Here is a 67,615-nt window from a genome sequence, read left to right on the forward strand (position 1 = left end):
CGCTATACTGAACCATCTGTAAAAAGGTACACATGGTGCATCAGTATTATCAATGTAATCTGAAGTTGTAAATCAGTTAATCCTGCTTACTTTTTTTTAACAACATTGGTAAGCAAGTTAGGGCTTTGATCAAAAATGCCAAATATGTTAGACTGAACTTTGAATGAGACAATTTTATGCCTCACCTAATAACCAAATATCTTTAGATGTTTAGACTGCTGAAACATGATGTCTTCATGTATTTTGTTGAAATTATACCATTTGTTCTGTCATTTTGTTTAACAAATAATTTATTAACTAATGAAGAAAATAATCTGCCGCTGGGCTAATGAACACACAATGCTATTAACAAATATGCCTCCATTTGTGGCTCTGGTACGCACACTGTTAGGGGTTAAGCAAAGAGAGGCAATGTACATACATTTTGGTGAAACTTTGACTCTTATGAAGACATATGGGGTAGACAACAGAGAGGTGGATTACTGTGGAAGTAACATCAGAAGATTTGATAGCTCATGATCCTTTTTTTCCTCTGGGAAAAAAAATCACTTCTGAACATCGTAAACGACGTGAATTCAAGCTGAGCACAGCTGTTGTTCTCTGTAGGAAGACAAAAAAACACATTTTTTAATGGACACCTTTTAAAGGAATAGTTCAGCACTTTAGAAATAGACTTACTACTTGACAGTAAGTTGGGAAGGAGACTTGTCATTCTAAAAATACAATTTGTAGCTTTTTCACTATGATTTTTTTAAAACCTTCCTGGTAGGCGGAGTTTAGGCAGTGACTGACTAGCCATTTCCCTTGTTTTAAATAGTGTATGCGATGCTAACCAGCTGTTGTTGAAGCCTTGAACATATAAAGACATGTGTAGCACTTACGTGGAGTTACATAAAGTACCGATGGATAATTACCAAAGTAATAAGCAATTTGGGCTAGTGTCAGAAGACTGAGAACGACTCTTAGAGCTCTGGTACACGAATGGCAGAGAAACCAGACAAACACAGTTATGTGGCTTTAAAAGTACTTTAGTGATGTTAAGCCTTGTAAAAGAAATTTGTAAACAACACAGTATTACAACAGGTTTTAACAGAATGTCAAGTATAAAAATTTCCCCCAAAGTAGCAAAAAAAAATAGAATTAAATAAAATTGTGCACAAGTAAAAGAATTAGTCTTTTTTAAGTCCAAATGGTACCGGTGGGGCCCATAGAATTCGTCTGACAAGGAGTGTGTGTGTGATTGTCTGTCCTACCGTACTACTTGTACAGTAGAGGATTGTAGTCCATCAATGTGCAAATGAGTGTGCGTGTACATGTATATCGTCTCCTAGGATCTTGGGTTGGCTCGCCATCCAGTGAACACTGGAACACTCTGGGTTCTGGAATCGCTGACCTGGTCTTTGGATTCGTCCCATATAAAAACCTGACCTATAAACAATGGCCAAATATATGTCACGTGCCCTTTAAGGATAACTCTCACAAATTAAACTAAAGTAGTGTCACGGTGCAGTAACTACTATTCAGATCAGCTATCATCAATTCAATCATCATCAGTTCAGTCATGTTGTACAATATTAAAATATCAAGTTTCAAAGGTCAAAGTATCAATATCCAAAATTTCACAGTATCAAGGTTCAATTATTTGTAACCTGCAGTAACATTAAAGATTATCTACAAGGTTTTAAACATTCAGGAATTATAGTCACCATATAATTCACTTTCATTGTAAACATTAATTACATCGATCAAAATAACTCACTGTACATATATATCTAATCACAAATAAATAAGTATATTACCCCTTTTAAGAAATGGAATAATATGCAAATGCTTATCAGAAATTGAACAAAGTGCAAATAATCAATTTCAATAACACGTAAACACAAGGACTCAGTCCACAAATAGGAGTATTAAAATAGACGTGCTTAATCCCGCTTGTACCATAGGCCTACTAGTACAAGTGGAAATACACTAAAAATTACCTCCAAGTGTTCAATACTGAGTATTGTAAAACAACTGATTGACATCAAAATTTAAACAGGAAGCAGGATAAAGTCTGATTACAATTATCTCTCATAAAGTTATTTTTAGCTGCTTTAACCATTTACAGCTTTTCACATGTTAATGACTTAGTTAACGATCTAACTAGCATAACAACAGCGTTTCAGAGACATCGAACAACTGTACCCACACTCCGCACATCACGTGTCTGATTAGCCACATTTAGCTTACCGCCGTCGAGTGGATGCTCAGCATTTACATGGAGCCACAGCTCAGTAAACCCTCCGGTTTCGCTCTGCCCTTGACAACAACAAGTGCAAATACATAATTTGTGAAAAATATCAGTTTAGATGGTATTTCTTTTAACTCGTTAGAGGTTAATTTCTCCAGCTTACCGATAACAAAAGTTTTAGTCCGTCTGCTCTGTTCGGCTGTAGAAGCAAGAGACTGAAAACTTGGGAGCTGGTACTAAGGAGGGACAAGAGCTGCCTAGAGCTTCACCGATTGGCTGACATGTGAGGAGTGGAGTAAAACAATAGGCTCTCATCAGAGCTCATCAACCCTCTGAGAAACTTAACCCTTGTTTGACCAGAGCATATCATATATAATCTGCATCCCTTCTATGTTTAAATAAATATTTTGATCTCATTTCACTTTCATTAACAGGGACAGTAAGAACAGAACAATGAACATTAAATGTTTTAATTTTTCTTCTCTTTTTGTTTGAGATGATTTTAGGAACTGGGTTACACCCTCCCCTCTTGAATTCATGCAAGTCCCTTTGCATGTCTACTGTGAACTGCATCATCTAAGAACAATAATTCAGCTTTAGCATTTAAAGAGTCAATGAAAGCTGTGGTTAAACCCTGAAATAATGATTTGACCACAGTGACAAGGGGATTTCCCAATTCAGCATAGTCTAGCCTTTTTGGTGGCTGGCGACTTCTTTCTGATCTTCGAACAGGAATTTCTTTGCTTGTTTGTTCATCTCTCTCTTTGTTTACTGTTTCCCTGTCAAATATCAAGTCCTCTCCTTCCTCATCACTCCCTAACATGTCCGAAAGAAGTAGGATTTGTTCATCCCTCATGTCAGGGCGATCCGTAGAAGGTAAGTCTCTTTCCTTTTCAGGTTCGTCATTTCCGGGTAAGTCTCTTTCCTTTTCAGGTTCGTCATTTCCGGGTAAATCTTCCCCATACAAGGCTTCTCCATAACTCGCAATCTGATTGTCATAAGGTTGGTTATGGTCAGCATGACTGGCTGGAACAACATCGGAGATGGTGTCTGCACAAGCTGGAGCATTACCAGCCAACTTGTCTTGATCTGCAGTCACATCATCTTGACCAAGACTTGATTTATGGGTCAGCAGAAGATCTCGCTTGACAATGTACGCCGAGTCATTTGGCACTGATCTATCTGCAAACCAGTGGACTGAAACAATATCATCCTCGTCCGAGGGGTGATCTGCTCTTTCATTGTCTTTCTGAGTGGTCCGTCGCGTTCTGGGCCTTTTCTTGGGTTCTGGTTGTTCAGGTTTCACTTCCTTGGCTGCAGAGAGGAACCCACAAGGGAGTAAGAGGTCTCTGTGTAGGGTGCGTATGGGGCCATCCCCGCCCTCTGGTTTAACGGTGTAGACGGGGAGGTCTCCAGCTCGTTTCACCACCACATAGACGGTCTGCTCCCATTTATCGGCGAGTTTGTGTTTTCCTCGAATGCGTATGTTCCTGACCAGCACTCGGTCCCCGATTTCCAAGGTAGATGTGGTCACATGTTTGTCAAATCTGGTTTTGTTCCTTTCGGCTACCTTTGCAGCACTCCGTGTAGCTATTCTATAGCTCTCCTCAAGATGGGATTTGAGGTCCTTAACATATTGGGAGTGTGACTTGTTTTGTTGTTCTCTCACAGGTAAACCGAAAGCCAAATCGACAGGCAACCGTGGCTGACGCCCAAACATCAGCTCATACGGTGTGAATCCAGTTACCTCGTTCTTGGTACAGTTGTACGCATGAACTAAAGGCTTTACAAAATCCTTCCAATGTGACTTGTCTTTGTTCTCCAGAGTTCCAAGCATACTTAAGAGTGTTCGGTTAAAACGCTCCACCGGGTTGCCCCTGGGGTGATACGGCGTAGTCCGAATCTTCTGTATGCCTGCTACTTCACACAGCCCCTTGATCAACTGAGACTCAAAATCAGGCCCTTGATCGCTGTGTAATTTTTCAGGAATGCCATAGTGTACTATGAAATGGTCCCACAGACACTTTGCGACAGTCTGAGCTTTTTGGTTCGATGTTGGGATAGCGACTGCATATTTAGTAAAATGATCTGTGATGACAAGAACATCTTTCACATTACTGCTGTCTGGTTCAATGGATAGGAAATCCATGCAGACTAGCTCGAGGGGTCTTGTCGTCATGATATTCACCAAAGGTGCAGCCTTCTCAGGTAACGTTTTCCTGCGCACACACCTGTGGCAGGTCTTTATCTTTTTCTCCACATCTGAGGACATTCTTGGCCAATAGAACCTGGCTCTGACCAGATCGAGTGTGCGCTCTATTCCCATATGACCCATATTGTCATGTAGGCTTGTCAACACAGACTCTCGCAGGTCTTCAGGTAAGACCAACTGGTAATGTTTATTACCGCCTTCTCTTCGTGTTCTGTAGAGAATGTCATTGCACAGCTCGAACCTGTTCAACTCTCTCAGCAACAGGACTACGTCTGGAAGTTCTTTCCTCAATGTGGGAGGGGGTTTCTCCCCACTCTCCATCTGGGTAATAACATGTCTGATGCACCGATCAGATCTCTGGCTGTCTCTGAGATCTGCCGGTGACAGGTGGGGAATGATGTGTAAGCCTCCCAATGTTTCTTCCTGCTCAAAGCTGTCAGGTATAGCATCTCCAGAAATGGCAAGACTTTCGACAAGGGTTATACCTGCATCATCACCCAAAGCTTCAGAGGTGGTTGAATGATAAACAAACTGTCTCTCACAGATAGCATGAACAACGTCCTGATCGACTGAGTCAATATTGTCTGGATCTGACAGATGTTGTTTTGCGAACTGGCATATCCGGTCTCTCTCTTTTTGAGATGTAAGGTCATCAGGTAGCCTGCCATGAGGACGACGCGAGAGTCCATCGGCATCTCCATTTTGTTTTCCAGAACGATACTGGAGTCTGAAATTGAAGGTAGAGAGGGACGCCAACCACCTGTAACTGGTTGCATCGAGTTTTGCTGAGGTGAGGATGTAGGTCAGAGGGTTTGAGTCTGTGACAACGGTGAACTGATTGCCATAGAGGTAGTCACTCAGCTTCTCTGTTACAGCCCACTTTAAAGCCAAAAACTCGAGCTTATGTGCTGGATAGCGGGACTCACTACTTGACAAACCTCTACTCGCATAGGCGATAACCCGCAGCTGTCCCTCCTGCTCCTGGTATAAGGCTGCTCCAAGGCCCGTAGTGCTCGCATCCGTATGAAGGATGTAAGGCAGCTTTGGGTCAGCAAAGGCCAGGACTGGAGGCGACGTTAGCTTGTCAATGATAGTCTCAAATGCTTTCTGGCATGCAGGGGTCCACCGTCCATAAAACGGCTCCTTTGGATCATGATACTGATTACTCCTCCCTTTTGATTTACAATGCTTCCTCAGTGGTGGATAACCGGACGTTAGATCGTTCAGCGGTTTCACAATACTTGAGTAGCCTTTAACAAACCGTCTGTAATATCCACAGAACCCAAGGAAGGATCTCAGCTCCTTAAGGTTCTGAGGGACTGGCCAAGTTTTAAGTGTGGCTGTCTTTTCTGGGTCAGTTTCTACTCCGTGTTGAGAAACAACATGCCCCAAGTACCGAACTGAGGACTGGAAGAACTTGCACTTCTCGGGGGACAGCTTTAAGCCATACTCCTTTAAGCGTTCCAGGACTTTCATGAGTCTGGCTTCATGCTCCTCAAGGGTTTTCGAGAAAACTATGAGATCATCCAGGAAAACAACAACTTCCTTCAGATTTATGTCTCCCATGCATCTCTCCATAAGCCTCTGAAAAGTACTTGGCGCGTTTGTCACTCCCTGTGGCATACGGTTGAACTCCCAGAAACCTAGTGGACAGACAAAGGCAGTCTTGGGCTTGTCACTCTCCGCAACTTCGATCTGATAATAGCCGGATTTAAGATCGAGTGTACTGAACCACTTGGAACCTGAGAGTGCGGTGAAGGTGTCATCCAGTCTTGGGAGGGCGTATGCATCTTTCACTGTTTGTAAGTTTAACTTACGGTAGTCAACACACAGACGTACCTGACCGTTCTTCTTCCTGACCACAACAATTGGCGAAGAGAATGGGGACTCGCTCTCGCGGATTACTCCAGTTGCGAGAAGCTCTTGCAAATGCTTTCGAACAGCCTCTATGTCGTGCGGGTGAATCGGTCGGGCTCTGTGTTTGAATGGTGTCTCATCTGATAGCTTAATGTGGTGTTTGACCTTGTCCGTCCTTCCAAAATCCAGATCAGTCTGGGCGAAGACCTCTGGCATACTGCTCAGCTTTTGAGTAATGCGGTCTTTCCAGTCAGAAGGGATGGGAGAGTCGGCAAAGTCAAATGTCACACTAGAGGTCCTGGATGGTTCACACTCTGATGGCTCACTCACAATTTGTTTGTGAGATAGGACAGTCTGTATTGCACTGAGTTCTGCAATCACACTCTTTGCTGGGATGGTAATGTCATGCTCTGACTCATTGGAAACTACTACAGGTAGCTTGCACAACTGGTTATTTGGCAAGTCAAGGAGACAGGTTTGCACCAAAAGCCCCCCAGGCAGGGAAGATACTGAAGGATATTCCAACAGGGCAGATCTCTCAGTGTAAAATTCCTTGATTGATACTGTCCCCTCAAGAACGACTGTTTTCCCAGCTGGGACGTTCACTTCATCCTTGCCACGCATCCTCACTAATCCAACGTTTTCATCTGAACCTTGCTTTTGCCGCAACTCCAGTACTTTGAGTACGGTTCTGTACCCATGAGGAATGGGATGGTAGCCCTCTGGGTTTGCCTCTCTGTACATTTCATACACTACATCAAGAGTGTTTGTTCCTATCAATACACAAGACTTCGTTAATGTCCCGGTGTCTGGGACTACTAGAGCTAGCGTTTTGACTTCTAGTTCAGCACCAAGAAAGTCTTTAGGAAAGGTGATTCCAATCTCAACATAACCCAGGTAAGGTACAAGCTGCCCATTGGCCCCTTCAACCTCCAGAAGGTCATGTAGTGGCTCTATCTGTTGCTCAGACAAATACTGGTCATAGTAGGACTTGGTGACAGTGGTCACTTGAGAACCTGTGTCAAGGAGACAACTGCACACCTTACCTTTGATCGTGACTTGACCTGTACTCTTTGTGCCTATGAGCCTCTTAGGTAGTCTGAAAGGTTGTTCTCCAACATGGGATTGCCTCAAAGTGGCCTGTGCTCTTGGTTTAGCTTGACTTCCAGATTTAGCGGGACGATGTTGACCTGCTTCAGTCCCAGTTTGCCCCACAACTGAGACTGCGTCTAAAAATCCTGGTCAGCAGATGGAGTGTTTTGCATCTCCCAAATGCGACGCTTCTCTCTCAATTGCTTCCTCTTATCAGCGACAAGAGTGGGGTCTGGGTCATTACTGCAACTTGCTGAGATGTGGCCATCCTGACCACACTTGAAGCAGTACCATGGTTTTGGCTGGGTGCTCTGCCGCAAGTTGGCAGGCTTCGCACTTGTGACCTTGATGCTAGGTGTTGCCATAGCCATCTCACGTAAATCACACTCGGCCTTGTCCTTAGGCTTCGAGCTTTTCTTCTGTTTCTTTGCCATCAAATTAGTAAGCTGACTCTGTAGGGATGCAACTTGCTTCCTCAGATCTGTCAACGGGTCAGAATCAGATTGAGTCACTGCCTGTAGCTCACTACAGGTGCAAGTCTTTTGACAGTGCGCCACAACCCGCTGCCGGGTTGAGCCAAGGTGTTTCTTCATCCGTGTAGCTTTAGCTGCCAGTCTATCTTCTTCTGTCCGGAGCATTAATAGAAGTTCTGAGAATGTTGGGGGTTGGCTTTTCTTGTTTTCAAGATTAAGATCTGAGAGCAAGGTGTGGTCCCAACATCCACGACAAAACTGCTTGAGAATGTGTTTATCGGCATCCCCAGCAGAGACTCCTCCCCTCTTCAGAGTAAGGTTCAATGCGCCCTGAAGACGGCAGAGGTACGCAGAGGCCTTTTCACCAGGATCCTGAAGAGTGTTCATGAATTGGGCGAAAAGCTCCTCTCCATCTTCCACTGTTCCAAAAGCTGCATCCAACAACTGAAGGTAAGTCTCAGGTGTAGCTTCTGGGCTCAGTCTGTTGACAATGTCAGCTGCAGGGGACAACAAGCTCTCAAAGATCTTTCTAGATTTTTGAAGTTCAGACATGGCAGGGTCTTTCCTGAGAAGTTCGACATGTGAACGCCATGTGTCATAATCTGTCTCACCGCTGGGTCTGGGGATCCTGCCAGAGAATGACCGGAGTCTCATTGGAGAATATGAATGTGCAATCAAGTCATCTTTCTTCACGATGTGTTCCACAATGACTTTCTGAATTTCAGGTGGGTTGAAACTGTTTGCCGCACTAAATGGGCTCTTTTTGAAATCAACAGGTAGGTGTGGCTCCGCACCACCTTGAATCAATCCTACCTGGGGTGGATCTTCAGAAAACTGCTGGCGTGCAATCTCAGAAGTTTCAAGAGAGGGGTGAAGCTGGTTCTCCCTGTCTGGATCATCAACTTGCATGGAGGAGAGCATACATTCATCATCGGTCTCTGAACTCCCAATGATTTCACTGATCTCTGTCATCATCAACTTCAGTACCTCTTCAAAACTTTTGCCACTCAGTTTTGCCACCTGCTTTATTTCATCTAAGTAGGACTTAGTAGCACTGCCACCCACCTTGGCAGTGTAAACGCTGGAGAGAGCTCTTACATGGTATTTTACACCGGGCTTCCCTTCAACTTCATATGTGTATGGCAAAAGATCAGTTAAGGCATCAATGGCGTTACCACTTCGGTACTCGACGATCAGGTTTTTGAAAAATTCTGAGTTTGGATCTACAACTGGGACGGCTCTAAAGGTACCATACTGCTTCAAAAAGTCAAGAACCCCTTCATCATCCAATGAATTGAGTGTACCACTAACAATTACTGCATTGGGGACTTTGATACCTGAGCTCAATACAAAATCCATCTTGTGGCAATAGCAAAAGATGTTTCAATGACAATACACACTTTAAGGAGGTTTCACTGCTGATATTCATGCACCAAAGAGCTCCTGGCTGGCTCGCCACTTTTGTAGCACTTACGTGGAGTTACATAAAGTACCGATGGATAATTACCAAAGTAATAAGCAATTTGGGCTAGTGTCAGAAGACTGAGAACGACTCTTAGAGCTCTGGTACACGAATGGCAGAGAAACCAGACAAACACAGTTATGTGGCTTTAAAAGTACTTTAGTGATGTTAAGCCTTGTAAAAGAAATTTGTAAACAACACAGTATTACAACAGGTTTTAACAGAATGTCAAGTATAAAAATTTCCCCAAAAGTAGCAAAAAAAATAGAATTAAATAAAATTGTGCACAAGTAAAAGAATTAGTCTTTTTTAAGTCCAAATGGTACCGGTGGGGCCCATAGAATTCGTCTGACAAGGAGTGTGTGTGTGATTGTCTGTCCTACCGTACTACTTGTACAGTAGAGGATTGTAGTCCATCAATGTGCAAATGAGTGTGCGTGTACATGTATATCGTCTCCTAGGATCTTGGGTTGGCTCGCCATCCAGTGAACACTGGAACACTCTGGGTTCTGGAATCGCTGACCTGGTCTTTGGATTCGTCCCATATAAAAACCTGACCTATAAACAATGGCCAAATATATGTCACGTGCCCTTTAAGGATAACTCTCACAAATTAAACTAAAGTAGTGTCACGGTGCAGTAACTACTATTCAGATCAGCTATCATCAATTCAATCATCATCAGTTCAGTCATGTTGTACAATATTAAAATATCAAGTTTCAAAGGTCAAAGTATCAATATCCAAAATTTCACAGTATCAAGGTTCAATTATTTGTAACCTGCAGTAACATTAAAGATTATCTACAAGGTTTTAAACATTCAGGAATTATAGTCACCATATAATTCACTTTCATTGTAAACATTAATTACATCGATCAAAATAACTCACTGTACATATATATCTAATCACAAATAAATAAGTATATTACCCCTTTTAAGAAATGGAATAATATGCAAATGCTTATCAGAAATTGAACAAAGTGCAAATAATCAATTTCAATAACACGTAAACACAAGGACTCAGTCCACAAATAGGAGTATTAAAATAGACGTGCTTAATCCCGCTTGTACCATAGGCCTACTAGTACAAGTGGAAATACACTAAAAATTACCTCCAAGTGTTCAATACTGAGTATTGTAAAACAACTGATTGACATCAAAATTTAAACAGGAAGCAGGATAAAGTCTGATTACAATTATCTCTCATAAAGTTATTTTTAGCTGCTTTAACCATTTACAGCTTTTCACATGTTAATGACTTAGTTAACGATCTAACTAGCATAACAACAGCGTTTCAGAGACATCGAACAACTGTACCCACACTCCGCACATCACGTGTCTGATTAGCCACATTTAGCTTACCGCCGTCGAGTGGATGCTCAGCATTTACATGGAGCCACAGCTCAGTAAACCCTCCGGTTTCGCTCTGCCCTTGACAACAACAAGTGCAAATACATAATTTGTGAAAAATATCAGTTTAGATGGTATTTCTTTTAACTCGTTAGAGGTTAATTTCTCCAGCTTACCGATAACAAAAGTTTTAGTCCGTCTGCTCTGTTCGGCTGTAGAAGCAAGAGACTGAAAACTTGGGAGCTGGTACTAAGGAGGGACAAGAGCTGCCTAGAGCTTCACCGATTGGCTGACATGTGAGGAGTGGAGTAAAACAATAGGCTCTCATCAGAGCTCATCAACCCTCTGAGAAACTTAACCCTTGTTTGACCAGAGCATATCATATATAATCTGCATCCCTTCTATGTTTAAATAAATATTTTGATCTCATTTCACTTTCATTAACAGGGACAGTAAGAACAGAACAATGAACATTAAATGTTTTAATTTTTCTTCTCTTTTTGTTTGAGATGATTTTAGGAACTGGGTTACACATGCGAGAGTTAATGCATCTTATATCATTTTGCTATACAGCAAAAAGCATTTTCTTATCCCAAATAGTCAAACTACTACTTAAATGGGTGGGATGGCTACCATGTAAGAACGTGGCAGCAATGTTAAATAATGATGATAATGGATGGACAGCTAAAGCTTGTGGTCCTAAAACATGACTGGTTATTGGTTGCTATAATGCTAACAAATTTCCCCCACTTTCTCACCGACTTTGCCAACTACTTCTCTACTAACCTGAGAAACTGCCAGTCAAAGTCTCCATGTAGAAGCGGGGGTAAGAAGCATGAGTGAAAGAGGGGACAGAGCGTATGTGTGTGACAGTGAGTTGGGAGAATTGAAAGGGGGAAACAAACAGACATACCAATTAAAAAATTCAAATGCAGCACAGCGATAATAGTAGAATTATTATATTGTATTGGCGTAATTACAGAACCAGTGACTTGCCTCGCTCTGGTCCACCCACCCATCACGTCTCATAGGTCAGACCACTCATATACTGTACACTCTAAAATCAGGAAAATTAAACACTCACTTTATCTGTGCAATAAGTAGCAAACAAAATAATATACTACTGTAATAATTTTCAATAAATTCACAATACGTTTGCAGTGTAACAGTACACGTTATGTACATTTGAATCCAAAACCATGTGCACAATAAATAAATAATCAAAATCAGACTTAAGAGCCTTATTCAAAAGAATTAGCAGCATCTCAAACTTTCAATATTGCTACATGTTGAGTTACAATGTGATGAGAAAGCAAACTGTTATAGAAGATGAGGAAACATGCCTGTTACACATGCTGTTTTTCATTGCACTGCACCGCCTGGTTGTTCTGGGCTTTGGTTATATTCTGTCACATTAACGCTGGGATAGAGGATATGTTGACAGAGAGAGGACATTGCACATTGAGACTGTAGGGCCTTTCTAAGGCTGGTGGCAGTGCGACACAAAGACAAGTGTGCATCTCTGCGCGTGTATGTATCTGTGCATAGAAGTAGAGGATTGCCTGTGGAGCAGAGCATGTGGATGCCCACCCACTCAGCAGCCTCGCGGCCCTCGTCATTTCGCATCAATCCACAGCCCCTCAATATAAATAGGACAGGCGTCCTAAAGCTACGCAGTACTATGAGAGGCAGTGGCATTATGCATCGACCCTGGGCCCCTCAGCTTGAAATATGACTACCCCAGCCTGTTTTAATGGCAGTTCCCCTCTCACTTGCACGCCGCTCTGTTAAAAGGGAACTATTTTGGGAGTAGGGATACAGGAAATTGATACACCTTAACATTTTGGTACTGAATACAAGAATTCAAGACAAACTGCTGCTAAAGGACGGATCAGTGTAACTGCAGATTTTGGAAACCTCATTTTAATTCCACATTTAAAAATTTCATCTCTAAAAAAAGCTTTTCCAAGTACTGCTTTTCTGTTTGTTTGTTTCTTGTGTGGTTACTGAAACTTTTGCACAGTTTGAACAATTTTTACCCAGCACCAAATGCTAACTGAAGCATGTGAACACATGAAGAGAGAGGGAAAAAAATTAGACCCACTATTTTTGTCATATTTTCCCAATATTCATGCCTCGGTAGATAATCTAGAGACATAGATTTTGCTTCCTTAGCAAACTTTAAATGTATGTAAAACACTGAGTATGCTACACGTTATGTACCTTATGTTATTTAAAACTTGTCTGTCTGGCTTCACAATTGTTAAGTGTGTTTGATGAAGCTTATACTTAATTTTACCTACAATAATGTGCAAAGTGAACCACATATATAAGCCATCATAAGCCAATGGGCTGTAAGGAACCGAAGGTGGTGCACTAAAATAGAGAGAAAAGTTCCACACGGTAGCTTCCCTGTGGCGTCACAGAAGCTTCACACTTCATTACTGCAAGTCCATCGACGTGTGAAACTATTATGTGGGAGCAACAGGAAGGGAAATGCGCGCTTATGCACGTGTGTGTGTGTAAGGGGTAACAAATAACCACCCTTCCACAAAATGCTTTCTAGAAGCAGGATCAAACCATTCACTTGTGTTTTACTATATTCAAATAGCTGGAAGGTGTTGTTGGTTCTCTCAGTGTTAGATGACAGGAGAGGAAGAAACATCATGCAGGGCATTTTCTTCTTCAACAGGTCTGCAAACAACTATATTTTAACAAATCGACTCTGATGCAAATGCACATTGGGATTTTAAAATGAAAAACATACTAAGTGAGGTTCAAATGCCTGTCATGCAGCTAAATTCATCTTCATCCATCGTCTTCACCATAAACAAAGAAATAAACAAATCTGTCTTCTACTTCCACCCAGTGGCCAAAAACAGAATGTCACACATGCCGATCATCACTAAAGTCTGCATTTCGTGTGACTCAATTTACATATATACTGAATCAAATACTACAAAAGATAATAGTAAATACTTTAAAAATGTGCATAACTTCATCATGCAACATCTGTTTCACAGTAATGGAAATTGCTTCCGTCAATTATTTCTCCTAGCCTCAATCTTCAAAGATGACTTGTCCCAATTTAGAAGGCGGAAACAAATAGTTCTTTAGTATTTTTGGTATGTTTTGATCACGATTGTCTTCTGCCAAGAGGTTTTTTGATTGCCAGTTGCCCACCGAGTTTACAAAGAATAGCTCATTATTTGGAAATCAACATTTCAATTAGACTAATACTGGCACGCCTCCTGCTCAAAGCGTGATTGAGTGCGTAAGTACTTGTATAAACTGCGGAACAATCAAACATTAATTTTCAATCAAAAACTTTGGTATTCGTGGCAGTATCCCAGGGCACTTAAGCGACTGCCAATGCTGGGCATTTAGCACCGATTCAATTTTTGGCTGCTAAATCAATTTAACAAGCAGCATGATAAAGTTATCACAGAAAATGTTATTCAGATGGACAGTTGACAAGACCTGTGTTCATAGACTACGAGTTGTAATTTAGCTTTATAGGTGCACCCCTGAAGTATAATCTGTGTGCATGATTTACTCTGCAGGGGGCAAAGTGTAGGGACCCTTCGTGTGGTGGTTTGGTAAGGTAATCACAGAAATTAGGAAAGACTAGAAAATACAGTCTATAAGCTACTTGTATGAGGAATGGATGCAGAGTTTCTCTCATTAAACGACGACAGCTTTCGTCTCAGTTTAACTACAATCTTGTGGCTGAAAACAGAAGAAATTGCAAAAGAATACAAAAAATGCTAATAGTGTCACGCTGTGAATAAATATTACAGCTTAAATTCATGTTGAGACAAAAGTTATAAGTAAAAAATACACATTTCTATGACTGCATAAACATTTTCTTTATGTTTCAAAAATGCTACAATTAAAGAAAAAATAGTAATTGGCACGCAAACTGCCTCAGCATTTCTTTCAAAGCAACAGCGAGAGATAAATTTGATTTTAAGTTCATATACTCAGCCAATCAGCTGCTACATTTGTGTATTAGCTTGTTACAAAATAAAAACGATTCATTACCTTGGTCGCGCTTTTTCTGTCCTTTGTATTGAAATGCTGAATTGTCAAACACCTTTAAAACTTTTTCTTTTTCGCAGGCAATGACAACGGACAGCCGAGCTGCATCGTAGGACCCAAAGGGGCCAAGATGGCTGCGCCCTTGACAGACGCCGGGGAGTTTGAAAGCTGGCTAAATGATCGACTGGACTTGTTAGAAGTGGATCGTGAGGTGTATGGGGCGTACATTTTAGGGATTCTGCAAGAGGAGGAGACCGACGAGGAGAAAGAAGATGCGCTTCAAGGAATTTTATCTGCATTTTTGGTGAATATTCGAAGCGCATGTTCGGTTCTCCCAACAAGGCTGTGTTTTCTCGTCTGTTGCTGTCCGTCTTGTCGGTCTCCTGGTAGCTTACCAAGTGACAGTGCTGATGTCAGCCTCCATATGTGGCACTAATGATCGACCGTAGATGCTATTAAGTTTCTTTAGCTAAGATCCAGTAGTAATATAGGTCAAATTGTTTCGCCAAACCCCACTAAGAAATCGCCAGGTTTTAGATGAATGTGGTCTTAAGCCGCAATGATGCGCACCACGTAACAAATAAAGGCTTTTCTACATTTTCCGAGACGTTTTTACGTTTGCGGCTCAGAAAAAATACAGTAAATCACCTAGTGCAGTTTATATATATATATATATATATATATATATATATATATATATATATATATATATATATATATATATATATTGATAAAATAACGTATCTAAACTTCTTGTCTTATCACTGCTCCTGAAAAAAAATATGTTTTATGTAGTGAGGTCAGAATTCGAGTTGTTACTTCTGTGTGACTTGCTTGAATTCGCTGTCATTTGTGTACAGGAGGAGAACACAGTGGAAGATGTCTGTAAACAGATCATAAAGCAGTGGGAAGAGTGTTGCAGCAAATCTGCAGCCAAAAAGGATGCTGATGATGGTATTGTATGACTGATTCATTCCCGATACCATATTTATTGTCCTTGACTCAGAGTTACTCAGTTGGGAGTAAGGGGAAAGCAAACAGGACAAAAGCCAAAGCATGGGAGCGAGTCAGTGTTTAATAATTACTAATGATTAAAATGCAATAGTGGTGTTTAAGCACACAGGGTGAAAAGAGGTGAGTTAAGAAACACTCAGTACATCATAGGAAGCCCCCCAGCAAGCCAAGCTTAATGAAGCCTAACTAAGGGATGGTTCAGGGTCACCTGATCCAGCCTTAAATATAACCTTTTCAACATTTTAAGCCTACTCTTAAAAGTAGAGAGGGTGTCTGTCTCCCAGATCTAAACTATGAGGTAGTTCCACAGAAGAGGGACCTGAAAGCTTAAGGCATTACCTTCAACTCTGCTTTTAAAAAATCTAGGAATCACAGGTAAGCCTGTAGTCTGCGATCAAAGTTGTATATCTTCTCTACAAAGAACACAAGAATAAATTCATCAAAGGATGGCAGATTCATCAGTTTATTTAAATCCAGACTGAAAAGGGAAAAGACAGCTTGCTACTTAGGCTGTCTTTAATACTGGTTAAACTTACAGAAGCATTACATCTATGAGTTGAAGATCGTTTGCCTTGAGTTTAAAGCAGAGTGCTTTGTGACACTTCTATCCAAGGGAGAGATTTCCTGGAAACACTAACAAAAGCAGCCCCCAAGACTGAAACCAGAATGTAGGCTTGAGTTTGGAATGAGAATGTTGACTATGTACATAACCATAAGGAAGTGTTATGCTGTGTGGAGACATATTGCCCTCATGGCTCCATCTGCTAGTAAACCTATATACTGACAGCGAGAGAGGAAAAAAATCTAAAATAGCAAAAGCACATTTTTTGTCCTTTCTTCTCTATAGCAGAGGTCCAGGCCATTGCCAGTATGATAGAAAAACAAGCTCAGATTGTGGTGAAGCAGAAAGAGGTGTCTGAGGAGTCCAAGAAAAGGAAAGAAGCCCTTCTCGCTCAATATGCTAATGTAACAGACGAAGAGGAATATCCTTGATTTATTGATTGAAAAAACAGTAAGTCTGCAGTCAGTTTGGCAATCATCCATATTTTTCACCATGCAAAGGAAATGAGGGAAACTGTTTGTCTCATCCAGTGCAGTCATAACCCTTAAGATGTCAGTTCTTTCCTTGACTAAAGCACTGAAGCTGAAGAAGAGGAGCCAACAACTGGAAATATCACTGGAAATGATAAAAGTATCCTTTGTGCAGATATTTTACAATTGTATGTAACCAAGTCTAACCCAAAGAATGGATAATTGATACATAACCATGATGTGTACAGATTTTAGTTTTCTTCCACTTGTCCTTTACTCAAAGTGTCAGGCCTGTTCAAAAACACCAATGTGGAGCTGGTGCTGAACAGACAAAAGCAAAAGCGGGACCAGGCTCGCGAAGAAGCTCAAAAGAAGAAGGAAATGGACAAGATGCAGCGAGAGAAGGACAAACTAGCTAAACAGGACAGAAAAGAGAAGGAGAAGAAGCGTACACAGAAGGGTGAACGCAAAAGATAAAACCAAAAGAAAGGACACTTTGTAAAAAAGATTTTTGCTACAATATTTTAAAAAAAAAAAAAAGTCTTTGGCTCTTTTTCAGCTGAACACCATCCACATCAGACCCTTGTTTGTTTCTCATGTGTGTGTGAATAACAAACTATATGTTAAGAATAAAAATAAATGTCTTTTGTTTTCAGAGTTAAACAGATGTTTAAAAAAAACAAAGCTGTATGTCAATGATGAACATGGTCAATCCCTTGTTAGTCAAATTTTCACTTAAGTCTGCCAAATATAGTTTTTCCAACAAATACATAGTATGCTTTGAGTTGGCTAAAAGTACATTTAACCTTAAATGATGAAATTATACTGCTGAACCTGAAATTGAACTAATCGTAAGGGGGGTGAAGAAACCCAAAGTTTTAACTCAACAGTTGAGCCTGTTATCCTTTGCCACATCTTGCAAATGCCTTCATTTTTCAAAACATTTTTGATTAAAGGCATGTGCTGCTGTAATAACTCAATGTTTTTTTTAAGAACACAGCAGTTGTAAATGACCTCAAATATATTATGTACCATCATTCTGAATGTTTACGGTTCATCTTTTAAAATAAATTAAAAAAAAATAAAAAACACTTTTCAGCAAGGAAATTGCTTTATTTTTGCTTTTTTTCCCACTTCAAACAAGAAAAAATCCAACAGAAACATTAAAATAGCAGGAATAGAACAACACTGCTCATTCACAAAGCACACGAGGGAAGAAATGACACAATATGTATTTCCTGAGAATTCTTTGTAATGCCTCAATGTTTTGGTCCCTTGCTGACAAACTGTCAATTCACTGATGTTTTTTAATTGATTAATGCATTCAATTTTTTAGATGCTACACTTTAAAGCTTGACCATATTTTCGCTTAAGACTACATTTCACATAACAGAATTATGATTACAGTTAATAACAAATAATTAAAGTGTTAAATACTAAATGGAACATTTATCCAAAACTATTGACACTGATATGCAGCAAGTATTTGAACATTTCAGTGTTTTCAGAGTTTAACATCCCACCGATATGTCTGTTAATACCATGTTTCTAGCTGGAAGTGTGATTAAAACTTAAAATCTATATTTTTTTATTAGAAATTTACATTAGTGGCACCAAATTGCAGATAAAAACTTTTCCCATTGTAGAATTTTAAAGTTAAATATGAAAAACTGAAGCTGTTGAAATCAGTTGGAATATTTCAGAAAGCATTTTAATAATTAGCATGTTCATTTTAAGCTACTGCCCTTGAGAATCAATTATTGCTTGGGAATACCCAGAACTGAGGTTCCATTACATTCCAATAAATAAGTAAAACAATGAAGATTGACTGAAATCTTCTACATAAATAGTGCCTTTAAATACAACAGTGATGGTGCAAGATTTGTGTTGATTGCGTCTGACACTAATTGAATGAAATTAAGTTAAGATGCAGCAGGATAAAATATTTCATGCAATTCCTACACAACGAAAGAAGCTCTCTGAAACCAAATGATGAAGTCATCGCACTTTTAAATTGCTCATCTCATACTCTGCAGTGATCTTTGTGTTGCAGATAAAATGTGGTTTTGACTTTCAGTTAGGTAATACTACAATAACCTTTGTTTCATTGACCCTGCTAGCTATAGAACACTTAAAAGCAGGGCAATGTGGAGTGACTTTAATTTTATCTTCAACTCATACTTGTCGCTTGCTAAATTATAACCTAAAAGAGTATCTTTCAAATGAAGAAGGGCACTTCTCCTTGTTTGCGTCTTCCTTGATAATATGATGATCCTGGATGATGATGGGTTTTGGCAGTGTGATCTGGAGGGCACACCACAGAGCTGTGCAGAGCTTCCTAGTGGTAGCAGCTAGGTCCTTCAGAGCCACGACCACCAACAAGGTGTCTGTGAAAAAGAACACATTAGGACATGCAACATGGAACATGCATACAACATTGTCTACCACTACGTGGATTACCTCGGTCCTTTGTGAAATTAGGTCTCTGCCACTGGTGCTTGGTCATGTTCACAGCCTCCTCCTTACATCTTGCCTGTGTGACACAAATGGCCATATGATTCTTTTTCAGGGCTGTGTGGATGTTTGCTGGAAGGGGAACACCACATAGACACTCCATTTTCTCCAGAAGACTTGCCACCTGTAACACATCACAAAAAGATCAATTAAAAAAATAATAATAAAAGACCAATCCCAAGGAATGATGACATATCATGCATGAAAATAATACAAAATGTAAAAAAAAAAAAAAAAAATATTGAAGTTGACTAGGTTTACAGTTAAAATGTCCAAAGGTCTTAAAACATTTCATTTCTTTTAATTTTGCTCTGACTATAGGCAATAGGTGAAAATACAATATATAGATAGATATGCATGTATATGATATGCATATTTAGACATAAAAACAGGCTGTTAGTAAAGTGTCTAAAGACACAATTTAAAATTGGTTATTTCCTAAGTTGTCTGCTCTATGTGGAAAGCCCCAGAGTTAGGGGGCTTTTTATCCTTGAATGATTCATAGATTAATGCTATAAGGCTTAACAAAACAAAATATTCCTCTAAAGAAATGATCATGTTAAAGCACTGGATTGGAAAGCATGTGTAAATGACTACTTTAATAGGCATTCATAAACCCAGGAGAAATACTGCTGAAAACCACTTTTTAAAAAAATTACAAGACAGTCTGGCTGCTTGGAAGAAAAACAAAAGAAATTGGTGGCTCAAGACTTTTGTATACTACTATAAGTTAGGTCATGTTAGTGTATTTGCCACTTATGGGGTTTTTGTTTGTTTGTGTAGTCTGAGCAATTGACACACTCCACAAAAAATGACCAAGGCCACAATTTAAACCCATCTATTATAAATACAATGTAAGGAAACAATTAAGATTAACTGTTTGCCTTACTGGGGCAGTATTTTATATGCATGTATGATTTTTAATTAGTGCCCCTGCTTAAAAAAAAAAAAAAAATGTAGGAACTGAGTTGCCTGTAACTGTTAACAACTGGTAACTGCTGTGATAAAATTCCCTTGTAGGTGACAGTATATAAGCATTAAATTCAGGGCTCTCACCTTTGCTTGTTCTTTTATCTGATTAACAATGAGGTGGTCAACTCTTGTGGGATTTGGTGGAGTTTTGGGCAGGTTACTGTTGGTCACTGCTGGACTTCTTTTCTCAAGAAATGTTTTTGTAAGGATGACTTCTGTCTAAAATAGAAAATATACAAGAATATGACAACCTTAAAAATTTTTAAAGGGTAGAATTTTTTTTTTTTTTATAAATACCAACAAAATATTTTTGTACATCATAAGCTGCAAACAGATTTTTCTCAAGCTGATGCTAAATATTAGCAATAGAGAGATTCGGTTGTTTTATTGTACTTTTTATATTTTATATTTATTATTGCATTTTGCACCAAGGGAGTGGCACTCCAATTTCGTTGTACCTTGTACAATGACAATAAAGGCTATTCTATTCTATTCTGGACCCAAGCTGACTAAAAATACATTTACTAGTATAATTCAGTTGTATTGCACACACAAAAGCTGTATTTGTATCATGTTTCATCAGCTGAGCAAATGACCTCATTAACTTAATTTCTATAAAATAAACTTTTTTTATAACTTTAGATTGAAGAGGGCTTCTACTCCTAATATCCTCTAACACAAAATCAGGACTTGATGGCATACCCTTTTTCTCTCCTTCTCCAAACACCTCCACTGCTCATAACACTCATCCAGGTAGAAGTAAAGCTGAATCACTGGTCCTCCATGATTCCTTAACACTGAAGTTGTCATTGCTGAGGCCATTCCATGATAAGTACTGTCCCTTCTGTGGGTCCTCATGTCGCTGAGGTAGGAGTTGAAAGCTGCAGATTCATTAAGTGGAATCACATCATCTGCTTCCATGCCAGGAACACTACTTGCATAAGGCTGTGTGGATCTAGAGCTGAAGTTGGATTTGACAGGGATCCCCGAGTACCTCCTGGGGTCATTTACAGGATACATTAAGGGCATGAACTGCTGTACATTCCCTGCACTGACCATGCCGTTTTCACCATCAAATCTTTTATACTGCACAGTCTCCTGGAAGTCAAAGTATGGGTTTTGTGAAAGGAGCTGTGCTTCCCCCTCTCTCATGAAAGTGTTGAACTGGGGCCTCCTAGCAAAGCCCTCTCTTAGAAATCCATTTGCTTGCATTTTGCTTTTTTCTTTCTGAACCTGAGATTTTGTCTTATTCTGCAGCTGATGTTTTGAATACTGGTTTGTAGTTACATTTATGTTCTCTCTATGCACCATCTTTTTGGGGTATTGATTTGGGGGATTTAACAGTGTAGGGAATTGCTTTGGCTGTTGGACATACTCTGTGCTTTGAGGGTAGAAATTGGGTAGATCTTGAAAGCCATCCTTTTTGAATGTTTGTTTCTTCACTCTGTTTCTTTCTCTTTGCACTGTCCCCAGTTCCCCCATCAGCTGTTTTGGAATCTGATTTCCAGGAGAATTCTGTCTTGACATTGTAGGACTGGTTATTTTCCATTGTTCAGCCACGTTGTCTTCATGGTCCATGCCCACTATCTGCTTATGCATGTTTCCCAGGTCTCCACAATACACACCATCATTCCCATGTGTCATTAATGACTGAAAGCTGCTGACCAGATGGTTAATGTGTTCTGGTACATACTGCCCATTACCATTTGGCTTTATGCTGTTCTGGATGTAGTCATCTTCATAGAAAGATTCAAAACAGGGTGTGTTGTTTTCACTTTGAGGTCTAAAAATGTCACTGATGTCAGGAAAATTATTAAAAGCCTGACCATTGACTCCTTTATTATAAGATGGCATGTTGACATGTTTGTTCTGCTGCATCTGTGATGTATAGCTGCTTCCAGCATTTGGTACTGGTAGACCTGGTGGCAGCTTTTGGGGATGGGGTAGGTAGCTCTCTCCATTAAAAAGCCACTGTCGATTAGAAACAAGGCCATTCGACTGTTGCATTAGCTCACCAACATCTTTGTCTCCTGACCGATGCTGTGCTTTACTGAAACTTTCCTGAGATACATAGTTTGGAGTAAAGGAAGGGTTATGCTGCAGTTTTGCCTCAGATTCTAAATACTGTAGCAGTTCTTCACTCAATGTCTTTGGAGACCAGATGGGATTGCATGTAGGTAGGGTCCTAAAAGAGGAATTGAGGAATTCCTTTAGTGACAGTAATCACAAACTATTTTAAGCAGGTAAAACTTTCACATATCTTATTCTGTTGATTATTACATTTTACAATGCACACTGTAGCATGAAGTAAACTACTACATGCATCACAATAATGACATACCCTTCACTGTAGAAGCTATCCTGTGAATCTGCATCATCCAAAATATTTGACACTAGACCCTGTAGATCACTCTCACCACCATAATCAGCATTTTCAGGGGGTTTCCTTAAAGTAACAGAAAATAAATTCTTAGGAAATAACAAATAGCCGTTTTGATTGAACAAGCATTGCTGCATAGCAATGAAACTGCTTACAACTTCATTTAGGTGAATACCTGCTTTTAATGCTGGGCTGGGCACATCTAATGAGTTCATAAGGATCATCCTGAGTAGAATAAGACCAGGGCATATAGGATGCAGTGTCCTGTTCCTGCTGTGACGCACTGGGGATGGAAATGAAGGGTATTGCTACCGTACTGCCATTTCCACCTCCCGCATTAACACCCACCTGAAATAAAGAAAATCCAATCTCATATAAGGCAAACTAATGCAAATTACAACACTTAAGCTAAAACTTTCACAGACAATTTTAACTCTGTAAAAATACGGAATTGAAATTATTTCAAATAATTACATTTGAAATGATAATGTTAATTTATTTGCCAGTTTTTGAACTAAAATATATTGGCAAAAGCCTAGCAGCTTTTTCAGTGGGTGTTGGAGTGAGAGGGTCGCCTCTCGTTTCCAATCCTGTTCTTGAGTTTCATCAACAGGATCTCAAAGCATAGCCAGGCGGGGGCGGCGGCGGGGGGGGGGGGGGGGGGGGGGGGGTGTCACTCACTTTGGGAATCTCATACTATACCACAGAGGATTTTTGCAAGGTCAAAGCGTGACCTCCCGCGTACACTGGAGCAGTTTGCAGCCAAGCATGAAATGGCTGCAATGAGAATCACCACCTCCAAATCTGAGGCCATGGTTCTCTGCTGGAAAACGGTGGTATGCTCCCTCTGTGTTGGGGGAGAGAGACTGCCTTAAGCAAGGTTCAAGAAGCAAGTATCTCGGGATCTTATCCACAAGTGATGGGAAGACAGAGTGCAAGTTGGACCAGCAGTGTGGCATTAGCAGTACTGGACTGCCTAATGAACAAAGAGCTTTTGATTTACCAATCTATCAATATCCCAACCTTCACCTAGGATCAGGTAATCTGGATATTGACCAAAAAAGTGAGGTCATGAATACAAACAGAAGAAATTAGTTTCTTCCATATGGTGGCTGGGCTCAGACTTAAAAGACAAGTTAAGAAGCTCAGACGTCCAAAGGAATTCCTGGAGTAGATCCCCTGCTCCTGCATGTCAAAAGGACCCAGTTAAGGTGGTTGGGATGTGTAACAGAAGGTTTACAAGTACATCCAACTGGGAAGAAACCCCAGGGTAGACCTATTTATTTGACAATTTTAAAACATCTCTATGCGATACAAGGAACTTAAAAAAGAAAGAAAGAAAAACTTCCAAGAATTGCAAGCACAACTTTAGAGATCATAATTAAAACATTGTTTCATTCCTTAGTGTGGTTCTAATCTGAACTAAAAAAAAAAAAAAAAAAAAAAAAAAAACCTTTGGGATGAACTGCATTTTTTCCTTTGTCCCATAACCCAAGTTAACCAATATGGTTAACTATGGAGGGGAAAAAATGATCATCAGTGAGTTGGCCTATCATAAACTCTTAAGAAATGGAGATATTTCAAATATGCAAAGTACCTTAGCCTAAATTACTGTTTATTCCTGCTTACCTGACGTTGATAGCTGTGGAAGAGTGAATTTGCAAATGCGCTCTGACGTCCATCAAACGCCATTCTGAACTCCCCTTTGGTTCTTCAGTATTCGGTTACAGCTCTGGCAATGTACAAAGAACGAAACATTTTTATAAAGATTTGCATAGTAAATTAAGACATTTGACAGATATGGAAAATACATTAGCAAACTACTTTTTCGGGAAAAGGCAACTTTTCAGCTAGCCAACTTAGCAAACTTAACTAGCCGTTTATGTAACTGGACAAGCTAGCAAACTTTGATGATGACTTTGCTAATTTAACCCGTAGCTTTAGCCTAACGCTTTTACCAGTAAATTTTTTCTAATTTTATTTTATTTTTTAACTTTTTGGTCAGCAAAATGTACCGTTTAAAGTTACCTACCCGCATTTAGTCAAACAAGGCGAACTTAAGGAGTTTCAACAGTTTTCTCGACAACCATCGCCTTAATCCCTCTCGTGCCGTCCTCAAGTCCACCCAGGAGATGTTCGATGTTGCCCTCGCGACCTGAAAGCACATTGGCTGAGGCTGAGGGATTATACTTTTACTCCAATTAACATCAAGCAGAAAACAAAGGGGCATAGCAACATGTAGCGGCATCCCCTCCCCCATAATTTATACCATGGTGTGGCATGGCAGGTGCTAACATAAAAAACACCTTACACAGAAACTGTGTATAAAGGCTATATAGGCTATGTTAAGCAGAACATGTAAATACTATCTTTATTATAATAATCATTTCTTCTAATATAAGTGGTAGTAGTCAGTTTTAGGTCTGCAGTTTGTTCATTAAATTAATTTTAAAATGAAGATATTATGATCTTAGTACATACAAACAAACTGAGTTACTGATGGACACTTGAAAGTGACACGAAACCCTTCTCCTATCTACATTTTAGTTTAAGGGGCGCTTGTAAAGTCTATTCTACCACACCACTCCAGCTGTGGAGTTAATTTCAAAGCGTCTCAAAATGCAACCAGTAGACAAGAAAGTGTTCCTTCAAAATAAGAGCATGCGCATTCTAGTGGGTCTAAACGGAACAGAACCGATTTTGGTCGACAAAAGAACCCCCAAATTTGTAATCCATGGGTGCAGGTTGTTCAGGTCAGATATTGAACCCTCTTAATCCATGCAAGAATGTGGGTCCGAGATAAAAATAAAAAAATAAAAAAAAACACTATAATTTAGAATAAAAAGAACATTGTTAAAGTATTGTTAAAGTTGTTGAAGTAAAAGTACCCATCATGAAGTTCTTATTTTCTGCAAGGTTGTTGTTGATTTTCTGTCTTAATTGTGTATAACAATAAGCGATAACAATAAAGAAAATTAAAATGAACTTAAAATAAGACTCAGATTGTGCAAAAGAGCATATTACACATATCCCATAAATCATAGACACAGACAACAATGGGAATGTAGAATAACAAATAAGCCTGATAGAGAATCAGCCCTGCTGCCTCCACAGTGAAGAATGGAGTAGGTGAAATGGATTGTCCATGATAATAATACATGTGTTCAGTCACCCCCTGTCACTTCCTGACTCAAATGTCTCCAGAGTCTCTGGCTCTGATGCCACAGATGCCATTGAAACTGCATAGATTGTCTGCCTTCAACCTTCAACCAAAGCTGCGATTATGATTATGATGCTGATTGTTACTGATGATGGTGTTGGTGCGGGTGTTAGGCATTAAAGCAAAAATATCTGAGACTCGAGTATTTTCCTTCAAAATCATATTGGGATTTTATTTTGAAAGATTGTACCGGATGTTGTGGCGTATTTCTCACTAACGCTGGCCCGAAGGGAATTTGAGTATTTAGAAGAGAAAAAAGTCAGCCAGCAGTGTTTAAGCAGAGACTAAGCAACAAAGAGAGGAGCAACTTTGCCCCCCTATAGAGACTTACTGTTACTGGAGAACTGATAATACGAAGGAGCTCACTAGATAAATTTACAGCGACTTTATCAGGCTGTAGTTGATACTTAAACTTGGGAAGATGCGTTTTTGCAAAACTTTTTTTTTTGCGGTCCTGCTGCCCCTGCTGATATCAGCACAGTATCAAGGCGACAACGGAATAGTTGTCCCGGAACATGGATTTTGTCAGCCGATTTCGATACCTCTGTGCACGGACATTGCTTATAACCAAACCATCATGCCCAATTTAGTGGGTCATTCCAACCAGGAGGACGCAGGGCTCGAAGTGCACCAGTTTTACCCGCTCGTGAAGGTACAGTGCTCGCCAGAGTTGAAATTCTTCCTGTGTTCCATGTATGCGCCTGTTTGTACAGTTTTGGAAAAGGCCATTCCTCCATGCAGATCGATTTGTGAGAGGGCCAAGCAGGGCTGCGAGGCTCTTATGAACAAGTTTGGCTTTCAGTGGCCGGACCGATTGCGCTGCGAAAACTTCCCTGTGCTGGGAGATGGACAAATCTGCGTGGGCCAAAATGACTCCTCCACTGCCACCGTCCCTCCGGTTATATCTGTTCCAGGAACGTCGGATGTCTCCATAATCCCCCCACGTGGAAGGCCATTCCATTGCCCGTCTGTTCTTAAAGTTCCCCCATATTTGAATTATAAATTTTTAGAAGAGAAGGACTGTGCCGCTCCCTGTGAGTCATCTAGGAGCGGTGGGAAAATGTTTTTCAGTGATAAAGAAATTCATTTCTCGCGCATATGGATTCTAGTTTGGTCTGTGCTTTGTTGTGCATCTACGTTATTCACAGTAACCACTTATTTAGTTGACATGCAACGCTTCAGATACCCAGAGCGGCCCATCATCTTCTTGTCTGGCTGTTACACTATGGTCTCCATTGCCTACATAGCAGGCTTCTTCCTCGGTGATAGGGTGGCGTGCAATGACAGCTTCACCCCTGATGGCTATAAGACCATAGTCCAAGGCACCAAAAAAGAAGGCTGTACTATCCTCTTCATGATGCTCTATTTCTTCAGCATGGCCAGCTCCATATGGTGGGTCATTCTATCGCTCACCTGGTTCCTGGCTGCAGGTATGAAATGGGGCCACGAGGCCATTGAAGCTAACTCTCAGTATTTTCACCTGGCAGCCTGGGCAGTGCCAGCTGTCAAGACCATTAGCATCCTGGCCATTGGGCAGATTGAAGGTGATGTGCTCAGCGGAGTCTGCTTTGTGAGTCTCAGCAACCTGGATCCTCTGCGGGGCTTTGTTTTGGCCCCTCTCTTCATTTATCTTTTCATCGGCACCTCTTTCTTGCTGGCTGGCTTTGTGTCACTGTTCAGAATCCGCACCATCATGAAACACGATGGCACCAAGACGGAGAAGCTGGAGCGATTAATGGTACGGATCGGGGTGTTCAGCGTGCTCTACACGGTACCTGCCACCATTGTTATTGCATGCTTCTTCTATGAGCAGGCCTTTCGGCCCCACTGGGAGCACAGCTGGGTCAGCCACAACTGCAGGAGCCTGGCCATTCCCTGCCCTATGCATCCTGGACCCCACATGACACCAGACTTCACCGTCTTCATGATCAAATATCTGATGACTCTGATAGTGGGCATCACCTCTGGTTTCTGGATCTGGTCTGGAAAGACTCTGAACTCCTGGCATAAGTTTTACACAAGGCTGACAAATGGCAAACACGGAGAGACCACTGTGTAGAGTGAAAGCACATGAGTGTTGCTGGGATTATTATTTGTTTTATTATCTATACCTCATGTCATAGGTAAGTAGCACAGTGAGTAGCTGTAGCATTTGTGTTTGCCTCAGCTTTCTAGTCCCACTTGCATGCCAAACTGAGGGTTGGATTTTGAGAAAAACACAAGCTGGATAAACACAGACTGAACCTGACTGTGTGAACAAATAACAATCATGGCTATGGATGCCATGTGCTGATTGCTCTCCTCACCTTCTCTGGTTCCTTTCTTAAAGCCTCCATAAACTCTGGGGAGTGATGATCCAGCAGACAATAGAACACAGACTGAATGACTGATTTGAATTTTTTTGAACTCTTGCAAAAACATTTCATGTACAGTTTTACAAAATTGTAAATAGTATTTGTAAAAACACAACATTATATTATTGTATTTAAAAAGTAAATACTTTACCTTATCTGCTAGTGTACTCAAACTAAGTAATTTTGCACTGTATGAATGCCACAAGCCCAGACAAAGACATGCCTGTTTTTTGTTCTTTTTGCGTTTTCTTTTCTGTTAATTTGTGATTATAGATTAGAACATTGTGTTGTTATCCTTAATTTACGGAAAACATGTGCAGAGTCTCTGCAGAATTTACAGATATCAACTCATGACTATGAATTTTGAACTTGTGGTTAGACAGGAACATCATGCTTTGTGTGAGGTTTTTTTTCTCATCTTTCTGCTCTTATATGTGTTCAGTATTGTTTTAACAATTAAACCCTGTTGTTAACGTGTGATTTTCTTTAATTCAAGCACAGCCACATTGTTTTCTCAAGGGGTGAGGGTTGTATCACACCTGAACATCTGTTGCCTCAGACTGACGGGCAACAGTTAAAGTGATTATTGAACACAGAATTATCCCCCAGGGAAATACAAGGAATCCACGTACGTTGAGCCTGTCAGTATAAACACAATTCGCCTGTTAATCACTTACTCTGTCAGTAAATTGTAAAATATTGAACATCTGGGGAGGGGGGGGTTGTGCCTAAGCAACTAATGCCACCATGTAAGAATGCAGCAGGGAACATCTTCACACATGTACATTAACATTGCGTTCGAGTGCTGAACAACAACAAGAAACTTTTTTTTCTTGCCTGTTGTGTAAACTAATGGGAATCTTCTGGCAAGCCAAGCCTGTGCTGTTGCATAGGTGTGAAAATGTTCCCGCTTTTGCGGTCGGTGAAGGCGGAAGAAAAATATTCATTTGCTGTTGTTACTTCTCTGGACTCTCTGTGTATTGTAGCAAGTTGGAATCCCCCAAGCTGCTTATGGCTGAAACTCAATCGTCTCTGCAGTGATGTCATGAAGTAGATGGATGTGTAAGAGAAAGCTGATCCCTGTGCCTCAGAGCAGAAGCTCTTGGCTAGAGGCATGCATATAGTGTATGCATATAGTATATACTGTTAGTGAGTGAGTGAGTGAGTTAGTCTGCACCTCTCTGGATAATATTCTAATTTGAGTTACCTTTTCGACTTATATCACGACCAATGGGTTGTTATATTTATTTGATGTTTGTCTTTTTTATATCCTCACCAAGGGTTTAATAAAGACGGGTTGTAATAACAGATGGGTAAGAGTGATTAAAGGTAAGAACAGAGACTCTAAGGGGGGAAAACCATAAATCTACCTGCCTCCTCTATTCTGCCCTTTTACACCCTCTATGTCTCCACCCTCCCTGCCTCTCTCCGCTCAGATGAATGGGGGGAATGTGAGTGAGTCAGTGGAGCAGTGCTGGGCCTTTGCCTAGTGACAGACAGTCTCCTGTGCTGCTCACTTCAAAGTGCCGCTGAAACCTGACAAGCTTCATGTAAACAGTACTGCCTGGCCCGAAGGCCCACTTCCTGCGCTATACTCAGCTTAATGGCTGGCTTGTTTGGCTTTGCACTGAAGCAGAGAAACGAATGAAGTGTGAGAGAATGAAGAGAGGCGGTATGTGGGTGGGGTCCCAGTGGTGAAGAGAGTGAGATTGTTTTAGGATTTAGGGGAGGAGGGGTTTGGAGAGCCTGATGGAAAATTCAGAATTATTTGCTTTTGTCTTGCAGAGAGAGAAAAAAAAACAAAGAGAGAAAGAAAATGAGAATCCAAATGAGGAGAGACATAATTGTGATTTGGCAAATATTCTGAGAACAAAAACCTTTGATCGCAAACCATCAAAACTAAATAGAATCAGATGCTGCTCCTAGTAACTTGTCCCACAAAAATAAATTGTAAAATATACTCTGTGAGTAAGTCTTTAATGCTTTCTATGCCCAGTGACCTATCTGGGGTAGTTCAATACAGATTCTACTTGGTGAATTTCACAATCTCTATCCATGGAGAGAACAGTTTAAAAATGTGAAGCATTAGTTGGAGTTTTATGCCTAAAACTTTAACTTTATGCATAAAACTGTTAATATTATCTACGCAAGCGCTGGTAACTATCCAGAGTAAATTCGGCTCTTTAATGTTGTTTCCACGTTTCTCGGAAGCTGCAGTCTCATGTTGTTGGTCTCTGATCTTAAATCTTGCATGCAGTTGGTTCCAGCTTGCTTGGGGGCAAGAAGGGACAAGTCAAGGATCATGAAGACAGGAAGAATGTTTCTAGAGTTGATATTATGGTGTCGCTCCTATTAGACGAAGGTCTAGGCATGTCGGAAAAGGATCGTGTTGTTAGTCAGTGTTCTCACAGGTTCTGTAGATCCATCTTTTGAGCATGCTCTAATGTACTATGAACATTTTCTTAGCTTGTAACTTTTTATCCAGCCTGTGAAAGTGCTTCAACCAGACAAAGGACTAAGAAAAAGAGGAAAATGGTTAGAAAAAAAGGAAAGGAAGAAAAAGGGATCCAGACATGTAGTAAGCCTGTTTCTAATCAAATCTTGGCACAAAATCAAGAAGGAACCCATGCTCAGAAGGCTGGATTAGTTGCAGTCATACATTATCCTAACCATAGGAGAGTAGCTGAGGTTTTCCAGAGCACATACTCTATCTATTTGTCTTATATTGCCTTGAAGTCTCAAGAGGACATGCCATATGTTCTTTCTCCTCATGCCATTTGCTTTCAGAGTGGAATCAAGTGTAACAAATTGGCAGAAATATGATGGTTTAAATGTGTATTTCAGCTTCTGACTTTGATTCAGGGCTTCCAGCCATAAAGGGTCACCGTAAAGAGGTGTCTTTCTTTTGGTCGTCATTAAAATCATTTTCTAATTGCTGACTTTTTTCCCCCTCATTGTTACCTCACAAGCCATGATATTTGAAGAACTACATTACTTAGTACAAATAACTTTGCTGATTTAAAAAAAAGTAATTTAAAATATCCATTTACTTTAATATTAATATGGTTATTACACCACCCACAACCATGGATTGAAAAGTGAAAGGCTGTGGCACCCACGATGTGGGACGGAGAGATTTTGCCGGTCTTTCCTCCCTACTGCTGTTAGACTCTACAACATGGTCTCTGCAGAGGACCACACACAAAAATCTCATACACATTTGTAACTCTCACCCTGTTTCCTGGATGTGCAATTTTCCCTATGTAACAAAGTATTTTATTCTATTTGTATAGTACTTATCCTACTGTATATAGTGTTCTTTCTATTTTGTATAGTATGTTATTCTGTTTATCTTATTCTATTATATTATTTTTCTCTTAATTTTTTACTGCTCTTGTACTTCTGCCGTGACCAAAAATTTCCCATGTGTGGAACTAATAAAGGTTTCTTTTATCTCATCAGTGAAAGGAGATGATAATGGGGTCTGTAGGCATACATCATTTCTAACAAGATGTCCAGCTCTTCTTATTAGCGATCACTACACTTTGTTGGTTTCCAAATCGCATTGATTTGGTGAACACAGTTAAAACTAGAAAGTGTACCCGCCTTTACTTTCTCGTTGGCTGATTTTTATTGACATGTATCTATGTGCTATTGTATGCTCATAAGCGCACAGACAATGCAAAGGTGGCTTTGACAAGAATTCAAACATAAACTGTTGACACTGACACTGGGATGTTGGGGGAGTTTATTTAGTCCCCTGCCTTCAAGGACAAGGGTGCAGAATCAGTGTAGAAAGTAGGGGAGTGGCTCAGAGCCTTTCCAGCTGCCGAGCAGAGAGGTGCCGACAGCTGCATGACTGATATTTTGGGAGCCTGCAGTAGGCCTGGGATAATAATGGTCTTGATTGGGAGGAGTGTGTTTGAAGTAAAAGGATTGGTTAATGTGCATCTAGACACCACGCTGTGTACACAACCATGTCTCTCTCATAAACTGTCAGAATGATGGTACAAGTAGCAAATGATAACACACACAGTGTTAGGGACTAAAGCACAAGTTTTTCTGCTACTGTGTTGTGTTTTTTTTCCCACAGCTGAACATATTTATTTTTGTAAAGTTGCAAATTTCAATGTTATGGAGACTATGAATGTACTCACAATGTATGCACACGATAAAGCCCAAAAATATAAATTTGTGTTACAAAACTTGTGGTCCTGTCGCCAGGCAGACAGCTTTACACAGATATAGACAGGGCCCACACCACTTAGAGCTTTAAAAACCAACAATAAAATCTGAACATCAAATCTAAAACTAACAGGTAACTACTGAAATCGTGCAAAGGACTGGTGTAATGTGGTCGCTCCTTTTGTGTTAAAAGCCGTTGGAGCATCATTCAGAGTTGACTGCAGTCTGTGTATGGTATGGTAACTGATGCCTGAGTAAAGTGCGTTGCAGTAATCAATTCTAGAAGAAATAAGATCACGAGTGACCTTCTTTAAATAGGACTGCAACAGGAATGGTACAATTTTTGATTTCTGTCAAAACTGAATGAAACAGGACATCATGATATGTCATCATCAACATCATATCTTCAAATTGCAAGCCTCTTTGCAAATATTTTCGAGACATTGACCAGAGCTATGGGAGGAAGGTGCAGTTATGATTGTTTCATTTTTTTTAGTCATTCAGCTTAAGGAAGTTTTTAGACGTCCAGATTCTAACTTCTTCTACACAAGACCTAATGTATAAGTTATCAATAGTACCAGGTTGAAACATAGAGTTGTGGATTGTTTGCATAGCAATGAAAATCTATACTGTGTTTCTGAAGCATTCGTCCAACCAGAAGTATGTAGGTTGTTTAAAAAATGGAGGATCAAAGACAGATCCCTGGGGGACTCTGTAAGAAAATAGTGCATCAAAAGAAGAGGCATCACTGATCCTTACGGAGAATGACCTGCTAGAAAGATATGAAATGAACCAATCCAGCGCTAGATCACTGATGCCAACAGTTTTTTCAAATGGCTCACTAACATATTGTGATCTGCAGTATCAAAAGCTCAGATAAAATCAAGCAGAATTAAGACACAACCAGCCCAGAGTCAGATGTGAGCAGCAGATTATTAGAGACCTTGACAAGAGCTGTTATCATGTAAGTGAAGCCCAGACTGAATATATAATATATATAAGATAAAAGTGGCAGTTTGAACCCATCAAGTTTTAAATGATTGAGTCTGGCCCAGAAAGTGTCAAAGGTGCTGATAAAACCAAGTCCAGCGGCAGAAGGAAAACTCTTCATCCAGCTATGCAAGTAAAAGAGGTGACTAAAGAGTTCAGAGCCTCTAGTTATGACAGAAATGGTGCCAGACAAAACACACATCCTTCCCAAGCTTTCTATGGCAGTGGTTAAAGACTCTAGATCATGCTGACAGAGATAATCAAGACAAGAAGTCATTTAATTTAATAGAGCTCAGTCTTTAGAGAGAGGAGAGAGCTCTGGGAGTGGGTATTTTTATGTCACTTCCTTTGCTTCCATGGAGTCAGCCATTTTTTTGGATGCTGCGACAGCCAGCCAAACAGTATTATAGAGACCTCCAGCATGCACTATTGCCTCGTTATTTATTTATTTTTCTATTTTAAAAGCTCTTATCTGTTTCACACACAGATAAATATCAACGTTTCTGTGCTGGAAAGTTCTCTGTGCCTTAAAACCACAAGTGATACACATTTACAGACCGCTTCCCATAGCAGCAGTTCACAGGGTATCACCAAGAAGTGGGTTTAAAAGTAAAAGAGATTAAAGATTCTTCAAATTGATATCCTTCAAATTCATTAGAAGTTGAGCGAGCTCTGCAGTACGGGCCCCTGGAAAAAAATCACTACGACTATCAAACCATGCTGATGTGATGTTATAGCTTTGTTACTCTGAAAAGATGACGTCACTTGAAAAAGTGTGCTTTCAACATCTCTCTGGAACACAGGCTTTTCACTATGTTAGTGTCACAGGACAAGCCTCTAGTCTGACACAGCGCTCACCTATCTTGTTATGAATGTAAAGATGCTGCTAGATACTCTGGAATGAACTTTTAGTGTCAACTCCATACTTACAATTTCACTGTATTAATTATCTTATTTTGGAACTGCTATCCGATCAGTCTTCTCACCTCTTATAGTTTAAGAATAGAGCAATCACAAATATGACTTGTTCTTTTTTGGTATTTAAGCTTCTTTTTGTTCCATGTCTTGCAAAAACACTTGAGGCAGTTTAGTCCTATTCAGCAGGGGGCTACGGTGAGTCTAAAAAGCCACATAATGCAACAGCTGTTGAAGTAATCGCAGCTTTTAATTGACAGGTCAATTAACCCCCTACAGATAATTCACAAGGCAGCAAAATCACTCTTATTGACCCATTAATGAAACATGGCAGCACTCTGAGCACCTGCATCTAAAGATAAACTAAATTTATTGAAGAGAATGAGATGGCAATACTCTAATCTAATCTGTTACTCTCTCATGAGCCTCAGTAGGGCCTCAGGCTTCAATGACGACTTCTTGAGTCGGCTCCTCTCTGGCGAGTGCCGCCCCCCTTATTTTAATGGAGGCCCTCCTAACAACTCTTTCTGAGGAATTTACAGCCTTGGCCGATTCTCACTCCAGCCCAGGGCTGGGAAGGTGGGGTGGAAGTCATGCTGTGGCCTTGTACCAAAAGAGCCAGCAATGGAAATGTAAAGGCAGGGTGGCAGCAGAGCTTGAACATGAATGTTTCTGTGCTACTTAACTCAAAAATCAGCCACACAGGGGTCCACGTGTATTTAATACATCAATGATAGAAAAGAAATACATGAAATAACATCGATGTCCACCTTAAGTCTCCAAGAACTGTAAGGGTAAATGCTAAGATACAAAAAACCAAAAAGATTGCAATTTAGACCCTCTCAAGTATACAGCTTTTGATGCCAGTCAGTCCAATATGTGAAAAGGAAGGGATACTTTTAAACCTTAAAGCACAAAACAAGCATATTTTGAGCCTCACAGCTGAAGTTAATTCTTTCACTGTACATGTGTTCACTATTGTGCTTGTGAATATGTGAGTAAATCTGTGTGAATGAGTGGCTGTTGGAAGGCTCCAGTTCTGTAGGTTCTCTCTGTAATTTCACTCTCTGCTCAGCATAATCACTTCCATGTGGGCCCTCTCCAACAACAGAGTGTTGAAGGGGCCCGTTGCAAAGGTGGGAGTGAAACGCAGACACATATGGGCTCACAAATGTTTTCACACATAAGATTGTCAAGTCCCGTCTCACCGAAGTGTCAGACAGCAGAGAAGATTTGGCCTCCATTTGCTTGAGCGTCGCTGTAGTTATTTGTGGTTTAAGTTGTTCGTATATAAACAGATACAGAAAATAGATATTTTTTTCTTTGACATATAAAACCACAAATGCTGGGTGTCTCAGACCAACTCAGATAAAATCTTAGTATTCCAGTCTTTCAATTTGTGAAATTGCAGGAAGTCATTTGCCAGTTTATGCTCATTAGCAATTTCCTTTAGCGGTATTAAGAAATTTTGTGGTTTTCTTTTGCATCCTGTTAGTTTTTTGTGGTCGCTTCTGCCACACAAGTTAAATCATTGTCCAGGAATGCCCTGAGGGCTGCTGAGGACCACTCACGGACAATGTGTGAAACCAACAGAGCGGAAAACAACAGGGCCTTCTGCACAGCAGGGTCAGCATGTAAGGATACCTCTGCTCAACATATTTCCTGTGGAGATTATTGTTATGTGCAAAAACTCCTGCTAGGAGACCAAATATTTTAGGGTACATGTCAAAATATGTAAAGAGTAAAAATACTCCTGATATCACAAGATTAAACCCTTTTATTTAGTGATTGGTTCATGGATAATTTTATAAATTTTTGGTGAATACCACCCCCTGCTGTTCATACACCGCTACAAAACAGAAGTCAAAATTAACCAACAGTTAAAACATGATGAAATTGTCTATCTGCAGCAAATTAGACAGCCATTTAGTGCCCTGTTAATTTGACCAACCATCTCAGCCATGGGCAAAAAATGAAAATCAATAAAATTTTAAAAGATAATTTATTAGTACAGTGATCATAAAAAAAACAAAGACATAAAACAGTGCTATGACCCACTTACAAAAAGGGATAAAACACACAGTCCAAGGCCAGGACCAGCGATGCCACAAGTCAGTTACACTTCACACGCCAACAACTTTAACAGGGAACAGCAGTTTTTCTACAAGACCCACCACCCTGTAAGTAGTAGGCTGGCAATCACCCCGACCTCAGCAAACCAACTCTGCCTTTAGGCTAGGGCGTATAGTAGGCCTTGGCCTGCACACAGAGAAAAAATGTACTCAATTGCATCTTAATTGTATAATTCAGACGGCAGCAGACCAGAGTGTGAGTTTAATCAAATACACCTGCCTTAAATGAGCACAACCCAATCATAGCCACTGGCTCACAACAACTGTGACACACAAAACCACTCTCAAACTAGGCCCATTTCCCACAGCAAATATAGACGTGAGGTAATATAAGCAATAGTCCACTATGTTACAGCCCACTGGGAGAGAAGAATAGAAAAATAAAATGTCCATCTGAAGAAGTACCACCACACAGTCAGTTACATAAATATTTAGACAATGACATTTTTTTTGTTTGAGTATTGTAATTGGACACTGGGCTGATGAACAGTTTGATGGCCAGGTGAGGCACATTCCCTCATTATTCAAAGACAAATTAAATGGATAAATGATCTGGAGTTGATTCCAAATATTGGACTTGCATTTGATATCTTTTAACTGGAATGTTCAATATAAGGTTTAGAGAAATGCTGATGCAACAACAACAACAACAACAAAAAAGCCAAATAAACCTATCAGAGAGACAGCAAAAAGCAGCAAAAAGCAAACCCCACAGCATGGAAAACTGCGGGCAGATTGACGCACAAATAAGCAGAAACTGCAGGTGGCTGCAGTAAAGGCCTCGCTGAGCATCTCAAAGGAAAAAACGTATTTGGTGATGTCCATGGATTTTAAACTTCAGGTAGTCATTGACTCCAGATCAGTTTCAATCAGTTACGAAAACCAGTCCTTATAGTTAATTCTCCAATTACATTTAAGCCTCTAACAAGGGTGGGGAGGGTATGAAAATGGCTTTAATTCATAACAAGTTAATGCAGTGTTAAAACTCTAAAGATGAAAGACTCTGTGGTTTAAAATCAACTATGGTGAATTGTGTCAGTGTGCAAATCCTCATATGGATCTGACTGTGTACTTACATGTAAGGTCAACTAATAATAGCAACGCCGACAATTCAAAACGGAAGCTTGTAGTGCTTGAGGAAATGTAGTCCACCTCTAGATGGCGCCAGTGTTCTCATTCAGTCAAAAGGATGGCGAAAGGAAGTGGCATCTGTTAGTAGCAATGACTGTAGAAAACACAACAGCAAAGAGGTGTTAACAGCTGAGCATGACTTTCCGAGTTTCTCTAGAAGACGGTTGGGTTATTATTTATTAATTCTTTAAATGCGTTTCCGGGCTTTGGCAAGTCAAAGGAAGATACAAGTAACCCCATACATGCCGCCAATATGCCGAGCTTTGCTGGAAGAGTGAGCTACTACTGCTAGACATGATGACTTTGAATCAGCTGAAGACAGAAGATGTTAAAATCAGGTGATGTAGGTTCGGGTATTTTTCAGTCAAATCTGTTATTAGAATCCAAAGAAAATGTCTTGGATTTTTCATTTTATGGTGAGCGGTTGATATGGCTGACCAGGTCAACTTAAACTTAAAAATACAGCCTAATTCTCTGTATGATAGTCAATAATAATAACAATAATAATAATAATTATAAAAAGATTAAACAAATGTAAGAAAACAAAGTATAGAAAGTTTATGATGGAGTGCCAAGAGAGGAACTGTGGTACTCTACTATATGAGGAAGTCAGGGGTGACAGAGAAGTACTGTAGTTGAGGGTGGTGCGGATCGTGCTTAATGACATATTGGTGAGGTGTGCATTTCATGATAAAATAGTTTAAGGGCATGCGATTACATCAGTGGTTGGTTCTTAGCCCCTGCTTGTTTGTAATGCTATATGGATAGATAGGATAACAGATGGGTCTCGTTGGACAGATGACACTGTAATCAGTAGTGAGAGTAGGGAGCAGGTGAAAGACAGCCTGAGATGTTGGACATAGTGGAGGTAGATCAGAATCAGAAGACTTTATTTATCCCCAAGGGGCAATTAACAAACAACAGAGCAGCATAACATTGAAGATAAGGACAATAAGAACAGGCAATAAGAGTGAAATAATAAATACACAGAATATACAGTATATACAGTTTTAAAATTAAACTGACTGAAAAGTGAATAAAGTGTTGGTAGTAGAAGAGGGTAGTTTATGTTTCTGGTGTGGGAAATGATCTTATCGGCTGGAGTTAAAAAGCAGAGTGGCTTTGGGGACAAATGTGGCTCTGCTCCTCTCAGTCCTGCAGGAAATGCAGCAGTGGTGTCGCCCAGAGGGGAGCCATTGAAATGCGGGTGAAGAATGTGAGAGATTTTGGCTTCCTGTCTAAGGGCCTGTTGGCTGAAAACCTGTGCCAGAGTTCTGACAGGCAGGCCAATGATTTTAGAGCACACTGATGCAGTGTGCTGCAGTCTGTTCTTGTTCTGAAGGCTGAGGAAGTGAGTTTAAAGAATTTAAAGCAAGTGAGGTGAACAAAGGCAGTTTAAGTCGTTGGAGATGAGTGTCTTGGGTCATTTGTGACAGAAGGATAGCAGCAGGAGTAAAAGGGAAGGTTTTTAAGATGCTAGTGAGACCTACTGTGATGTATGGTTTTGAGATGGTGGCACTGACAAAAAAAATATAGGAGACTGGAGGTAGCAGAGTTGAATTTACAAAGATTTTGGTTGGGAGTATCCAGAATGCACAAGATTAGAAATGAGTACTTTACAGGAACAACTCAGGTTGAGCAGTTTGGAGACAGAAGATAGTGAGGCAAGGCTGAGATGGTCTGGGCATGTACTGTGGAGGCATCGTAGACATATATTGGGCTATTTATGTTATAAATGGTGCTGCCAGGCAGGAGGAAAAGAGGAATATCATAGAGAATATTCATGGACATAGTGATGGAGCTCGGTGAGCTGATGTGGAGAAGCCTGGAGGGGGCAGCAGAAAGTAGAAGATAAGAAAATAAATAAAGGTTAGGTTCCAGATTTGGGAAACTCTTCTTTTCCCTTAATTTTTACACAAATAGTTGGCATCTACAGAGCACCCCCTGGTGCTCCTCCTTACCATTATTTATATAGCAACTGCTGCAGAATTATGTATTTCTGTAGTGATCTGGAGTTGTAATGAAAGCCAAGGTGTGGATGTGTTTACTGTAGATTCTTCCTTGGTAGCAGCTTCCTTGGTTGAAAAGTGACTTGAGTAGTGTTAAATGCACTTGAGAAAGCAAAGAATGTAAAACAATATCATCTATTGAAATCATAATGTTATATTCTAGGTCTTTTGTTCACTAGGTGATTTAAAAATGCTATATGATGATTCAGCAATAAAGCATAAAATAGAAGCATGAAAATTAGCCATTGAGGAACTTGTGTAAATGAAAAGGATCTAAACTTCATCGGATTGATCCAGTGGGTTTTCCTATCTTACATTCTTTTTCTGACGCTATGCTTCGTGTGAAAAGAAGCCTTTGTTTACTTTTTCATTTTAAATTATGAGGCCAAGGTTTTCTTCTCACCGGCAATGCACCCGTTTCACTTTTTAAGCATGTCAAAGATTTTCATCTGTAGATGAAATAGTTTTGACTGTGCTGTGACCATCTCCACTTTTCATCTTTGTCTGTCTTACGTAAGTCTTAGTCCGAGGAGGTGAGCGGGGCTTCTCCGTGCACAACAAGAGCTGTATGCATCAACTTAACATATACGCATAATATCCACTCTATGTAATATACAGATCCAATAGTAGGACAGTCAATGAGAAAATGTTTAGAGATGTCTGAAGCCCAAGATCTGGGGTTCTAGGTATCATTTGTACATACAATGACCTCAATTTATTTATTTATTTTAAAAAGGTCCCTAATAAATTATGTTACTTGCATTGACTTGCATTGGCACGAGCGAAGACACTGTGAGACAAATGCAGCACAATCATTCTGTTTCCTTTTTAATGAGCAGCCCTGTAGCTAGAGAGTTTGTGCCAACTTTCTGTGCGTGTTTTGTCTTTGATGTCACGTCTTATTAAACGCTTTATGTCCGACCTTATTAGATACTATTTCTGTCATACTGTGCAAGGTTGTTCAGCCGTGGTGATTTGTTTCTGTACTGCGACATTCCTTTTCAGTATTGCAGTAGTTGTTAGCTTCACCTGGAGACGTTGCAGACCCTGGGTGAATAACTTAAACTTTCATTCAGTGTGTGTCACTATGTAGAAATTCCCTGGTACCCAGGGAATTACAATAGTAAGGCAGTCAGGTTCTGGGTGTGTTGACTGACTGACTAAAAAGGCGAAAATAGTTTCCAGCAAATGTAGCTTAACAATGTAAATGGGTCTAATCTGTCTTACCTGAACTTTTGTATGTTATTATTAACCTGCTGAGGCAATTTTGTGTTGAATTTCAGTGGTTTCATCCCAACCCAGGCTTTAGAGACAAAACTAGGCCTGGATCGTTATGCTATTTAAAAAAAATCTTAATAAAAGCAACAACAACAGTAATAAGAATACGATTTTTTCAGACATTGGGCTTTTAACATGTGTAATAATGTCTTTGTTCTAAAAAATCCCAACAAGGATGTCTGTGTTGGCAGCTTTTTGGTAAACGAGATAGGAATTCTCCCACGGAAACTAAAACAAGCCCCTTGCAGTCCCTTTTTGTGTGATCATTGATGTGGAATTTGGGAAGCTGGGATGGGGGTGGAGTGGAGAGAGATGTTATCACCACTTCAGCAGGTTTCTGTAGAATTCTCTGACTATCAATCCAGCATTTGTAGTGTAGTTAATTCACCTAATTGAAACTGCTACACCAAGATGCACTCGTGTTGATAATTGTTGTTTACTTGTGGCTGAAACCTGTAATAAATAATACAAATTTCATTCAACCTGGCAGAGAGCACTGCTGTTCTCCGTTGAGATGAATGCCTCAAACATGTATGTTTTACCAAGAGCAGTTCTCCTGCACAGACGTCTCCTGGTTACTATATTAGCACGTGGAAGTCAAAGTGACGCTGCTGCCATTCAAAAAGGCCATCGTTCTTGTGTTGGGATATATTGTACCAGGGGAAGGGGCTCAGATTTGACTGTTGCTACAGTCAGAGGATTTAGAGTCCGCAGGGATGAAGTAAACCTTTGCAATGGTGATGTCACTGGCATCACAAAGTTCAGTTGTAGCATTGATAAGTGAGAAAGCAAACAGAGAAACCGGTGAACAAGACTGCATTCACCAAACAGAACACAAAGCGACCTTTGCCTGGATAGGTAGATAAGTCCCCCTCATTCGCTCCCACTCTCCCGCTTTATATCGTTCCATGTTTAAATGTAGTGTTTACAAGGCATGACAAAAAGGAGTCCGAGTAGTGGGTTTTTGCTGTTACAGTGATTTTGAAAGCATATGAGATGTCCGCCGCGCCTGATATGGCCAAAGTGAAACAACATGATTTGTCATGTAGGTGGAGCTAGATGTAGATAATAGGAGGGTGAGTAAAAGGGACTAGAACGTGCAGTAAAGTGTGAGGACTGAGGGCAGAGCTTCAGTGGTTTAGCACAGGGTGAGAGGGACACACAGAGGCTTGTTAATTTTATGAAAAAGATAGTGAGCAAGCCACAGAGGCCAACACCACAGTGACAGAGAGAGGAAGTTTGATAATCAGTTTGAGGCATGACTTTGTAATTCTTTTTTCATTTGTTGGTTTCCTGAAACAGACATGAATAGTGATGGCAGCAAACAGCGTTTTGTGTCGACCTTTAAAATGCGCATCAAGGCCCCCGGTCCATCACCTGCACCTGAGAACGGGCCAGGAGTTGTCGGCACAAGGACCTCAGTAAAATGTACTGATGCAGGTAAGAGCTGCTTTCAAGAAGAAAACACACAACTGGTGACATTTATGGATGTCAGCGTTTGAACAGGCAAGTCTGAGCACGGCAGTACTTCTTGATAACAAGTTGGCGACCATCCAGAGCGGACTCCAACATATTCTTTAATATTCACTTGTAAAAACAGATTGTTTGCCTAAACTAATAGCGCTCACGCATGCAACACAAACAGTTTGCTACACTTAAAATTAATATTCAGTTTCATGTTTATTTTGAGTTTAGCCGTCCAGTAGTGTGCTTGTTTATTGACTTGGAAGCCTTTCACTTTCATGTCAGCCCACAGCTGACATCTCATTTCCTATGTCCTCAAAATGTTGTTTTTTTTGTTATAACCAGCAAGTCACATGTGCTGTATTTCTCATGGTCATTAGTTTGCTCTTCCATATTTCCATATATTATATGTCGCTGTTGCTTCCATGTCATCGATCTGTTGGGCAAATGGCAACTTTGTACAAAACCTTCAAAGTCAAAATCAAGTCAAAAGTTCAGGAACAGGCACGTCTTTGGCTGCTGTTCAAATCAAAGGTTTTAAAGAGTGTCAAGTGAAATATAGAGTTACTAAAATTAATCTTTCCACTAAACTAACAACACATACCAGCTATTTGATAAAATAGCTGCTATGAGCCACCTCTGAGCGTGTCTGTGTGCAGAAGTGTTGCTCAGAGTTGTTGCAGCATTCAGTTCCTTTTCAGAAACACCAGTGTGCTAACTGAACCATTCAGTACTGTAAACACTGGTTAAAGGTTCATAGAAAAGCACCGTTTTGTTAAATCATAATTAGTATGCTGTATATGGGTTTACAATGGGTAATAATATGTGGTTCTTCTTTCTAGGTTTCTAAGTTACACTGCCTAAGAAACGACCTGGGAGTCTGTAATGACATGAAATTGTGTATTACTACTTTATGCTCCACGTTTCAAGCAGTAATTCACCTTGGGGCAAATTAGGGTCCCTTGCTTAATTTAAACACTTTTTTGTTAAACTGTAACTAGTGTACTGTATATGGGCAAAAATGCAGTTCTAAGGATAGATTACATAATTTAATACAATAAGACTTTGTCACTTTTGTATTAATTGTATTGTAATTCTGTATCTCCTCCAAATCCAGGGTCTAAACATCTGGATCCACCTGTCTTCATACAGCCTCTGGAGGACTGCTGTGTAGATGAAGGGACTGACATTAGGTTACGTGGAGTTCTCAAAGGAAGTCGACCGATCAAAATATCGTGGCTGCACAATGGTGAGAAGAGACAGTTTACAATGCATCTCAGTTTACACTGCATATACTTTTCAGCTGTGGGTGTGGTCAACCAAAGAACGCTAAAGAGCAGATAATTATTCAAAACAAACATGTTTTTGACTTTCCGTTTTTTATGCATTCAATTAAAAATGCCACATAGAGAATCAAGAAGCCAAAAGTAGTGCAAGAGCATGCTGATGGGTTGCTTGTTTACCTCACCTGTTGGCAGGTGAAGTGGCCCGTTTCGGGAAGGCTTCCTTCAATGGCAGGGAGGCCAGTTTTGTTGTGAGGGAGTGCTTACCAGAAGACGCCGGTGCCTACACCTGCTTGGCAGAAAGCAGCGCAGGGAAGACATCTTGCAGTGCTGCTGTGGTTGTAAGAGGTGAGCAACTGGGAACTCATGAAATATTCAGCTAATTGGACAATTTACCTCTTGCAACTTTAAATCTACAATAAATGGAACGTTCAGTGTGTTCATTACTCAAAACAAAGCCAGAGTTTTATTTCTGATGTAGTCTCTTCTCGTTTTTCTCTTCTGACCAAATTAGACTTTGAAAGTATCTGTGGCGTGCAGAATCGCGCTTTAAAGACTCCCACTTCTCCATCCAAAAGTGTAATGGGAAATGGAACGTTACCGCAGACTCCAAAAGATGAGCTACACAAATTCAAAGGATCTATTTGTATGTCTCCTACAGGCTCTGATAGGCAGAGCCCAGTCTCATCTCCAAAAGGTAAACCAGAATTATTTGATTAGACAGTGCTGGTTAATTTCTAGTCAAAAAACAAATGTAAATTAATTCCCATTTAATGAACTATAGTTAGCACAGATATAATGCAATTTCTTCTTTTCTCTTGCACACTGATCGGTTTCTTAGTATAGAAACAGTACTGATGTGTTTTGATGTACAATTTCTTGGCCTCTGTTTCAGTTTCTTCAGGAAATCCATGTTATGTTTATAAAAGGAAACGCACTTCCAGTCCTTGTGTGATTGGCCGTTAGGCAAAACATATATAACACAATTATGCAGCTCTCCGATACACCCACTGAAATTTCTCTGTACCAAGTATACACCATGTAGGGTAGTGGATAGAGCAAAGTACAGTAAAATAGTGCAAACTGATAGCCATAGATAGAAGAGCCACACCTCTATCCTTCTGGCTAAAACCTACCTGCACCTGATCTGTCTTTGCAGAAGTCGTCCCAAAGAAGCGAGCCAACTCAAGGATAGGTGAGAAAAACGCTCTTTTTTTTTTCTTTTTTTTTTCCCACATACTGAGAAATTTACCCACCTCTCCAGCATCCATGTGCTTCTTATTAAGTGCTTGATAACTTCTTCTGTCTGCTGTTATTTTTCTTCTATGAAAAAATGTGACTTATTGTAGAGTTTGTTTGTGCGTAGGCGGATCTGTTGCTGGAGCTGTACTTTCTTCATGTCACCTTTGGTCTCATAATGCTCTCCTTACGCTTTAATGTGCTCTACTGAGTTGACTGAATCAACCTTAGGGTTTAGGCTGCAAAAGCAAATATGTGAAATACTCCCATAATGAGGTCTGGTTGTTTATTTTGAGAGCACAGGACATTTCATCATTTATTCATGGTTTTTATTTTTAGGAATGAAATATTGGCTTGTAATGGCAACAGCTTGTATTCAGAAGGTAAAACTGTGCACATTAAAGCCACTTAAACTTAATATTATCAGATCTACTTTAGTCAAATTCACCATTCTGACGCCACAAGATTTGAATATTGACAGCGAGAGAGATGACATGACTTCAGCTCATATATGGATTTTTTTGTGTGTGTGTGCAGCACAAAGCAGGGCAGATTATAATCCCTGGATACTGTATAATGTATGGCTATAAAAACATTTTCTCTTTACTTCCTTTAAGGGTAAACAGCTGGGAATGTGTATTTTCAAAAAGCTGGTGAAATATTTCAACAAACTTGATTACACAAAGACTTGTTGTCCTTGTGGGCGATAGGTCATCTGTATTGCATTGTGTTTTCACTTGAGGCACAAGGTCCTGCTAAATACCATAATAAGAAGGGTATCAGTTAGCTATTTCTTAGTCTTTATCTCATGCTCACACACATTAGTTTTCAGGCATTCAGCAGATATTTTTAACCCTATTGTGAACTGAGGAAGTGCAGATGCTGCAGTTCACTTTGAGTCACTTTTCTCATTTTTTTATTTTTTATTTGGCAGGCCGATCGTTATGTTTTGAAAACCCACCGCAGCACGTGGAGGTGAAGGTGGGACAAACCGCCAGGCTGACGTGTAGTTTTACTGGAAGCCCTCCTGTAGCATCTTGTTGGATCAGAAACAAAGAACAGGTGCAGCAATAAAAAGGATAAATAGCAAAAACAAGACATCTGCTTCTGCCATCTCAAATGTATTTGACTCCACATTATATCTATTTTTCCTGTTTTTCTGTGCAGATAGTGGACGGCCTAGAGCTAAGGACAGAAAATACTAATCGGAGTAGTACGCTGGTTATAGAAGAGGCTAAACCCCAGCACACAGGTCGCTACACCATTGTAGTAAAAGACCGAAAGAGCTCAGCAGAACACACAATCACCCTTTCTGTTATAGGTGAGTCTATTCTAAAGAGTCAGAACCAAATCAAGTAAAGCAGTTCCTTGGAGACTTATTTTAATCATCCTCCCACCAGAGAGACCACAACCTCCTGCCTCCAGTCCAGTGATCTCCCTTGTCTCCTCATCCAGTCTTGTGCTATCCTGGTCAGGCCCCTGCTATGATGGCGGCAGTGCCATCCTTGGTTATGTCATTGAAGTAAATAACCAAGGAAGTGCTGAGCCTGAGGTTTGGAGAGAGCTAACAAGCGAGTGTAAGAGTACCTCATACAAAGTTTGTTCTGGGCTTCAGCCACAACAGGAACACTGCTTCAGAGTAAAGGCCTATAACGTAGTAGGACTAAGCGAGCCAGGCCCAGTGTCACCAGTGGTGAGAATGGAGGAAAGAGGTGAGGTGATACTGGGATTTTGACAGCACATTTGTAATAAAGGCAGGTATAATAAGCATTAGATTAAAGCTGTTGTGGCTGTGTGCATACATTCAGACAAGATAAAAGAAGAAGAAGCCCCTCAGATGTATACCACTGTGTCTGTTGACTCTTCCCACAAAGTTACGGAACACTACGATATGCAGGAGAAACTTGGAATGTGAGTATCAGATATGTCAAATCCCAATTTTCCAATAATAATCTTTCCAAGTAGAAACAAGAAGTTTGTCAGAAACTATAATTACAACAAGTTGAGAACGTTTTGACATTTCCAATTCCAAGGAAGTGTGTGAGTGGGAATTCCAGGTTGAAATTCTGCCAAGAAAATAAAAATGCTTTCAAGTAGAGGCATGCATTCCAGCTTGAAAACACCTGTAGTCGTGTTTTATCCATGACAAGGAATGTACGGTGGCGTTACCGTATTAGTGATAGGTGAACAAGAATCAGATGGAAATCAGCCATTAACATGAACTACTTATTGTGATAGGCCATGATGGTGTAACCATTAACTATTCATTCCTAATATCCAGAGATAGAAATGACTAAACTTTCTTCATAAGGGGAAAATTTGGGATGGTGTACAAGCTCATCCACAAAGAGACAGGACGTGTGTGCGCTGGGAAGTTCTACAAAGGACGCCGTGCCAAGGAGAGGGAAGCCGCTCGTAAGGAAATAGAGCTGATGAATTACCTCCACCACCCCAAACTGGTTCAGTGTCTGGCAGCATATGATCACAAGTCTGAAATGGTCATGGTGATGGAGTTGTAAGTATCCTTATCTGAGCAAAAGGCAAAGCAAAATTCCTAGTATTTTCTGCTGTGTCACTGCTGTTTTGTTTGTCTGCAGTATTGCAGGTGGCGAACTCTTTGAACGTATTGTGGATGACAACTTTGAGCACACGGAGCCTTCAAGTGTGCACTACATGCAGCAGATCCTGGAGGGGATTGCCTACATGCATCAGCAAAACATTGTCCATCTGGACCTCAAACCTGAAAACATCGTATGTGTTGACACCACAGGCACCTCCATAAAGATCATCGACTTTGGCTTAGCCAGTAGAATAGGTATGTGGAACAATACTCTACTTTTATGCTTGTCTACCTCGTGTGCGTCTTAATACCTACATTATGGGATTTCCATTGAACAGATCAAAACACACCTCTGAAGGTGATGCACGGGACTCCAGAATTTGTGGCCCCGGAAGTGATCAACTATGAGCCTGTGGGTTTGGGGACTGATATGTGGAGCATTGGGGTGATCTGCTACATACTGTGAGTCTAACTGTCTCTTTCTATATTCAAGAGATAGTTTAGTATTTTTCAAACAAGATTTTTGTCTAAAATTCTTTAGCTCATACAATCAAAACTGAAATTTAGAGTTTTAGCCTTATTGTGCCACCTAGTGGGTATAGATTGAAACCACATGTAAAGGATGTATATTCAACACTAATCTTCTCCACTTTTTTTCTGTGGTTTCCAGGCTCAGTGGGGAATCTCCGTTCCAGGGAAACAGTGATGCAGAGACCCTGGCCTTGGTCACAGCTGCTCAGTGGGAGTTTGACGAGGAGAGCTTTGACGAGATAACAGAGGAGGCTAAAAATTTCATAAGCTCCCTGCTCAGCAAAGACCCGAGGTGATTTCATAGATTTACAACTGTAAAGTACCCTACTTTACCTCCTTACTTAACCATCTGTAACTGTAATTGTTGATCAGGCGTAGGATGACCTGTGAACAGGCCCTTGCCCATCCCTGGATGGCAGCATTTAAGTCTAAAGAGCTCACTCTCACCAAGAGTCTGTCCAAAGAGAAGATGAAGAGGTTTTTAGCTAGACAGAAGTGGAAGGTAAGCACCAAATTACTCTTTATTTATTTATTTATTTATTATTTAAAATTTAAAATGTACATTTTGTTCTCATACACATTTGTCTCATAGAAAGCTGGCAAGGCCATGTTAGCACTGAAGAGAATGGCTCTGCTCTCTAAGGCGGAAGGCTCTGCATCTCCTACAACTCCTGGAGGAGGTGAAAATCTTGCATACCTTTACTCATCACATTGCACGCATTTTGGTTTAGTGGGTTTCCCATCTTATTGATATATATCTCCTAGAATCACCCCTGAGCCCAGAGGCAGAGGAAGCGTTGACCTCCCTGGAGCTTAAGCTGCAGGAACCCCCGGTGTTCACAAAGAGGTTGAAAGACCGGACTGTAACTCAGGGATCCAGTGCCCGTCTCTCGTGTCACCTCACAGGTACAAAGCAACTTCTTATCTTGGATTCAAGTCAGACTTACTGTAGCAGGCTTGAAAATTCAATCTTGAACATGTAAAAACATCTTTTCTTTGATAGCGTTTCAAAAGTTGTGTTCTTTTCCCTCCTGATCTCACATTTCTGTTTATCTTGCCAGGTTACCCTGACCCGGAGGTGCTGTGGCTGTGTGGTGATGAGCCTATTGAGGAGTCCCCCACTGTGCAAATAGAGTATGAGGAAGATGGCCAGTGTACGCTGGTTCTAGCCAAAGTTGGCCCAGAGGACGGCAATGTGTATACCTGTAGGGCCACTAATGACCACGGGGAGGCATTTTGCTCAGCCAAATTAACTGTCCAAAAATAGATTCATCATATCATAGTGTGTATGCAGAAATAACAAGTATAAGTAGAATTTTCTTGTTGCCTTGACCAGCTGTGTTGTACATTGTTGTTTGTGGCTTCTGATGAGTCAAATAAATATTGTTACAGAGTTACGTACATAGATTTATATTTTTATGGCATTCAGATATGGCTTCCACGCTATGTTGAAAATGATGTTTTTACGTAAAACCATGAATCTGTCTGTTATATTGGCTCATTGTGAAGATTCCCCTTCAGCCCTATCAGTTTGTAATTGCGATTTCCATTCTGAAAAGCAGGCAGGTCTGAAAATATCCTGATTAATTTGCATTGTGAACATTCAAATTGCAATTCCAAAGCGTCCCATTAAAAAAAACTTACAATAAATGTTATTTATAGCCTAAGCCTAATTCAATGCTTAGTGCCAAAGAGCTTTATTTTCGTTTCTAAATTAAACCACTCTTGCACAAAATCTCATGTTCTTTTAGTGAAATGCACCTAGATAGGTTTATTTTGACAGGGTCCAACATACTCCTACATAGTACATACACACCTCCTACTGTTGTAAATACTGCATTTCTTCACACACAAACATTAGTAGACCAAATAAACAGATGGAAATATCCCCCGGTAAACACTATCCTTAGTCTCAGCATGCAGTTTGATATCTGAAAACATAAATGACAGTAACAGTTTTTGCTGCTTGTGTGAGTTTCTAGCTCTCTGTTCGACCTCAGGAAATGTGTCCATAACAAATATATTTTGTCAAAATCTTTTTGTCTCTGTCTGCTGGTTGAATTTCAAACAATACCATCAGGACCTTCAGCCCGACACTTCGGTAAAGCCGTCCACCTGCTTTACTAAAATATAGAGTATTTGTGAATTTAACTCGTGTTTGTCATGGTCATATTTACTTGATACCTTCCTCACAACCCAAATAAACGGATACCAATGTAGGTCTGATTCTTTGTTTTTTCACTCTCACGCTGTAAAATCACATTGTGGTAGCGGAGCTTTATTTACGGACTGCAACCAGGGTGAGGGAGTCTAATTAACACAGGTGGTTTGTCCTTTTCTGGAGCAGTGTGCTAAAATATGCATCATAAAGGAAACTAATTGGGTTGTATGTTGTTGAGGTTTAAATTGGCCTGAAGAAAAAGAGTTTGCACTCTCACCAGTTGTGTGTTTAAAGTTTGTGGTTTGGGTTTAATTTGCTGGTTTGTCAATAATGAATATTGTTCACCACATTTCGACTGCATGCACTCTGCTCTGTCCTGAGGGGAATCCATGCCTGACAGACTCTTTTGCTGCATAGATCTACAAGGAAGCCCCCCCATCATGCAATCATGCAATCATGCATTTGAACATCATGCAAATGCTCTTCTTAACAAGGTCTTGAAGTTATTTACAATTGTAGCTCATTTGAAGGTTTACCATGAATTAATGGAGTATTTTCATTACCTCTTTACCATGATGGAAAAGGCCTGAAAGCTCAGAAGAAATGTCGTTTTTTAATGCATGTACGTTTGCATTTACAAATGCTAGGCTGTATGAGCCTTGGTTGTTGTAGCATTTAAAAAAAAAACTTTGGGGGCGGGGCTTTCTTTTCTTTTAATTCCATTGCTGTTCTAGTGTGCTGTAATCAGATTTTTGTTTTGTTAAAATAAGAAAAAGAAAAAAAAAAAAAAAATAAGGAAATGACCACTGCACATGAAAAACTCATTTTTTTTCTGACAGACAGATGTTATAAATACAATGTTTCAAAGTGTCACTGAACTGTGGCAAACGGGGAGGGACCTCGGTTAGTGAATAAGCAGGAAGCTATGTAGCTCCCCACGATCAAAGTGAATAACACAGAAATGTTCAGTAAGAAAACCTTTAATTTTTTTTTTGGTTTAAAATAAAATAAAATTAAAACAAAAACCCACAGGCAGAATGACATTTCTAAAATTGAAATTATATCCTCACAATATATATATATATATATATATATATATATATATATATATATATATATATATATATATATATATATATATATATATATATATATATATATATATATATATATATATATATATATATATATATATATATATATATATATATATATATATATATATATATATATATATATATATATATATATATATATATACATACATATATATATTAAATTGGCTTTTCCCCAACCAAGGTTAAACCATAATATTAACAGATTCAGAGAATTGGGAGACATTTCTGCACAGAGCTACATGGCTAAAAATCAGCACTGAAGGGATTTGACCGGCAGGTGGCACCACATCAAAACAGAAATTCAAGTACTTGAAATTATTGCACAGATTCAGAACTACATCTGTTAACTCCACTGAAAGAGGTTTTCAAAGTGTGGTACAGTTTAAAAGACAAAAAACAACTTTAAAACATGCAAATTAAGCATATTAAAAGGACAGACAAAGCAGACAAACTGTCCAAACTGTGTTAAAAATAATGAAAATACTGAAGTTTGGAAAAGCAGTGTCCTTCGGGCTAAAGAGGAGGAACATGCAGCTTGTTATCAAAAAGCCAGCGCATGTTATGGGTAACTGAAAATCCACTTTGCAGCTCCATTTCATAAAACAGGTGCATAGAGGAACGACCAGATATGACTTTGCAAAAAAAAATTCCACGCACCGCTTTTTCGTCTGTTTTAGAAATCATGCAAAATAACCAATATCAGCGGACGACATTGGTAGCTATCACTTTGTTTGCCAGTATCAGCCATCAAGGTTGACAGTGCTATTTATCCAGAACGCTTACCCAAACATGAGGAGTAAGCAGTTACTAGTCTGCTACACTGGAAATCTTTTCTTGCAGCAGATGTTGCTCAGTACATGGAAACATTAAGAAAATTTAAATGCTACAAATGACACAAACAGAGCAGAGAGTTTACCAAAAACAAGACATTTTAATTCCACTGATAAATACTGCACAGGACGAGGTCTTCAACCACATTTGAGCTTTCAGTAGAAGTCACTTTTCAGAACATTAACTAAAAATTTTCAAAGTGTCCACATGAGCCTTAAAACTATAACTTTATTTGAATCCACAAAAATAAATAAATGCAGGGCAAGGTAAAGAAATCAGCTTGTGCTTTACAAATAAATAGCTTTAGGTGTATTCCTTGTGCATGTTAATTCAAAAATATACTATGGGTGCAAAGAGAAGATCCAGTCTCCTGTGTAAGTGTCAATAACAGGTAAAACAGTGGGCTGGTGGGGCTCCAAAAGCACCTGGATGGATGAAAGGTCAAAGGTGTCGCCTCATGCCGACCGCCTCCTCAGCGGTACCTCCTCCTGGTTTGTGTAAAGTTTTGCTGCCCGTGACTCAAAGGCACTAACCATCTGCTTAACCACTTCATCGAAGAAGACGCTGGCCAGCTGAGAGTGCAGAAGAGACTTGAACTCAAATGATACCTGCAGAATGGGGACAGGTTTGTTAGGAAACTGCTGAGGAGATGCTCTTCTGTGAGACTTACTTAAAAGAAAGAAAAAGATCAAACTAAAAATAGAAATCAAGCACATCTTTAGCAGAGGCGTTTTAAAGTTGGTAATCAGATAATCTGTGCTCCTGTTAGCAGCTCCTTAACACTGTTCTCTGATGGCTATTTCAGGCCTCAAGGGACACCGGTGTGATACTCAAGACTAAATTTAGACGATAATAGGGTTTTACGCAATACTTCCTCTTTGCTGATAATCCACTTGAGAGCCGTACAAGAACTTACAACAAGAAATTAGTCTCAGCCAAGTATGTTATCTAATTTTGCAATTCCTTTAACCCTTAGATGCACACGTGGGGTGAAAAATGACCCCCCACAATATTCTGAATTAGTCGGCCAGGGCTTGCACCTGGGTTTAGTACTGTCTCCCCAATAGATGCATGGAAGATGTTCATGTTTGATAATTTAATAGAAGAGGTGCTGTCATACACAAACATGGAGGCATGAAGAGAAGCCACAAACAGGGAAAAGAGTGGAAAAATGTAATCAAACTTAAGCTCCTGGCCTTCATTTGATTGACCATTCTTGCAGGAAGTGAGAAGAACTGGGATGTACCAGTCGGTGTGTTTTTTGGGAGTCATCTGCATAACCCATTGTACAAGGCCACTATGTCAATTCAAAGTTTTGAACATATTCGCCGTTTCTTGCACTTTGATGACAAGAGGACCAGAGCCTACAGACTGAAAACAAACCACATGGCAGTTTTCCGCTACATATGGGGCCTGTTCCTGGTCAACTGCAGGCAGAAATTCATCCTCAGGGATTGCGTTACAGTGGATGAACAACTTGTGCCTTTCAGAGGAAAGACCCAGCTTCTGCAGTATATGCAGAGCAAGCATACAAAAGTGATACAAGGATACAAAAACAGCAATTTCTTAAAATTAATGAAAAAATAAATAAAAATGCAAAGGGCCTCATGTCACAATCATGTTTTATGAGGAATAACCCAAATATGAAAATATTACAAATCTTTGTTTTAAAGATTTTGAAGAACAACAGAGTTTATAGCAAAATGCATTGTTTCTATTTGGGGTCATTTTTGACCCCAACCGTGGAAGAGTGTAGGTATTGGTAGGTTGTGCATCCAAGGGTTAATCATTAATGCAAAAGGTCACTGTCAGTGTAGTTTTATGCCAGTGTACTGCTGCACAACCAGATGGCTTCCAGTGTCAAATATTAAGTGTACCACAAACACTTACATAGAATTCCGCTTTGCACGAGTCTGCTGTGTTTCCGTCTCCAGGGGAAAACCTCCATATTGTTTCAAGATGGCTGAAGAGAGATCCATCAGTACATACAGCCTGTTTGAAAACAGTTGATTCTTCATCAAGGATTGCAACAAGGCATCAAACTCATAAAAGTCACAAATAAAGCATTATGCCGATAGAAACTGTCTACAGTGCTGTGCAAAATGTGGAATATACCGATTAATAATGAAAGTTCTACAAATAATTTTATGCAAAAGCACATTTTTGTTAAGTGATAGTCGAACAAGTCTAATATTAAACCCCCAGATCTGTAAAAAACATGTATACTTTAATGTAATGATGGCATTAAGACAGTCATATTTTCCTTCCATCATGAAATGGTGATTCGTTTCATCTTAACTGGTGGCCTACAGTAAAAAGAGCTTTCCACATGTCATACATGTCATAAATGTTTTTATATGTGTGTTTCGGTAGGTGTTGATTAAAAAGTAAGAGACCAGATACTTACCCTGACTTGGTAGTTTGGAACAATAGTGACCTCAGAGATGTATCGCTCGACAAGAGGGGGGAAACCGATTTCTAGCTCTGCCAGGAGGCCACCGTTTCGCCCCCTCATGACCCGAGACTTCTTGCACCAGGGAACAAAGTGCTGATACTGGTCCACACTGGCCACCACACTGTACATCTGCTCTGGAGTATACCTGAACACACAGTCACATAAAACCAGAAACACTTCAGTTTCTATCCTCTGCATCCATTTTTTCAGGTTTATCCAGAACCCAAAGAAATTCTGTAGACTGCTATACAAGATAAGAGGATTAAACTAACGCTCATCAACTCTGCCTGAAATATGACCCCAAAAACACTGTTCACTTTAAAACTCATTGTACATAGTAAAAGGTACTCAGACAAGACTCAAGTTTTTAGCATTTCTTCAAATAAGCCATTATCTGTTATTTTGTTTACATTTCACATAATTATTTTAGTCCTTTTGCAAGGGGGCACTCACCCCAACGTCCGACACTCAGTGTACTCCATCCTGCGGTTACTGATGGGAGCTGCCAGGTTAATGAAGCTTCTGCTTGGCGTGCTTACACAGGTGCTAGGGGAGAACTGGAGGCTTGCCCTTCTTGCTTCCAGGATCCCAGAAGAACCCAAGATCCTGAGGAGAGGAAATCATATTTGTGAGCTCTTTAATCATCTGTTCAATCACTATGCTATTATATAAAAATCCCACAATATTTTAATGTATGGCCATCAACACAGTATTTTTCCCCAAAGGCAAAGCCAAACATGTATGCTAACATTCATTGTATGTAGTATCAGAAAAGCAAGAGGGCCATATCTGTTAAATGTGCATCTTAAGCGTTGGTTTACTTACTTTTTTCATATACTACAAATTAAACCTACCATTCGTAAAAAAAAAAAAAAAAAAATGTACAAGATTAAACTATATTTGAATTATCCTGTGACCAATAAAACAAGCGCAACTGCAAATGCCCGTTACTCAAACACCCACCTGGGCAAACCTTGGTTTTAAAATTCCTTTGACTCACCTGAAATTTGCTCTTTTAGTGTTTCCCCGGACAACCTTTGAAGAGTGGGCTTCATATAGCTCCAGCAGCGCTTTGAGGAGAACAGGAGTCGTCTTGTTGGTCATTTTCCCCCTAGTTTGTGGTGACGCGTACTAGAGTGATCAAACCAACTATAATAACCGGGCTTTGTTCCGAATGAAGAGACGCACCGCTTATCTAATAAAAGAGCAGTGACGTAACGGGAAGCGCGGCAGCCTTTGGCCAATCAGGTCACTTTGAGGTGAACTTTAAATCACCGGCGATTAAGACAGCAATACTTCCTAAATTAGAGCAAAAAATAGCTAGGCTACTCTCAAAATGTGGAGTTTTTTGTTTGTTTGTTTGTTTGTGTCTCAAAAGATAAATTTACACAGATAGACAAAAATGTTGGGCAATAGGATCTATATTCTCAGTGGATTTCTGTTTTGCTCTTTCTTATTACGGTTTCCGGGTTGAACCACGTGTTTCCTCAAAAATGTGTGAAAAAGGCCTAAGAAGTAGATTTTGTATCGTTTAGTGTGTATTTATGAAGTGATACTAGGACCAACTATAGTTGCATAGCCTTATATATAACCCACATGTTGAAAAGGCAGGTCCACGTTCAGTCAGCTGCATGAACCCTAGGATTAATTTGTGACTGAATTAAAGTGTTTGACAACCAAGTTCAAAGAACTTTTTAAGGTTTCAAAGATCAAGCCAACTCGAGTCCAGGAAAGCACATGATGTGTGCACATGATGAACTTGCACTTGAATACAGAGTAATAAAGATAAAGTTCACAGTGACTGTAGAGGTAATGTTTAATGTAGAAGTAGGCTAGCTTTGGGACAGGAGAAAAACTAGATTTAGTTTTCATACATTATACAACAGCTGTTGCCTAATTCTTACTACACAGATCTCCGTAATACAGCTGACACTTGAAAGTCAGCATGCCTTTAAGTGTTGCTGAATTAAGTGGCTATGAGGTAACACAGCGAGAAGAGGCGGTGCAAGATCCATTTAAGTATCTTCGAGAGTGGAATTAGGGCACTTGAGAAGGGAAGGGTTTAAGAAGCACCATTAGTCTTATTAAGGACAGGTCAGAAACTTCTAGGTGCAGACAAGATAACCTGTCTCATGTTAGAATAGGAACTACTCATGGGCTCAACAACCCCAGACTGAGCCAGACACAAGGAACGGATGCTGTGCCAGCTGGCCCTCCTTCAGTCTTTATACATTTAACTTTACAGAGTTCATTGCTTTAAAAGCTAAACGTCAGTATGTTAAGATTATCCCTGTAATCTATTATAACACAACAAGATTTCTTTACTTTCCTTAGTATTTAAAACTCCTTAGATTTCATTTAAAATGGAAAGCCACTCAAGGCCGTTCTTTGTTTCTCTGATCTTGAATCATAATCTCTATTAGCCTTTGTCTTTTTTAATGTCACTGTTGTGTAAAGATGTCACTGAAATAGTATTTTTTGTACTTGCATCTTAGTAGCTACATATAATCGTTGACAGGCCTGTAGTCGATCAGCTGATAGATATCATCATACACCCTTTGTAATGGGTACATAAGAAAATTTGCCTACAACATGCAGGCTTCTGGGATAAAACACACTTGTTAAATTTCCAGTGTTATTATGTAATTATCTATAAATTAGGTCATTTGTTTGTTTTCTGTGGGAATATATATGATCAGTGGACAGAGTTAGTAGTCAGAACTACTGTTCTTCAGGAACTTCACTGGCTCCCTGTGATAATTTTCAAACTTCTTCTGCTCACCTTCAAGGCCCTTCATAACCTCGCTCCTTCTTACCTTTCTGACCTGTTAACCACCACTTGTTCTGCCCGTTCACTTCGTTCTTCTTCTTCTGTCCAGCTTACTGTACCTTCCTTCCGCCTCACCACCATGGGAAGCAGAGCTTTCAGCTGCTCTGCTCCCAGGCTGTGGAATTCTCTGCCCCCTGAAATAAGAAATATTGGTTCTCTCCCCCAGTTTAAATCCCAACTCAAAACTCATCTGTTCAAATCTGCATATTCACTGTGAATACACTGTTTGTTCATTTTATCTTGTGCTTTATTTTATTGTTCTTATTCTGCCATTGTTTTACTAATTGTTTTATCCTATTGTAAAGTGTCCTTGGGTGACTTGAAAGGCGCTCATAAATAAAATTTATTATTATTATTATTATAGAACTAGCTGTATAAATGGAAACTGTTGCACAATTTCACTGTTTCACATAATCCCTTACATAACAATGAATACTTATGAAATATGCTTTATGATACTTTATCTGCATTATCAAATAGTCATAGCAGTTTTCCCTTACTGCAGACAGAGATACTGTGCAGGGGCCACAATAGCACCTGTAGATAAATTCATAAAAAGTATACAAGCCAAATTATTCAAGTTATTTCAGGTATTTAAAAACTTCATTTATTGATATATTCTTTACATATTTATGCCAGAATGGGAAATTTAAAGCAAGCATTCAAGCAAGCTATAGAAAAGAAACATATAGTGTCTGTCATTCATACAGAAGTCCCCTATATGACCATTTGTGCTTAAAACAGCAAATCAAAAATCGTCTACGAAAATTCTGCACGCAGTGTTTTGACTTTTATAATGAATGCAGTGATTTGAAGCACGATAGCTCAAAGTAAAAAATATGCAAGCTAGTGTGGGTGGAACTAGAGGAATGCAGAAACTGCTCTATCGCTCAAGCATCAGGAATAATGCTTATCAAAAATGTCTCCACCAACTAGAACAGTCTATTTTTACATTTTTGTCTTATGATAAGGAGTACTATGTTTAGGCCTTACACAAAAATAGAACATGGAGTGAATCCTGTGAACTCTACTCTAGACTGTGTTTCAGGAGTCAAGGGTATTTGAGCAAAACATTAACCCGTGTACATAAAGTAAAACAGGAACAACATTTACACACGAAGTGATGCAGTCGTTACAAAATTATTGCTCCTCAGGTGAGAAAATGATTTTGCTCATAGCACTGATGTATGAGTCATCTGGTTCTGTGACCTTCAGTTGGGTTACAGGTGGCCCAGTAGTGCTGGTGAAGTATCTGAAGGCAGGGCTGGGTGACTGGATGGCATCTAGAAATACCTTCAGGAAAAAACCAAACACATAATAGTAGACACGTTTAGAGATTTAAATAAATTTTATACATATGTGTGTGGTTAGCACATGAAAGCTCACTCATTTATTTGAGCTCTAAAATGATCAATGTCTGGGTTAAATCACTGAATGATTAGTGTTGAGGGATGTATTAATTTTATTTTAACAGAAAAAAGAAAATGATTCAGTGTATTTTAAAATGATTTAATATTACTTAACTCCTTTCTTATTTTGCATGCCAGCCTGCAGACATAATTTGTTATTTCAGGCTGTGTATTGTGGATGTAAAAGGTCAACTATGGACAACAATTGTCATACTTAAAATGCATTGTCCCTATAAAATTAAGCAAATGTAATTAAATGTTGCCATTGTTTAAAACCTCAAATAGAAATTAATGAAGTTATGATTTTCTGTAAACATGGAACATACCTTCACAATATCCTCAGTGTCTTGTGCAGCATTTTGGAAAACAGATCTACAATGCTGCAGGTATTTTTCATACAGCCTTTGTGTCTGGGTGTCAACCTGTTGGAGAGACGTATCCCCAAGCTCCGTCTTCTTCAGGTTGACCAAGAAGTCAGTGTTGACTGGACCACACTCAATGAGACTCACACTGTAGGATGTAGCATTTGGACAATGGTGTATCTTAATTCATATTTGCGTCTTAATTTTATACACACAAGTAGTCTTTGAACTAACGAGACAACATGCAGCCAACTTATGAAACTTACTGAATGTTGAAGTGTTTCAGGAGAATAGCCAAACTCTCACATGCTCCCTCTATTGCAAATTTACTGGCACAGTAGACCTCGTTAAATGGGAGCCCTATAAGAAACTCTAAAAGCTTATTTTGGAAATTCTATGCATGGTAACAAGTATCAACATGATCTAATTATAGGGTTTCCATCAAATCACTACAAAAACTGCACATGCAGAACATTGTTGACATTCCTCAACCATCTGCACTTCTCACCATGAAGGCCTCCGGTGCTGCCAGTGACCAGAATGCGTCCCTGGCTCTGAGCCTTCATCTGTGGCAGGAATGCCTGGATGGTCTGGATGGTACCTAGGAGGTTAACCTCCAGGATGTGCCTCATTGAGTTCAAAGACTGCACCTCCAGTGGCCCCATCAAACCCACACCAGCATTACACACTGCAAATAGCAAGGATAAGCACATTAACCCACTCAAATCACATTTTCCAATCCTAATCGGAACACACTGGCACGGGTCCATACCCAGAATGTTTATGCGTTTTTCCACAATCCTATCTCTTGCATCCAGGATGGACTGCCGATCGGTCACATCCATTTGGAGTATGTCCAAAGTATCCCTGTGCAGGCCTTTCACGCTCTCCAAAAGACGCTCCTTTTTAGACAAGTTTCTCATTGTTGCATACACTGAACAGAAAGCTTCAGTTAATGATGAGTTTGAATGTGTATGTAAAAAGGAATTTACAGAGTTGACCCCCAAGGAGGTAAATGGTTTTCACACAACATTTAATTAACAATGTACATGGAAGATTCATCTGCTAAGTTATTTGTGTAAGTCACATAAAATTGCACAGTGTACATCATCTTAGTGGTTTTACTGGTTCTTAAAAGCCAGTCTTTAATGTAATGTATATTCTCAAAGAGAAGATTGACACATACACAGCTGTGGTTACCTTTGAATGTTTTGTCTGGGTCTGAGGCAAGCCGGACAGCCAAGCTGAGACCGATCCCCGAGGAGCAGCCTGTGATAAGCACCACCTTTTTATCCATGGAGCCTAACTCACCTACATTAAAAGAGCCGGTGGAGCAAAGCGAGGAGGATACTGCAAAATGAGCCACGGAATAAAATGGAGGCATGTTAAAACTGTTTTTACATCTTACGCTATCACAAGGACATTTAAGACTAAACATCTGCCCATTATCAGCCAGCTGGAGTCCTTCTATTTTTTTCTCATGTCCTTGTTGATATAGTTTCATTCCTTCCACCTGAGATGCGTGGGAAACAGATTGTCATGTTTTTGAGTGGTTGATGAATTTTCCAGCAATATAAGTGCATGCACGTTTATATAGGCTGGCTGTGGAAATATAATGTGTGTGCATTTCAGAAAAATATTAGTTTAGAGAAAGAACAACATTGTTTTTTTAACATATTAACAATGTGTCTGTGCATTGGCTACATTTTTAATTGGCACCGATGACATGAGCACCAGGTGGCAGCAAAACCCTGTACTGGACTTGTACCACACAACTAAAGCCACACTGACCTCTGGGGGCTTGATCGAGGAAAAGAAACATCTCACAATAGTGAGAAAGGGAACAATGGATTTTATTTTAGGACATCAAGTCATCAAGTTTAAGTTTTGTTCATTAAGTGCTGTTCTCATAAGGTCGTTGACTCACATCCTGTTTACAGATTTGTATTGGGTGAAGGTCTACGTATTCTGTGCTCCATATGCTACACCAGCTGATAAAAAAACTCTCTAAAAATGGTATTAAATGACCCTTTGAGAGAGATTAGTTTTCTTTTGTACTGTTCGCAAATTTAAGGATAAGCTTCTATAATTAGAAGCTGAGTTAAATTCAAGCACAAGGGAAAAAATTGAGTGTTTTCATGCAAAGGTGTAAAACCAGTCTAACGTAATCCTCAGTCTTGTCACCTTTGATCACACGTGTTTGGAAAAGAAGCATTTCCAAAATAAAAACTGCAAACTAAATGGGTTTTTAATGCTGGGAGGAAATAAACGAGGAAGTACGTATATTTCAATTTCAACAAGGATTCTGTTCAGGTGTTTTATCGTGCAAGTTCTTAATGATGATGATTAAATTAAGTTAATATTTGCATAGGAGTGAGTTTTAAATAGGCTCCCAAGAAAGTATAGATAAGAAATAATAAAAATTTAGCAACCATTTAGCGATCGTGAACGGTCAGAATTTACAATAAAATTAACGTAAATTTTCTTTCTATTCAGAACCAGCAAAAGATTGTTATTAAGAATCATACAGTGTATTCTATTCTACTATTTCTTTAATCTCTCCCTGTGCTGTTATCATAACATTTGCATTCTTTTACAGCTGAGTGTTTCTGGTAAGTCAAAATAACTTGCATCTCTATGGAACATTTCAGCAGGCGGATTTAAAAAGAATTTCTTATGTTGATGGGACCAAACCAAGTAGGAATTTCCTGCCATTTTGTTGCGTTCCTCTCCTTGAGATGGCATCAGCTTGGCTGCTGTCCCAGAGTCTGTGGGACAGATAACAGCAGGCCTTGAACCTCTTTCAAATGTCTTAAACTCCCAAGCATTGTTCAAACTCTTGTACTGGTTGACCTCAGAAATTTAACAGGTTTTATTTTGCTGTATGTTTTATTCATGCCGTATGCACATATGTTCATATGTACGTTGTTATAGTTGTTGAATAAAAGGTGATGAGAAGCATGGAACTTTCTGTGGCTGCTATGCGCAAATGCCGCTGGAAAATGAAAACTGATTATGCATGCATCTTTTTCTGTCTCCTTTAATCCGAAATGCACAGGCTGCACGTCCTCCATTAGGTGTCTTTAGGCTATCTCCCATGGGAGGTTCCTGCTCCACATGGCCTGCAGGCTCCCTTTGGCCCAATAATTATCAAGACAAGGTCTAGTGGAGGTGCACGCTGGCCTGGAAAAGCCTTTAAAATGCCTGTTAAGCAGGACCAGCTCCCAGCACTCAAATTAAACAGACTTCTGCAGATCTCACAGCTGCTGATGAAAAAAAACAAGGATATCACACATACAGAGCTGTGTCTTTGTGGCATTTTTCGGAGACAAGTAAAGTGCTTGATGGAGAGTCTGCCGTTGAGGTTGCAGAATCAGAATCCGAATCAGAAAGGGTTTTATTGCCAAATGTTGAGCAGGTTTACAACATTAGGAAATTGCTGCGGTGCTTCAGTGCAAACATACTGTCAAAAATTACGCTTAAATAGACATGAAAATAAAAATAAGAATAAGAATTAAAGTGCTAAGTAGATAAGGCTGGCCTTCTGCACTGAGATCACAGGGCAAATAGTGAAAGAGCTACTGTATATAGTACTTAAGGGGGGAAAAGCATTTCAGCTTGCTCCTGTCTGTCTGTTCATGTGCTCCCCCTGCGGTGGACTGAGAGTCACATTGAACTTTGCTGTTCCAAAACAGACCCATGTGATGTAGACCCAGCAGGGTTTCAACAGCAGTGAGCGGCTTCAGAACCAGATGGGCTCAACAGGATATCCCATGTGAGAGTAATGAGCAGAAGTGAAAGAGCTGAAGACGTGTAGTGGTGGTTGTGGTGAAACTTAAATGTCACGCTATACCTGATAACAAGGTTAAATGAGGCTTCACTGGGGGCGTTTAAAGTAAACTAAGTAGCGTTCTCGACACTTTTTCCTCTTTGTATACGTGTAGTACAACAAAAAACCATTTCTACGCAGGTATATCAGAGCTTCCTTATCTGTCATGCCTTTCTATGAGATAATGTTATCACAATAGTTCTCCAAAACAACAGTAAGACAAAAGTCTTATGAAGTTGTCTCGAAGCTGATACTTGGTAAATATTCATTGATGATATTAAGGCGCTCTAAAATTATTACATTTCTTTTTTTGTTTGCTTCTCTGTAGGTTTTAAGGACATGCAAACCTGCTGTGACTCTGATTCTTATATAGGTCAGGGTTTTCTGTGTCATGTCGTCTAATAAAAACTGCAGTCACTAAAAAGTCTTTGCACAGTTGATGCAGATAATAAAACGGATGCTGTTCCTTTGAAGACAGAAATGCCACACAAATGGTATAATTTGATTGGTGTGTCTCGTGTTGTCTACATGCCAGTAGATAGTGGGCGATAGTGGTTCAAGAGTTGGGAGTTCGCCTTGTAATCGGAAGGTTGCCGGTTCGAGCCCCGGCTTGGACAGTCTCGGTCGTTGTGTCCTTGGGCAAGACACTTCACCCGTTGCCTACTGGTGGTGGTCAGAGGGCCCGGTGGCGCCAGTGTCCGGCAGCCTCGCCTCTGTCAGTGCGCCCCAGGGTGGCTGTGGCTACAATGTAGCTGCCATCACCAGTGTGTGAATGTGTGAGTGAATGGGTGGATGACTGGATATGTAAAGCGCTTTGGGGTCCTTAGGGACTAGTAAAGCGCTATATAAATACAGGCCATTTACCATTTAGATAATGTGACTTTGTTTTGATTTGATTTGAACTTTAATTCCCGTCCAGCCACCTGAAAGCTTTTATTTCACTCAATAAAATGTGCACGTGTAAACTACAAAAATAAGTAAACTGTCTGTGTGTGGGAGTCATTCTGGGCTTCTGTCTGTTGCAGTTGGCTTTATTTACTCATATGTTACAGGAAAAAAATTGAAGGTATCCCCTGTCCTGTGAAACCTACTGCACAACTCGGACCCAAGCGAGAGATCAAATGTATTCCCCGTTCTGAGAATTCATCCAGGAAGATAAAACCCAAACCGAGTCTTTATATCGCATGCCTGCTTAAAAACTGCCAACTGTTGAGAGATGTGGCTTTTGCAAATTGTTTCGTTCTGACAACCTTGGAGCTCATGGCAGGTTTACTTCTGTAAAGATCAGTTTTTCACAGTTCTTCACATGGTAACATACTCGGTCCTGGTAAAATCATCATAAGTGAAACAGGAGAGGATAAGTGGAAAGTATGAAGGGTTTTGAGCTCACATGTACTGAGGCTGAATCAACACATTTTTGTATTTTCTGATGTACAGAAGGTAAACGATTTTAACACAAAAGCTCATTATTTACTATCCTTTAAAATGTATACTGTTGTAAAAGTTTTATTCTTAAGAAATCCAAACAATCTTAAAGCATTACTCGCAAACAAGCTGTACTTTCATAATTCAGTGTGCTTGCTGTGAGTCGAGGAAACAAATATAGACGTCAGTATTTCGGGTGAAGGCCATTAAAGCAAAGGTCATGTATAAGTTGCATGAGAGGACATTATATTTTATACACGTTTTTTATTTTTCTCAGATATTTTGATATCAGAGATCTTTCAGGGTTATTTTTTTAAAGTACCGTGCTTGACACAAGGCTCTACGTCAGCCGTAACCCAGATGGCCATTGCTTGACCTGCCGGTTTGGCATTCCACGGGACCCATTTGTGTACAAAACCTCTGCAGTCCAGGAAATGTCAAGCATTGTGTCATGGGAAATGTCTTCTTGCCTTGGATTAACTTTTCTAGACATTCTTTTTCGTCATGACATTGAGGACATCCTGTTCTCTTCTGGGCCTTTAAGCACTGGAGTCTGTCTTGGGACTAGACCTGGCAGTGGACTGATATCTTAGTCGCATCTTGAGCAAAATGTCAAAACAGCACAGTGTTAGCATGTACGCTGTGCCTCCTGCAGCTGCACCATCATAAAAAAAATTGTTTGGTCGACAGACACAAATCTATCTGACTTAGTATCAAAAGCTTTCTCTGTTGTGAGATCGAACTCTTTAGATAACATACACAAGAAAATATGGACCATCAAAATGTAGATTTTGATCAAAAAAGAGTTTTTAAGAGAAACTCCATATCCAGCTTGGTGGAGCTCATCAAACATCAGACTAAAGCCTTAGAAATGAATCATTTCATAAATATTTGGTGGATATAGTGAGAATGCCCTGCAGCAGATATTTCAGAGTTTTAAATTCTTGTTCAGCTTGCGGTGTCTTTGTTCCAGGTGCAGCTGGTGAGAAACAGCAAGCAGTCCATGCATCAGTGTTTCTCTGTGATGTGGTGATATAAAGTGATGTCTGGTGTGTCAAGGCATGTAAGTGACTCAGGTATGCAGGTGTATCTCTGTGCAAAAAGAGTTTGCAGCAGTAAGGCAAGCAGAGAGTAATACTACCACTCTCACTTGGCACAGATGCTTCCTTTTTCCTTCAGTCTGCACTTCCTCTTTCTTCTAATTTCTTTGAGTGATTCACTTTTTTTTTTGTCTGAATCATTTCTAAATAATGCTTCTCTATTAGCATTGTTATCACCCTTCCCACACGCACTGATGAAATCAGGAGCACACCCACCCCACACCTGGTTACCTGGACGCACTTTGTTTACAGTTAGCTTAGAAACACTGTAACCAGGAATGCAGGCATTGCATAACGCATTGTGTTAACAAGTAACAGCTCATTCGCAGAGATAGACATGCACACAACTATCACAGTACACTCCTTTTCTCTGAAACTGCAAATGTGTTTTTGCATTTTGCACTCACACGTGCCTCTGCCTTTCTTTTTCCGAAGCCCTTTCCTGTCTGCATGCAAATGCTTAACAAACCCACTTCCCCTAACTCTCAAATGCACAGTTCACATAGTTCTCAGCTGTCAAGATGGGCAGTCTTTAGATTTTTTTATTGAAGTTTAATCGCAAAGTTTGTTTTAGTGTCTGTTTGCGTGTAAAGGGGGTCCTTTTCTGAGCGACAACCGTTAACGTTTTACGTAAGCTCTAGTAAAACTTTGGCACGGAGACAATAACTGTTGTGCTAAGAATTATAATAACACTCCCCAGGACACGCCAAGGTTATATAATATTTTTTTATAGGCTTTCAGTTCCCGGGAGCCAAATTTCATGCACCTGTGGCATGCAAACCTCTTAACTATCAGCGTGAGAACGTTATCTATTCTTTTTCTAATTAACATATTTAAATGATCGTGTTTTCTCACCACCCTTTGTCACATTCTCTCTGTCCCTTGCATGCAAACTACTTCTTGTTATTAAGAGAATAGGGAGAAATGCTGTCTAACCTCATTTTTAACATACCAATTCTGGTTTAGTGTTTTTCTTGTCGCCATGGTTCTCTTTTTTGGTGTGGTCCTTGCCTGGTTTGTTTATGCCATATTTGAGAAAAGGATTCAGTGAATCAGAGATAGTCATGCCCTCCAATGAAAACAGATTAATCCATTCCCAAATGACTCACAGAATCCCAGTTGCTTAGAGTATAAGGGTGAAATTTGTTTTTCTATATGCAACTATTTTTTTTCTGTTCACTTCCTGTTTTGCCTCCTCTCATAATTTGCTTCATCCTTGTCAGGATATTTTTTTTAATGTTATAAAAGTTAGTTTTATATATAAAATAAATCAGTTTATGCACAAAAGAAGTACCTCACAAACCCTACAAATAATCATGTGTATAAATATTTTTTTAATGCTAATATGCATGTTCTGTTATATGCATTTAGAACTTTCTTTTTTAATCTGGCCTATTGTTCCTCAAAGTTTTGACGTCTGAGTGCCAGTGTACTATTTTTTTACCCAGTAGTGTTGCTTTATTTAACGTGTATTTGTTGAGAAGAGCTGAAATTACTGTATAACATCATCACATACCTGTGGGCTGCTCCTTGTGAACCCTGGACTTAGCCTAAAAACTGAGAAGAATCTGATGTCTTGTCAAACAAAAGACTGTAATTAACATTAAAATCCAAACCTTGGACTAAAAATAGGAATCTGAAGAATAATATTGTGCCTTTTATGACCAAAAAAACCTCCCTAAATGAATGTTTGTATCTCAAAGAAACCGAGTTGATTAGACGTGTTTGTTATTTTTTGCCTGAGCGAAGGATGCATTTAGAAAACATTCCCAAAGAACATCTGGGTCTTATCACCTCTTCAGCATCATTTCCTCCTCATAAATGACCAGGAGCCAAGTCCCTAAAGTATGTTTGTGCTTACTGTAAATGGTGCTACGTGCCTATCACACATAACTCTCTATTATGTCATGTCAGTGGAAACTAATATTATTACTAATGTTAATCTTTTCTACTCCTCCTAATATTTTATCCATGATTGAAAAATTAGTTTAGCTGGAGTCAAAGGCTGAGGTACAATTTGACAGTGATACAAGGGGTCACTGTGACATGCTGGTGAATTTTTCACACACCCTTGTTGTAGACAGCGGTTGAATATGTCTTGTAGTTAATGTGAGGAGAGACCAAAGGTCAAAAAAGGCTCTGGGAAACGTGCTGTGCTGCATGATCCTCTGA

General features: G+C 39.8%; 7 protein-coding genes across 11 annotated transcripts; 3 read left to right on the top strand and 4 right to left on the bottom strand.

Annotated features, from left to right (window-relative positions):
- Nucleotides 1-7,531: 7,531 nt before the first annotated feature.
- On the bottom strand, nt 7,532-11,165 carry LOC146711731 (zinc finger CCHC domain-containing protein 18-like). Of its 2 annotated transcripts, XM_085454689.1 has the most exons (3): nt 10,856-11,165; nt 10,692-10,760; nt 7,532-9,887 (listed from the first exon to the last, which is right to left on the bottom strand). In XM_085454689.1, the coding sequence occupies exon 3, from the start codon at nt 9,224-9,226 to the stop codon at nt 7,532-7,534; it is 1,695 nt and encodes a 564-aa protein (XP_085310815.1). In that variant the 5' UTR covers nt 9,227-9,887; nt 10,692-10,760; nt 10,856-11,165. The 2 variants fall into 2 exon arrangements, with proteins under 2 accessions (XP_085310815.1, XP_085310816.1); XM_085454690.1 differs by having other exon boundaries at nt 7,532-10,755.
- A 3,672-nt stretch (nt 11,166-14,837) lies between these two features.
- Nucleotides 14,838-17,332, top strand: ccdc43 (coiled-coil domain containing 43). 2 transcript variants are annotated; one of them, XM_085454693.1, is made up of 5 exons: nt 14,838-15,024; nt 15,581-15,674; nt 16,582-16,717; nt 16,874-16,926; nt 17,056-17,332. In XM_085454693.1, exons 1-5 carry the CDS (start codon nt 14,851-14,853, stop codon nt 17,241-17,243), a joined length of 645 nt encoding a protein of 214 aa, XP_085310819.1. In that variant the 5' UTR covers nt 14,838-14,850; the 3' UTR covers nt 17,244-17,332. The 2 variants fall into 2 exon arrangements, with proteins under 2 accessions (XP_085310819.1, XP_085310820.1); XM_085454694.1 differs by having other exon boundaries at nt 16,585-16,717.
- Nucleotides 17,333-18,077: 745 nt separating this feature from the next.
- On the bottom strand, nt 18,078-24,797 carry meioc (meiosis specific with coiled-coil domain). Its single transcript, XM_085454692.1, has 8 exons — nt 24,665-24,797; nt 24,262-24,364; nt 22,808-22,980; nt 22,594-22,698; nt 20,955-22,437; nt 20,337-20,471; nt 19,227-19,404; nt 18,078-19,153 (listed from the first exon to the last, which is right to left on the bottom strand). The coding sequence occupies exons 2-8, from the start codon at nt 24,322-24,324 to the stop codon at nt 18,963-18,965; spliced, it is 2,328 nt and encodes a 775-aa protein (XP_085310818.1). The 5' UTR covers nt 24,325-24,364; nt 24,665-24,797; the 3' UTR covers nt 18,078-18,962.
- Nucleotides 24,798-26,110: 1,313 nt separating this feature from the next.
- Nucleotides 26,111-28,683, top strand: fzd2 (frizzled class receptor 2). Its single transcript, XM_085454695.1, has one exon. It carries the CDS (start codon nt 26,274-26,276, stop codon nt 27,909-27,911), a length of 1,638 nt encoding a protein of 545 aa, XP_085310821.1. The 5' UTR covers nt 26,111-26,273; the 3' UTR covers nt 27,912-28,683.
- An 8,959-nt stretch (nt 28,684-37,642) lies between these two features.
- On the top strand, nt 37,643-49,959 carry mylk5 (myosin, light chain kinase 5). Of its 3 annotated transcripts, none has more exons than XM_085454696.1 (18): nt 37,643-37,897; nt 42,149-42,286; nt 43,428-43,559; nt 43,789-43,941; nt 44,108-44,290; nt 44,753-44,788; nt 45,767-45,894; nt 46,000-46,153; nt 46,233-46,544; nt 46,641-46,743; nt 47,144-47,347; nt 47,430-47,647; nt 47,731-47,854; nt 48,063-48,215; nt 48,296-48,425; nt 48,516-48,603; nt 48,689-48,829; nt 48,985-49,959. In XM_085454696.1, the coding sequence occupies exons 1-18, from the start codon at nt 37,885-37,887 to the stop codon at nt 49,188-49,190; spliced, it is 2,616 nt and encodes an 871-aa protein (XP_085310822.1). In that variant the 5' UTR covers nt 37,643-37,884; the 3' UTR covers nt 49,191-49,959. The 3 variants fall into 3 exon arrangements, with proteins under 3 accessions (XP_085310822.1, XP_085310824.1, XP_085310823.1); XM_085454698.1 differs by lacking the exon at nt 37,643-37,897 and adding an exon at nt 41,779-41,922; XM_085454697.1 differs by lacking the exon at nt 37,643-37,897 and adding an exon at nt 41,937-41,994.
- A 2,154-nt stretch (nt 49,960-52,113) lies between these two features.
- On the bottom strand, nt 52,114-55,685 carry LOC146711736 (coenzyme Q-binding protein COQ10 homolog, mitochondrial). Its single transcript, XM_085454699.1, has 5 exons — nt 55,489-55,685; nt 54,942-55,094; nt 54,441-54,633; nt 53,924-54,025; nt 52,114-52,641 (listed from the first exon to the last, which is right to left on the bottom strand). The coding sequence occupies exons 1-5, from the start codon at nt 55,590-55,592 to the stop codon at nt 52,489-52,491; spliced, it is 705 nt and encodes a 234-aa protein (XP_085310825.1). The 5' UTR covers nt 55,593-55,685; the 3' UTR covers nt 52,114-52,488.
- Nucleotides 55,686-58,094: 2,409 nt separating this feature from the next.
- hsd17b1 (hydroxysteroid (17-beta) dehydrogenase 1) lies at nt 58,095-60,614 on the bottom strand. The gene is made up of 6 exons (XM_085455465.1): nt 60,290-60,614; nt 59,862-60,023; nt 59,598-59,777; nt 59,356-59,449; nt 59,054-59,237; nt 58,095-58,611 (listed from the first exon to the last, which is right to left on the bottom strand). The coding sequence occupies exons 1-6, from the start codon at nt 60,591-60,593 to the stop codon at nt 58,459-58,461; spliced, it is 1,077 nt and encodes a 358-aa protein (XP_085311591.1). The 5' UTR covers nt 60,594-60,614; the 3' UTR covers nt 58,095-58,458.
- Between the last annotated feature and the right edge of the window lie 7,001 nt (nt 60,615-67,615).

Source organism: Copadichromis virginalis, linkage group LG4, assembly GCF_057382275.1.
Source record: "Copadichromis virginalis isolate Kocher_CV1m ecotype Utaka linkage group LG4, C_Virginalis_male_GT1.1, whole genome shotgun sequence".
NCBI classification, from domain to species: domain Eukaryota; kingdom Metazoa; phylum Chordata; class Actinopteri; order Cichliformes; family Cichlidae; genus Copadichromis; species Copadichromis virginalis.

Coding starts and splice junctions, on each gene's coding strand:
- fzd2 (XM_085454695.1), top strand. CDS start 26,274: ATGCGTTTTTGCAAAACTTTTTTTTTTGCGGTCCTGCTGCCCCTGCTG.
- ccdc43 (XM_085454693.1), top strand. CDS start 14,851: ATGGCTGCGCCCTTGACAGACGCCGGGGAGTTTGAAAGCTGGCTAAAT. Junction 15,675..16,581: donor CAAAAAGGATGCTGATGATG/GTATTGTATGAC, acceptor TCTTCTCTATAG/CAGAGGTCCAGGCCATTGCC. Junction 16,927..17,055: donor TATCACTGGAAATGATAAAA/GTATCCTTTGTG, acceptor TCAAAGTGTCAG/GCCTGTTCAAAAACACCAAT.
- meioc (XM_085454692.1), bottom strand. CDS start 24,324: ATGGCGTTTGATGGACGTCAGAGCGCATTTGCAAATTCACTCTTCCAC. Junction 22,981..24,261: donor TCCACAGCTATCAACGTCAG/GTAAGCAGGAAT, acceptor TCTTTATTTCAG/GTGGGTGTTAATGCGGGAGG. Junction 22,438..22,593: donor GATAGCTTCTACAGTGAAGG/GTATGTCATTAT, acceptor TTCCTCTTTTAG/GACCCTACCTACATGCAATC.
- LOC146711731 (XM_085454690.1), bottom strand. CDS start 9,226: ATGGATTTTGTATTGAGCTCAGGTATCAAAGTCCCCAATGCAGTAATT.
- LOC146711736 (XM_085454699.1), bottom strand. CDS start 55,592: ATGACCAACAAGACGACTCCTGTTCTCCTCAAAGCGCTGCTGGAGCTA. Junction 54,634..54,941: donor ACTGAGTGTCGGACGTTGGG/GTGAGTGCCCCC, acceptor CTGTGTGTTCAG/GTATACTCCAGAGCAGATGT. Junction 52,642..53,923: donor CGTGCAAAGCGGAATTCTAT/GTAAGTGTTTGT, acceptor CCCATTCTGCAG/GTATCATTTGAGTTCAAGTC.
- mylk5 (XM_085454696.1), top strand. Junction 43,560..43,788: donor AATATCGTGGCTGCACAATG/GTGAGAAGAGAC, acceptor ACCTGTTGGCAG/GTGAAGTGGCCCGTTTCGGG. Junction 48,830..48,984: donor TCTCTCGTGTCACCTCACAG/GTACAAAGCAAC, acceptor TTATCTTGCCAG/GTTACCCTGACCCGGAGGTG.
- hsd17b1 (XM_085455465.1), bottom strand. CDS start 60,593: ATGAAACTATATCAACAAGGACATGAGAAAAAAATAGAAGGACTCCAG. Junction 60,024..60,289: donor CCCAGACAAAACATTCAAAG/GTAACCACAGCT, acceptor CTTTCTGTTCAG/TGTATGCAACAATGAGAAAC. Junction 59,450..59,597: donor CAGCACCGGAGGCCTTCATG/GTGAGAAGTGCA, acceptor AGTTTCTTATAG/GGCTCCCATTTAACGAGGTC.